The following is a 72,089-nucleotide window of genomic DNA, read 5'->3' on the forward strand; positions in this document are numbered from 1 at the left end:
CTAGAGATAACGAGGTTAGATCATTCAGGGTGGATGAGGCCCTGTTCTAGCAGTTGAGGTGTGAAAACCAAGGGAGGAGAAACTGGTTCTGTAATTGGCAAGCCATTCACAGTCTTTGTTTAGTCCTGAGCTGATGGTGTCAAATTTGCAGATGAACTGGAGCTCAGCAGTTTCTCTTTGAAGTCTGGTCCTAAAGTTTTTTTGCTGTAGGATGGCCACCTTAAGATCTGCTATTGTGTGGCCAGGGAGGTTGAAGTGTTCTCCTACAGGTTTTTGTATATTGCCATTCCTAATGTCTGATTTGTGTCCATTTATCCTTTTCCTTAGAGACTGTCCAGTTTGGCCGATGTACATAGCAGAGGGGCATTGCTGGCATATGATGGCATATATTACATTGGTGGAAGTGCAGGTGAATGAACCGGTGATGTTGTGGCTGATCTGGTTTGGTCCTGTGATGGTGTTGCTGGTGTAGATATGTGGGCAGAGTTGGCATCGAGGTTTGTTGCATGGATTGGTTCCTGAGCTAGAGTTACTATGGTGCGGTGTGCAGTTGCTGGTGAGAATATGCTTCAGGTTGGCAGGTTGTCTGTGGGCGAGAACTGGTCTGCCACCCAAGGCCTGTGAAAGTGTGGGATCATTGTCCAGGATGGGTTGTAGATCCCTGATGATGCGTTGTAGGGGTTTGAGCTGGGGACTGTATGTGATGGCCAGTGGAGTCCTGTTGGTTTCTTTCTTGGGTTTGTCTTGCAGTAGGAGGCTTCTGGGTACACGTCTGGCTCTGTTGATCTGTTTCCTTATTTCCTCGTGTGGGTACTGTAGTCTTGAGAATGCTTGGTGGAGATTTTCTAGGTGTTGGTCTCTGTCTGCGGGGTTAGAGCAGATACGGTTGTACCTCAGTGCTTGGCTGTAGACAATGGATCTTGTGGTGTGTCCGGGATGGAAGCTGGAGGCATGAAGGTAGGCATAGCGGTCGGTAGGTTTTCGGTATAGGGTGGTGTTGATGTGACCATCACTTATTTGCACCGTGGTGTCTAGGAAGTGGACCTCCCGTGTAGATTGGTCCAGGCTGAGGTTGATGGAGGGGTGGAAGCTGTTGAAATCGTGGTGGAATTTTTCCAGAGTCTCCTTCCCATGGGTCCAGATGATGAAGATGTCATCGATGTAGCGTAGGTAGAGAAGGGGCGTGAGTGGACGGGAGCTGAGGAAGCGTTGTTCCAGGTCGGCCATAAAAATATTGGCATATTGTGGGGCCATACGGGTGCCCATAGCGGTGCCACTGATCTGGAGATATATATTGTCAGCAAATTTGAAATAGTTGTGTGTGAGGATAAAGCCACAGAGCTCAGCAACCAGGTGTGCTGTGGCATCATCAGGGATACTGTTCCTGACAGCTTGTATTCCATCAGTATGTGGGATGTTTGTGTAGAGAGCCTCTACATCCATGGTGGCCAGGATGGTGTTTTCTGGAAGGTCACCAATGCATTGTAGTTTCCTCAGGAAATCAGTGGTGTCACGGAGATAGCTGGGAGTGCTGGTAGCATAGGGTCTGAGTAGAGAGTCTACATATCCAGACAGTCCTTCAGTGAGAGTTCCAATGCCCGAGATGATGGGGCGTCCAGGATTTCCGGGTTTGTGGATCTTGGGTAGTAGATAGAATAACCCTGGTCGGGGCTCTAAGGGTATGTTGATTAGTTCTGGTGTTAGTGTAGGGAGTGTCCTGAGTAGATGGTGCAGTTTCTTAGTGTATTCCTCAGTGGGATCTGAGGGAAGTAGCCTGTAAAATTTAGTATTGGAGAGTTGTCTGGCGGCCTCCTTTTGGTAGTCAGACCTGTTCATGATGACAACAGCACCTCCTTTATCAGCCTCTTTGATTATAATGTCAGGATGGTTTCTGAGGCTGTGGATGGCATTGCGTTCTGCACGACTTAGGTTGTGAGGCAAGCGATGTTGTTTTTCCACAATTTCTGCCTGTGCACGTCGGCGGAAGCATTCAATGTATAGGTCCAGACTGTCATTTCGACCCTCAGGAGGAGTCCATGTGGAGTTCTTCTTCTTGTGCTGTTGGTGGGAGGGTAACTGTGTATCCGTGCGCTGTTCAGTGTTGTCCTGAAAGAATTCTTTGAGTCGGAGACAGCGAAAGTAGGCTTCCAGATCACCGCAGAACTGTATCATGTTGGTGGGGGTGGCAGGGCAGAAAGAGAGTCCCCGAGATAGGACAGACGTTTCTTCTGGGCTGAGTGTGTGGTTGGATAGATTGACGATATTGCTGGGTGGGTTAGGGGTACCACGGTTGTGGCCCCATGTGGCAGGTAGGAGTTTAGACAGCTTACAGTCCTTTTTCCTTTGTAGAGAGGTGAAGTGAATAATGTAGATCTCCTGTCTTATTTTAGTGAAGTCCGTTTGTATGGGAGTTTGGTTATTGATGAGAGTCTCCAGGTTGGAGAGCTCTTTTTTGATGTTTTCCTGTTTGCTGTATAGGATGCTGATCAGGTGGTTCCTCAGTTTCTTCGATAGAGTATGGCATAATCTCTCACTGTGGTCTGGACACAAATCAGACATTAGGAATGGCAATATACAAAAACCTGTAGGAGAACACTTCAACCTCCCTGGCCACACAATAGCAGATCTTAAGGTGGCCATCCTACAGCAAAAAAACTTTAGGACCAGACTTCAAAGAGAAACTGCTGAGCTCCAGTTCATCTGCAAATTTGACACCATCAGCTCAGGACTAAACAAAGACTGTGAATGGCTTGCCAATTACAGAACCAGTTTCTCCTCCCTTGGTTTTCACACCTCAACTGCTAGAACAGGGCCTCATCCACCCTGAATGATCTAACCTCGTTATCTCTAGCTTGCTTCTTGCTTGCTTATATATACCTGCCCCAGGAAATTTCCACCACTTGCATCTGAAGAAGTGGGTATTCACCCATGAAAGCTCATGCTGCAAAACGTCTGTTAGTCTATAAGGTGCCACAGGATTCTTTGCTGCTTCTACAGAACCAGACTAACACGGCTACCCCTCTGATACTTGTTCTCTCTTTCTTTTCCACTGGAGGAGGAGAAGAAAACAGTTTTCTCTGTGTGTTATACACCAGTTAGGGGGAAATGTTACTCTTAAAAAGGTAGATACTCACTGCATAGTTCACTGCTCTGAGGGACAGAGAATGCTACTGCAAGAGACAGCAGCCTCTCATTGATTAAATGAAAATGAATGAAGATTATGTACAGGGCATTTAAATTACAGCATCTCTGCAATGGATAAACAGAGCTCTGTGCGTGCTACTGCTTCATTTGCAGAACATGCTGTATGCTGCCAGTTATTTGACCCGAAGTGAGTTTGGGGATGTATTAGCTGAAGGAAAGTTCAGAGTGTAAGTAATGTAGGAAGTCTTTCTTAGCACTGCTCTCAATTTCTCTCTCCTTCTTATGTTTCAGTGAGGTTTGTTCTCCTCCTACACAGAAGACAGCTGTGCTGAATGCTGATAAGACAAAGCCTGGCAGAATCCCAGGCAACAATTCACACAACTAACATTCTTTCCTAAGATGCTAGTCAGACTGGGGTCCCGCTTGAGCACCTCAGTGTTGGTGACTCTGTCCCTTCAGGAAATTCCAAAGATTCGACGAAGGCAACACATATGAAAGCTGTTGAGCCTCTTTTTCTGATGAGAGTATAAGGTCCATGCCTTGCTCCTGTATAAAAGTGTGCTGATAACACAGGCACAATACACACAGATCTTTGTGCATTCTGTCAGTTTGTTTTGCCATACTCTCTTGCTAAGTTTAGACATTCTGGTGGTGGCTTTTCCAATGTGGATTTTGAGTTCCATTTCAAGTGAGAGGTTGACTGCAGTGGTGGACCCCATTCACCAACTCATTCACCATTTCAGATTCATAGTTGTTGATCTTGATGGAGGGTGTTTCTTCAACTCCTTGGCACAGTATGTTCATCCTTTTTAGGCTTATGGCGAGCATGAAGTCTTGGCAGGCTTTGGAAAAACTGTCAATGAGGTTTTAGAGATGGGCTTTTTTGTGGGTTGTCACCTTTGGGTGTCCCTCTCCCCTGCCCTGGCCTGTACCCCATCTCTGCAGAGCAGGGGACGGGGCAGCCTGGCTCAGGACTCGGAGCTGCTGTGGTCTGAGGTCTGAATGGTGAGTGAGTGCCTTTCTTAAAGAGACAGTGCACGTTTCTGAGACTTCCCCACCAGCCAACTGGCGCTCTTTTCATACTACTTAGTAGGAATAATGTTTGCTAATTAGGTGCTGAATTTTGGACAAACAAATCTTGAATTTCTTTTAATGTATTGTCATTGGTAAATGTTTATCCAAAGATATTTGACAAATAATGTTCATCCTATGGGTTGTTTGCTTTGGTGTTTCCTTAATATTTGTGGTGTGTGATTTTTAGCTGAACGATGTAGTATTGTTTCTAGCCCTTGATATGATGATCGCAACACTTAAAACAGGAGAATAATGGATGACAAATTTCAGTATGAATTTTTGAACCAATAAACACTCATGGTAAAGTTGATGAATGTTTGGGGACTCACATTTTTCACTAACACCCAGTGCTTGTCTAATGCCTAACTAACTCAAGTAATATAAATCCATATTTTTTTAGATAGCAAACCAGTGGTGTTGACAAAAATATTAGCAAACCTGGTTTAACTCCTCAACCAGTTTTTGCATGGGTATGCAATGCGTTGCACAAAGTCTGCAGGCCCCAGGCAGTTTCAGCCTACTGTACAGAATTCCTGTGCACTGATTGGCAGATGCTAGGGAAATGGGTGCAGTATAAGAACTAGAATAGGTAAAGACAGTTTGGTATACAGTGTTTGCCCTTAAAACTTACCAATAGCCTTAGATACCTGAATAACATTTACCTCAGTACTTTCCGTATAGGAAAGTACATCAATTATAAACCTAATGAAACATTCAGAGTGAAGTCCTGTTAGTTATACTGGCCTTTACCTGCTAGGGAAAGACCAGTTCTGTAAATAGAACACTGTATCCATGGCAATGTGCAGTTCAATTTTTAACTTTTCAACACATCAAAATGGTAATTACTTTATTTTAAAGACTCCCATGGCAACCTCTGGATTGGGACTTCTCAGGAGCAAAACTCCACTGGGTTAAAGGCTGGATTAACTGCCAGGATTGCCCAACCTAAAGGTAATTATTGCTTAATTACTTATTCCTTTCTTGCACTTGAGCTTGTGAAGTGGCACTCAAAAGCTTGAGATGTTTGGTGCATTCAAAGAAATTCAGTGTCTTTTGTTTTTGATGTTCAGGACTTTGCAAATGAATGCAGTGTGTGATGAAGTAGGAGCACAATGTGAATGACTTTCACAGTGACTACCCTAGCAAACTTTTTTTTTTACTTTGTGCTAAGGGTACACACTGCACTTGCCCTGAGGAAGCATATAGCAAGCTAATATCTGCAGCAATATTTCCATACTGTTTATTTCTTTCTTCAGCTATGCTCTTTACTGTAATACTCATCAGCCTCAAGTCTATTAGGGCTTGAGCCTGTGAGGTACTGAGCAGTCTGGTTTCAGCCCAGCAAAGCACTTAAGCACATACTTAGCTTTAAGCAGATTGAGCAGTTTCCCTAGAAATCTCTAAGACTATTCACATGCTTGAGGTTGCTCAGCATCAAATATTCCAATATACAGCATTCAAAGAAATTCTCTCTCTTTTGATTTTCATGTTCAAGACTCCACCCCCAAATTGGACTGGAAATATAACACAGGCCATAGAACTTCCACCCCCCTCCCCCCTCTTTCCTCCCCCACCCAAAAATCCTAGAGCATATCTTTTAGAAAAACATCCAGTCATGGATGGTAATGGTTAGTAATGAAGAATCCACCCTGACCTAAGTTCAGTTCAGTTGTTCCAGTGGCTAATTTCTTTCACTGTTAAAAATGTACATATTATTTCCAGTCTAAATTTGTCTAGTTTCAACTTCCAGCTACCACGAATCATGTTATACCTTTCTCTGCTATATTGATGACCCCATTATTAAATGTATGTTCCCCATCCTGCTGTTTATAGAGTGTGATCAAGCCACCCCCCTTCTCTTTGGTAAACTAAATAGATTGAGTTCCTTGAGGTTATTTCTATAAGGCATGTTTTCTAATCTCTTAATCATTCATGTGCCTCTTCTGTGAACCCACTCCAATTTTATCAATGTTCTTCTTGAAGTGTAGACACAAGAACTGGATTCAGTATTCCAGCAGCGGTCAATCTAGTGCCAAATACAGAGGTAAAATAACCTCTCTGCTCCTACTTGAGATTCCCCTGTTTGTGCATCCAAGGATTTCATTAGCCCTTATGGTCACAGCGTTGCACTGAGAAATGATATTCAGCTGATTATCCACCATAACCAACACAACTCTTTTCAGTCACTGCTTCTCATGATAGAGTCCCCCGTTGTGTAAATACGGCCTCCATTCTTTGTTCCTAGATGTATACATTTATTCATATTAGAAGGCATATTGTTTGCTTGCACCCAATTTACCAACCAATCCAGAGCGCTCTATATCAGTGACCTGTCCTCTTCATCATTTACCACTCCCCCAGTATTGGTATCATCTGCAAACTTTATCAGTGGTGATTTTATGTTTTCTTCCTGGTCATTAATAAAAATGTTAAGTAGCATAGGGCCAAGAACCTCTGCTTGCAGGACCTCACTGGAAAAACACCTGCCCGAGGATGATGATTCTCCATTTACAATTACATTTTGTGGCTGATCAGTTAGCCAGCTTTTCATCCATTTAATATGTGCCATGTTAATCTTATATTGTTATAGTTTTTAATCAAAATGTCATGCAGTACTCAGTCAAATGCCTTGCAGAAGTCTAAGGGCTTGGCTACACTTACAAGTTGCAGCGCTGGTGGAGGCTTTCCAGCGCTGCAACAACACCCCGTCCACACTTGCAGGGCACAACCAGCGCTGCAACTCCCTGGTTGCAGCGCTGGCTGAAAACCCATCCCGGCAGGGGTATAAGGAGTGCAGCGCTGGTGATCCAGCGCTGCCCAGCAGGTGTGGACACTCACCAGCGCTTTACCTGTCCTCCAGGGAATAAGTAGTTATCCCAGAATTCCTGTTCAGCCACTCTGCACATCAGTTTGCACTCTACTGCTCTTGCCTCAGGTGACCCGCCCTGTAAATGCCCCGGGAAATTTAAAAATCTCCTTCCTGTTTGCTGCAGCCAGGTGTGGAGTGCAATCAGTTTTAATCAGTTACAGGTGACCATGCCTCCACGTGGCAAACGAGCCCCAGCATGGAGCACTGGTGAATTGCAGGACCTCATCAGTGTTTGGGGTGAGGCATCTGTTCAGGCACAGCTGCGCTCCGGCCGTAGGAATTACGATATCTTTGAGCAGATATCAAGGGCCATGCTGGATCGGGGCCATGATCGGGATGCAGTACAATGCAGGGTGAAAATTAAAGAGCTGCGGAGTGCCTATTACAAAGCCCGAGAGGGGAATCGACGATCCGGAGCTGCTCCCACGACCTGCCGTTTTTACAGGGAGATGGATGAGATACTTGGGGGTGACCCCACTGCCAATCCCAGGATAACGATGGACACTTCTGAGCAGGCTGGGGGACAGGAGGAGGAGGCGGAGGAGGCGGCGGAGGCGGAGGCGTGGGGGGGGGGAGGAAACCGCGAGTGAAGCTCCTGGCATGGGGGAAGAAACCGCAGATTCCCTGGAGGCATGCAGCCAGGAGCTCTTCTCAAGCCAGGAGGAAAGCACCCAATCGCAGCAGCCAGCAGTTGCAGAAGGACAAGCAGAGGAGCGTGTTACCGGTAAGCGGCTTTTATTTTCTGGGTGAAATGTTTCTGGAGAGGAGGGGGGGTTATGGATGCATGCATGCCAGCCTCTAGATGTGGAATAGCCCGTTGATGTGGTCTATCACGTCGCGGTAATCTGCCTTAGTTATCTCAGCAAAAGCTTCATCCAGAGCGTGGGCAATATGCCTGCGCAGGTTTATAGGCAGAGCCACTGTGTCCCTTGTCCCAGTGACGGTGACGCGTCCGCGCCACTCTTCTGCCAGTGGTGGGGGGACCATTTCTGAACACAGGCAAGCCGCATAGGGTCCCGGGCGGAATCCACATTGCTCTAAAAGAGCCCCCCGCTGTTCCCTAGTGACTCGCAGTAGGGAAACATCTTCCAGGATTAAGTCCTGTGAAAAATGTTGGGAGACTCTTTAGTGAAGAGATAGGGAGATAAGATCACCCCTGCATCTGCATCTTCATTTCACTCAACCCCTCTAGCACTCCAGATTACCCAAAGCAACCAGCTCCCCTCTTACACCCAAGCCCCACTTCTCCCCATATAAGCACTGCTCACTCACCATGTCGTGGCTTCTGTAGTGTTATGCGTGTGGGTAAAAGAATGCTTAAATAAGAACTCACTCCCTCAGTGTAACAATTCATGTCTGGAGATAGTGGATACAATGCTGCCCGTGTTAAATGTTGTCATTTCTGTTTCTACAGTGACCTTGACTACTGGACTGCCCAGATGTTCAACATCACAGAGGCTTCAAAATTTGAGAAAAAATCCCCGAAAGAGCAAAGAAGACATGCTGAAAACTGTTCTTAATCAGTCTGCTCGAGAGAGTAAGGACTTGAAGGATTGGCGAGAGAAAGAAAGCAGGACACGCAAGAGAAATGCAGTGGCCAAGAGGAAAACCACGGAGCGGCTGCTAAGCATCCTGGAGCGCCAAGCGGAGTCTATAGAGTCACTCGTTGCCATGCAAGCAGAGCACTACCGTGCTACTCCCCCACCCGCCCCGTCCTTTGTGCCTTGTGCCCCAATGTCAGCTCAAACCACCTTTCCCCAGCATCCAGGTTCTTACCACCACCAGCTGCCTCCAACACCTGTATGTTCCCCAACCAGCCCTGATACCTACCACCACCCTTACCCTCTGCATTCAACCCCCATCACCATGCAGTATATGAACCCTGAAGTGCAGGATTCATTAAACAGCAATCCAGACAGGGCATATGCAAACTTGTGACTGTACAGTTCACCAACCCACACCCCTGCCCTCTTGTGTTCATGAAATGTTGTGTGTCTGTCTGTCTGTCAAGGAAGTTTTTTTCTTTTCAATAAAACAATTCTTGGCTTTGAAAACAGTCTTTATTATAGCAGATAGTGAAAGATACCTTAGCCCAGTAAAGAAAGAGGCACTACAAATCATATTATTATTATGGATAATAGAATAACAGTGTAAGCAGTGCAATTCACTCCCATGCAAGGCAGCAAACATTATTGTTGGCTTTCAGCCTCAAATTCTTCCCTCAAGGCATCCCTAATCCTTGTAGCCCTGTGATGGGCCTCTCTATTAGCCCTGCTCTCTGGCTGTGCATATTCAGCCTCCAGGACTTGAACCTCGGTGGTCCATGCCTCACTGAATGTTTCACCCTTCCCTTCACAAATATTATGGAGGGTACAGCAAGCGCATATAACCGCGGGGATGCTGCTTTCCCCCAAGTCTAGCTTCCCATACAAGCAACGCCAGCGGGCTTTTAAACGCCCAAAAGCACACTCCACAGTCATTCTGCACCGGCTCAGCCTGTAGTTGAACCGGTCCTTGCTCCTGTCAAGCTTCCCTGTATAGGGTTTCATGAGCCAAGGCAGTAACGGGTACGCGGGGTCTCCAAGGATCACAGTGGGCATTTCGACATCCCCTACTGTGATCTTCCTGTCTGGGAAAAAAGTCCCTGCCTGCATCTTCCTGAACAGGCCACTGTTCCGAAAGATGCGTGCATCATGCACCTTTCCAGGCCAGCCTGTGTAAATGTCAATGAAACGCCCGCGGTGATCCACAAGCGCCTGGAGAACCATAGAGAAATACCCCTTCCGATTAACGTACTCTGATGCCAGGTGGGGGGGGGGGCCAGAATAGGAATATGCGTCCCATCTATCGCCCCTCCACAGTTAGGGAAACCCATGTGTGCAAAGCCATCCACAATGTCCTGCACGCTCCCCAGAGTCACGGTCTTTCTTAGCAGGATGCGATTAATTGCCTTGCAAACTTGCATCAAAACGATTCCCACGGTCGACTTTCCCACACCAAACTGGTTCCCGACCGACCGGTAGCTGTCTGGAGTTGCCAGCTTCCAGATTGCAATAGCCACTCGCTTTTCCACCGTCAGGGCAGCTCTCAATCTTGTGTCCTTGCGCCGCAGAGTGGGGGCGAGCTCAGCACACAGTCCCATGAAAGTGGCTTTTCTCATACGAAAGTTCTGCAGCCACTGCTCGTCATCCCAGACTTCCATGACGATGTGATCCCACCACTCAGTGCTTGTTTCCCGAGCCCAAAAGCGGCGTTCAACGGTGCTGAGCATTTCCGTAAATGCCGCAAGCACTTTAGTGTCACACGCGGCAGGCAAATCCATATTGATATCATCGTCGGAATCCTCACTGTCACTTTGGAGCTGAAGGAATAGCTGGACTGCCAAACGTGTTGTGCTGGTGACACTCATCAGCAGAGTCCTCAGCAGATCGGGCTCCATTTGCCACAGAAATCGCGATTCACACAGAGAGTAACAGAAAGACACTCACAATGGCGCCAAACGCTGCTGGAAAGAGTGAATGCTGGGATGTGAAGCGATGCACCACGGGGCGCTGGCAAACAGGAAGCGGAATGACCCGCACACTTCCTTCCCCTTCCCACAATACTCAGCGCCAAAACGGCGCCAAAACGGGACGAGGTGCTCTGTGGGATAGCTGCCCACAATGCACCTCTCAATACAGCGCTGGAAAGTGCTGCAAGTGTGGCCACACTGCAGCGCTGGTAGCTGTCAGTGTGGCCACACTCCAGCGCTGGCCCTTCCACAGCTGCATGACCAGCGCTGTAACTCCCAGCGCTGCAACTTGTAAGTGTAGCCAAGCCCTAAGTGTATTACATGAACACTGTTAGCTTTATCAACCAAACTTGTAATCTCATCAAAAAAAGATATTACGTTTGATTGACAAAAAAATTATTTTCCATAAATACATATTGATTGGCATTAATTATACTACCCCTCTTTAATTCTTCATTAATCATTTTCCATATCAATTGCTTCATTATCTTTCCTGGGATCCATGTCAGACTGACAGGCATTTAATTACTAGGATCATCCCATTTACCCTCTTTAAAAATTGGTACAACATATGCTTTCTTCTGGAATTTCCCTGGCGTTCCAAGACTTATTGAAAATCAACATTAACAGTCCAGACAGGTCTGGTCCGCAGAATGAATATGTAAAACCAAGCGGTGGGACATTAAGATGTGATGAGGGGGGCATGATAATGCCCTTCTCTTGTGAAAGAGTCTGTGGAATAAAGCATTGAACAAGACAGCTTAAATTTAAGAGACCTCAACCAGCAATCTTCCTCCCCTTTCCTTCCTTGGTCAATTGTACAACTTTTCCGTTATGCTCCCTTAGGTGTTCAATCTTCAACAGCCAGGTAGTAGATGTTTTTAAAAGAAAAGGTACAGCATAAACTAAATATCTTCCTGGAGCCCCCTTCTGGCTGTCAGTGACATTGCAGCATTTATTGGCATTGACTGGTGGAAAGGGGCTTGCAGGATTCTTTAGCAGAGTTCCAAACTCATGAAACTGTATTGATTAGGAGATGGGTTTATGACAATTCTGACGATATAAAGGAGAAGTGTAATGACTAGGTAACAGAGAAACATGAACCTAAAATGTGAAGTCATACTGCCTAATTTTGTGGGATCAAAAACCTGAACCAATTCCATTTTTTTCCCACTAGGCCGTATCTTTATAATGAGCCAAATTCAAACACTTTTAAACTTAGGGGTGGTTTGCCATCCAAACCTGAATCTGTCTTGGGCCCTAATCTACTAGAAATTAATTTAGAATTCAAATTCCTGAAAAGGGGAAATAGTAGGTTCAAGATCCTAAAGTGGCCAGTAACCAGTCCTGTTGGTGTGCATATGGGGAAAGAACATCCCTGCCAACCTAAGTTTCCTCTAAGCTGTGTGGTCACACAGCAGCCTGTCAAGGGCTGTGGAGGTGTTCACGGCTGCAGCCGGAGAGAGGCACCTCTCCGCTAGTCCCAGCCCTGGAGCCTTTCCACCCCAGACCAGGTGCTGCTACAGGGAAAAAGGGATGGGAGGAGTCCTCTCTCCCTGCTGTGGCCCTGGGGCAGCCTGCACCCCAAACCCCTCATCCCCAGCCCCACCCCAGAGCCTGCACCCCCAGCTGGAGCCCTCACCCCCCTGCATCCACACCCTCTGCGCCAGCCCTGAGCACCTTCCTTCACCCTGAACCCCTCATCCCTGACCCCACCCCAGAGCCCACATCCCCAGCTGAAGCCCTCACCCCCTGCACCCCAGCCCTGAGACCCCACTCCCACACTCCGAACCCCTCGGCCCCACCCCACCATACATCACCTCCATATTGGTGAACATAACAAAATTCATTCCGCATATGCATGGGAAAAATTAGAGGAAACATTGCATGCCAACACTCACACATACATACATACCATTAAAATAATAGAACCTAAAATCCAAGCAAATGTCAATACTGGAATTTTCTTTACTTTTAAGGTAAGATTTTAAAATCTCAACATAATATTCTCATGTTTGATCAGCTGTCCTATCAGATAAAGGAAATACAGGAAGCCAGGGACATACCCTAATTCTAAAACAGAATCTTTTTCACTCTACTAATAACTAGTTTCAGAATGATACTAGGAAAAAGCTCTAAAGACCTATGTAAAGGCTTTAATGTTATTGAGAGTCACTATTCTCTCTGTTATGAGAAGAGGATCTGGAGTTTAAGTCATTAGAATAGCCATTTATCATTAAGGAGCTTGCTGAAAAGAAAGCTCTGGAAAGAAGCATTAACTAATAAACAAACATGTGCTCTGGAAAGAAGACTATAAAGACTAACTGGGAAAGTTATCTGACTGTAGAATATTGTGCAGGGCAGATGAATGAAAGGACATATGTGAACAGATTGAAACCGTGCCAGTAAATGCAAGACAAAGACTGGATCTTTTAAATCTTATTCACTGGGTTTATGTGATATTGGATAGCTTATGTATTAAATGGTCATAAACAACATAGAGACAAGATTGATACAGACACATTGGGGGTTAAGTATCAGAGGGGTAGCCGTGTTAGTCTGGTTCTGTAGAAGCAGCAAAGAATCCTGTGGCACCTTATAGACTAACAGAAGTTTTGCAGCATGAGCTTTCGTGGGTGAATACCCACTTCTTCGGATGCAAGCAGTGGGGGTTAGGGGTTCACAGTAAAGCTGGAAGGACATATCAAGTGTGGTGCCATAGGGATCAGGCCTGGTTCTGGTTCTGTTCAATATCTTCATAATGATTTAGATAATGGCATAGAGAATACACTTATAAAGTTTGCATATGATACCAAGCTGGGAGGGATTGCAAGTGCTTTGGAGGATAGGATTAAAATTCAAAGTGATCTGAACAAACTGGAGAAATGACCTGAAGTAAATAGGATGAAATTCAATAAAGACAAATGCAAAGTACTCCATTTAGGAAGGAACAATCAGTTGCACGCATACAAAATGGGAAATAACTGCCTAGGAAAAGGATAACTGCAGAAAGGGATCTGGGGATCATAGTGGGTCACAAGCCAAATATGAGTTAATAGTATAATACTGTTGCAAAAAAAAATCAAACGTCATTCTTAGATTTATTAGCAGGTTTGTTGTAAGCAAGACATGAGAAGTAATTCTTCCTCTCTACTCTGTGTTCATATGGCCTCAGCTGTGTCCAGTTCTGGGTGCCACATTTCAGGAAAGATGGACAAATTGGAAAAAGTCCAGAGGAAAGCAACAAAAATGATTAAAGATCTAGAAAAAAATGACCTATGAGGAAACATTTTAAAAGTTGGGTTTGTTTAGTCTGGAGAAGAGAAGACTAAGTGCACATGATAACAGTTTTCAAGTACATAAAAAGTTGTTAAGGGAGGAGGAGGGAGAAAAATTATTCTCATCAACCTCTGAATATAGGACAAGAAGCAATAGGCTTAAATTGCAGTAACGGAGGTTTAAATTGGACATTAGAAAAAACGTCCTAATGGTAAGGAATAAATTAAGCACTGGAATAAATTGCCTAGGGAGTTTGTGGAATCTCCATCTCCAGGTCCCTTCCAGTCCCATGTTTTTATGATGTCTATGTTGGAGCTCAGGCCATGAGTTTAGAGAGCATCCTAGACCCAAAGACTCTGCTCTGTGATTAAGCTGTGGCCCATACACATATTTCATATGCAACATGGCAAAGGCATTTTATGAATTTACTGGTCTTTCATTTTCTGTCATCTATTGCCATGGTTATTGGCAAAAACTAATTGCAATGTGTAGATATATTTATGAGCTATGGGTGTATTTAGATCTCATAATAAACTCCCATTGTAGCCAGAGGATCAGAAAACATGCCAAAAGGTGTGCCTTGGTCGTTCCAATTGAGCATTGCACTACTTGTCATTCTCTTACTGGTCATCAGCATACACTATGAACAAAAGAGGGGCTTTGAATAGGGGTTTATGTTAGAATGACTGTGTTCCATCAAGCAAATGCTACTCCAGGACCCGATCCTGCAAACTCTTTTATGCGTGTTAGTAAATTTGCTCACACAAGTAGTCTGTGTAGATCAGTGGACTCACCCCTGTGGCGCCTCCTGCTGGTGTCTTCTGGGAATTAGCTCGATTCAGCTCTGGAGCACCCTCTGCAGGCTGGTGATCCACCTGTCCTCTGGCCCCCGTGTCCCTTCTTGGACCCAGTGCTCTTTTACATGGGGTGCTTCCCCCTGTCAGTAACCCCTTTCTCTCAGGGTCTCCCCTCCCCAGGGAATCCCCACCCTCTAACCCCACCTTGCCTCAGTATATGGCTACTGCCAGTCATTGTCTAGCCCCACGCCCTGGGGCAGACTGCAGTATCAGCCTACTCATCACTGGCAAGGAGGGTTTGGACCTGCTGCCTTGGCCTACCCATGGGCTGCCCTCTGCAACCCCCAGTACCTTTTAGCCCAATGCTAGGCCGCAGCCTGGGGCTTTCCAGGCTAGAGCTCCCCAGCTCCTCTGCCTTTCCCCAGCCCTGCTTCACTCAGGTACCTTATGTCCAGCTCCCTGGAGCCAGGCCCATCTCCCTCTATAGCTAGAGAGACTTCTTGCTCCTGGCTTCCCTGGCCTTCTTATAAGGCCCTGTTGCTCAGTTTGGGGCATGGCCACAGCTGCAGCCACTTCCCCCAATCAGCCAGGGTTTTACCTTGCCCAGCCCAGCCCTCTTCTGGGCTGTTTTAAGCCCTTCAGGGCAGGAGCAGGGTAAGCACCCTGCTACATCCCGCTGATTGGATCTGCTGGTTACATTTCATTAGATAGTCTAATAAACATCTGGCTACTTTGCCTATACATTGCCTATCCAGCTTTCTTGTATTATCTACTATTATCAAATGCAAGAAGCCTGGGAAACAAGCAGGGGGAACTGGATGTCCTGGCACAGTTACGGAATTATGATATGATTGGAATAACAGAGACTTGATGGGATAACTCACATGACTGCAGTACTGTCATGGATGGATATAAACTGTTCAGGAAGCACAGGCAGGGCAGAAAAGGTGGGGGAGTTGCATAGTATGTAAGAGAACAGTATGACTGCTCAGAGCTCCGGTATGAAACTGCAGAAAAACCTGAGAGTCTCTGGATTAAGTTCAGAAGTATAAGCAACAAGGGCGATGTCATGGTGGGAGTCTGCTATAGACCACCAGACTAGGTGGATGAGGTGGACAAGACTTTCTTCTGGCAACTAACAGGAGTTACTAGATTTTAGGTGCTGGTTCTCATGGGAGTCTTCAATCACCCTGATATCTGCTGGGAGAGCAATACAGTGGTGCACAGACAATCCAGGAAGTTTTTGGAAAATGTAGGGGACAATTTCCTGGTGCAAATGCTGGAGGAACCAACTGGGGGCACAGCTCTTCTTGACCTGCTCACAAACAGGGAAGAATTAGTAGGGGAAGCAAAAATGGATGGGAACATGGAAGGCAGTGATCTTGAGATGGTCGAGTTCTGGATTCTGACACAAGGAAGAAAGGAGAGCAGCAGAATAGGATCCTGGACTTCAGAAAAGCTGACTTTGACTCCCTCAGGGAACTGATGGGCAGGATCCCCTCGGAGAATAACATGAGGGGGAAAGGAGTCCAGGAGAGCTGGCTGTATTTTAAAGAATCCTTATTGAGGTTACAGGAACAAACCATCCCGATATGTAGAAAGAATAGTAAATATGTCAGGCGACCAGCTTGGTTTAACAGTGAAATCCTTGCTGATCTTAAACACAAAAAAGAAGCTTACAAGAAGTGGAAGATTGGACAAATGACCAGGGAGGAGTATAAAAACATTGCTTAGGCATGCAGAAGTGAAATCAGGAAGGCCAAATCACACTTGGACTTCCAGCTAGCAAGAGATGTTAAGAGAAACAAAAAAGATTTCTTCAGGTATGTTAGCAACAAGAAGAAAGTCAAGGAAAGTGTGGGCCTCTTACTGAATGAGGGATTCAACTTAGTGACAGAGGTTGTGGAAAAAGCTAATGTACTCAATGCTTTCTTTGCCTCTGTCTTCACGAACAAGGTGAACAACAAGATGACAGCACTGGGCAGCACAGCATGGGGAGGAGGTGACCAGCCATCTGTGGAAAGAGAAGTGGTTCAGGACTACTTAGAAAAGCTGGACAAGCACAAGTCCATGGGGCCGGCTGTGCTGCATCTGAGGGTGCTAAAGGAGTTGGCGGATGTGATTGCAGAGCCACTAGTCATTATCTTTGAAAACTCACGGTGATCGGGGGAGATCCCGGGAGACTGGAAAAAGTCTAATTTAGTGCTCATGTTTAAAAAAGGGAAGGAGGAGGATCCGGGGAACTACAGGCCAGTCAGCCTCACCTCAGTCCCTGGAAAAATCATGGAGCAGGTCCTCAAGGAATCAATTCTGAAGCACTTAGAGGAGAGGAAAGTGATCAGGAACAGTCAGCATGGATTCAATAGGGACAAGTCATGCCTGACTAACCTAATTGCCTTCTATGACAAAATAACTGGCTCTGTGGATGAGGGGAAAGCAGTGGACGTGTTATTCCTTGACTTTAGCAAAGCTTTTGATATGGTCTCCCACAGCATTCTTGCCAGCATTTAAAGAAGTATGGGCTGGATGAATGGACTATAAGGTGGATAGAAAGCTGGCTAGATTGTCGGGCTCAACAGGTAGTGATCAATGGCTCCATGTCTAGTTGGCAGCTGGTATAAAGCGGAGTGCCCCAAGAGTTGGTCCTGGGGCCGGTTTTGTTCAATATCTTCATTAATGATCTGGACAATGACATGGACTGCACCCTCAGCAAATTTGCAGATGACACTACACTGGGAGGAGTGGTAGATACGCTATAGGATAGGGATAGGATACAGAGGGACCTAGACAAGTTAGAGGTTTGAGCCAAAAGAAATCTGATGAGGTTCAACAAAGACAAGTGCTGAGTCCTGCACTTAGGACAGAAGAATCCCATGCACTGCTACAGACTAGGGACCAAATGGCTAGGCAGCAGTTCTGCAGAAAAGGACCTAGGAGTTACAGTGGATGAGAAGCTGGATATGCATTAACAGTGTGCCCTTGTTGCCAAGAAGGCTAATGCATTTTGGGCTGTATAAGTAGGGGCATTGCCAGCAGATCGAGGGACGTGATCATTTCCCTCACTTCGGCATTGGTGAGGCATCATCTGGAGTACTGTGTCCAGTTTTGGAGCCCACACTACGAGAAGGATGTGGAAAAATTGGAAAGAGTCCACCGGAGGGCAACAAATATGATTGCGGGGCTGGAGCACATGACTTATGAGAAGAGGCTGAGGGAACTGGGATTATTTAGTCTGCAGAAGAGAAGAATGGGGGGGGGGATTTGACAGCTGCTTTCAACTACCTGAAAGCGGGTTCCAGAGGATGGCTCTAGTCTGTTCTCAGTGGTGGCAGATAACAGAACAAGGAGTAATGGTCTCAAATTGCAGTGGTGGAGATTTAGGTTGGATATTAGGAAAAACTTTTTTCATTAGGAGGGTGCTGAAGCACTGGAATGGGTTACTTAAGGACTTGGTGGAATCTCCTTCCTTAGAGGTTTTTAAGATCAGACTTGACAAAGTCCTAGCTGAGATTATTTAGTTGGGGATTGGTCCTGCTTTGAGCAGGTGGTTGGACTAGATGACCTCCTGAGAGCCTTTACAACCTTGATGTTTTATGATTCTATGATCTTTTTTTTATTTTATGTTTTTTGTTACTTGAATATTAATTTAAGTGTTTTTAAAATTAAGGAATGTGAATAGAAATGTGGTGGCTTACAAGAGTCCTTTCTGTCCATGTTACCAATATGTTTATAACCCAAGACACTACAACTATGGAAATTAAATTAATTGACTGCCTGAATGATTCACTATATATATTTCCAGAAGATCAAAACATATTAATCTTTCCCTCATTATAAATACATTTTTCTCCAGTCATGTGAAAGTGCCTCCATTCAAACCCTGACTTCACCATATCTAGGCCAGCTTTAAAGGCATAAGTACATCATCCTTTTCAGTAACTTGCCACCAACTCCCTGAAGACATGTTCTCATGGCATGCTGTTTTCAAAGGCCAGCCCAAGTGTTGCATGACTGTCTTTTGTTATAATCCAAGTGAGCTTCTAGCACACGCAACATTGGAGCTGTAAATAGCAATAAAAATGAAATGTGAGAATAAATAGGTTTTTATGAGAAATAGAGATTCCAGGCAGTAGGAATTGCATGAGTGTTTTTGCTTATATGTTCAGCTGAAAAGGATATCTCGCTGCACACACTGAACATGACACAATTTTTATGACTGATTAAAACATGAGTAACCACAGATGTGTCTATTATTACAGTGACCATGCTAGTTAAGCTAGAGCTTTCACAATAAACTTTGGGGGTTTAACAGGTTATAATTTCTGCGGGGAAAAAATTGCTCCCAGCTAAAATATTATTTACAGTCCACGAAGATATTTGTATATAAGGATTTTTAAACTATAGCATGCAGAAAATCATAAACTTCTTGTGTGTTTTTCTACTGCTCTATTATAACCAAGCTTTATTTTATTAATAATTTTCATTTTTAAGTATAACACAATATTGTAAGAATGTGAATCTGCTACAGTGTAGCAGATATACTTGTTACCTATAGATAAGATAAGGCATATTTGTCATAACCTTTATGTTATCGGGATGATCTGGAGTCATATACAAGGCCTTTTGAATCCCTTCAGCTTGGTGTTAAAGGACTAATGTGTATAGGTGGGAAGCTCATCCTCTTTGTAGATGCTTGGGGTGATTTCCAGTTTTGTCTGATTCAAAATGTGGTGCATTAGAACAGGGGTTGTCAACCTTTTTCTTTCTGATACCCACGCCCCAACATGCTATAAAAACTCTATGACAGGTTCAGTCACAGAAACCCCCTTAGGACTGTCACCTGATGTGCTGAGACTACCTCTGAGCCCGTTTTCTTTGCCAGTTTCGGTCTCCAGAACCCTGGCTTGTTGAGCCAGACATGCCAGTCTTCTCCAGCAGAGACCCAGGGTCTGTCCCACATGCCCCAAAGCTGCAGACTTAACTGAAAACAGCATAAGATGTGATCCTGTCTCCAGCAACCAGACGCCCAGCTCCCAGTGGGATCCAAACCCCAAATGAATCTGTTTTTACTCTGTATAAAGGGTAAACTCATAAATTGTCTGCCCTCTATAACTCTGATAGAAAGATACGCACAGTTGTTTGCTCCCTCAGGTATTAATTACTTACTTTCTGGGTTAATTAATAAACAAAAGTGATTTTATTAAGTATAACAAGTAGGATTTAAGTGGTTCTAAGTAATAACAGACAGAACAAAGTAAGTTACCAAGCAAAATAAAACACACAGGTCTAAGCCTAATACATTAAGAAATGGATTATAGATAAAATCTCACCCTCAGAGATGTTCCAATAAGCTTCTTTCACAGACTGGACTCCTTCCTAGTCTGGGCCGAATCCTTTTCCCGGTACACTTCTTCTTTGCTCCAGCTCAGGTGGTAACTAGGGGATTTCTTATGACTGAAAACTCCTATGTTCTGTTCCACCCCCTTATATAGCTTTGGCATAAGGCAGGAATCTTTTGTCTCTCACTCCCCATCCCTCCTACTAAATGGAAAAGCACCAGGTTTAAGATGGATTCCAGTACTAGGTGAAATGGTCACATGTTCTCGTTTATCCTCCCCGTGGCAGGAAAAGGCCAGGGTAGAGACCGTTGAATCGTGGAAATCAACGAATGGCTAAGCAGATGGTGTTGGAGAGAAGGGTTTGGATTCTTTGACAATGGGATGGTCTTCCAAGAAGAAGGAGTGCTAGGCAGAGACGGGCTCCACCTCACAAAGAGAGGGAAGAGCATCTTTGCAAGCAGGCTGGCTAACCTAGTGAGGAGGGCTTTAAACTAGGTTCACCGGGGGAAGGAGACCAAAGCCCCGAGGTAAGTGGGGAAGTGGGATATCGGGAGAAAGCACAAGTAGGTGAGTGCAAGAGGGGAGGGCTCCAGCCCCATACTGGGACACCAGGATGATCAGTGAGTTATCTTACATGCCTATACACAAATGCAAGAAGCCTGGGGAACAAGCAGGGAGAACTAGAAGTCCTGGCACAGTCAAGGAATTATGATCTAATTGGAATAACAGAGACTTGGTGGGATAACTCACATGATTGGAGTACTGTCATGGATGGATATAAACAGTTCAGGAAGGATAGGCAGGGCAGAAAAGGTGGGGGAGTTGCGTTGTATGTAAGTGAGCAGTATGACTGCTCAGAGCTCCAGTATGAAACTGCAGAAAAACCTGAGAGTCTCTGGATTAAATTTAGAAGTATGAACAACAAGGGTGATGTCGTGGTGGGAGTCTGCTACAGACCACCAGACCAGGGGGATGAGGTGGACGAGTCTTTCTTCCAGCAACTAACAGAAGTTGCTAGATCACAGGCCCTGGTTCTCATGGGTGACTTTAATCACCCTGATATCTGCTGGGAGAGCAATACAGCAGTGCACAGACAATCCAGGAAGTTTCTGGAAAGTGTAGGGGACAATTTCCTGGTGCAAGTGCTGGAGGAACCAACTAGGGGAAAAGCTCTTCTTGACCTGCTGCTCACAAACAGGGAAGAAATAGTAGAGGAAGCAATAGTGGATGGGAACCTGGGAGGTAGTGACCATGAGATGGTTGAGTTCAGGATCCTGATACAAGGAAGAAAGGAGAGCAGTAGAACAGAGACCCTGGACTTCAGAAAAGCAGACTTCAACTCCCTCAGGGAACTGATGGGCAAGGTCCCCTGGGAGAATAACATGAGGGGTAAAGTAGTCCAGGAGAGCGGGCAGTATTTTATAGAATCCTTATTGAGGATGCAGGAACAAACCATCCCGATGTGTAGAAAGAATAGTAAATATGGCAGCTTGGCTTAACAGTGAAATCCTGGCTGATCTTAAACACAAAAAAGAAGCTTACAAGAAGTGGAAGATTGGACAAATGACCACAGAGGAGTATAAAAATATTGCTCAGGCATGCAGGAGTGAAATCAGGAAGGCCAAATCACACTTGGAGTTGCAGCTAGCAAGAGATGTTAAGAGTAACAAGAAGGGTTTCTTCAGGTATGTTAGCAACAAGAAGAAAGTCAAGGAAAGTGTGGGCCCCTTGCCAAATGAGGGAGGGAACCTAGTGACAGAGGATGTAGAGAAAGCTAGTGTACTCAACGCTTTTTTTGCCTCTGTCTTCACAGACAAGGTCAGCTCCCAGACAGCTGCACTCTGCAGCACGGTATGGGGAGGAGGTGACCAGCTCTCTGTGGAGAAAGAAGTAGTTCGGGACTATTTAGAAAAGCTGGACAAGCACAAGTCCATGGGGCCGGATGCACTGCATCCGAGGGTGCTAAAGGAGTTGGCTGATGAGATTGCAGAGCCATTGGCCATTATCTTTGAAAATTCATGGCAGTTGGGGGAGGTCCCGGATGACTGGAAAAAAGCTAATGTAGTGCCTATCTTTAAAAAATGGAAGAAGGAAGATCCAGGGAACTACAGGCCAGTCAGTCTCACCTCAGTCCCTGGAAAATTATGGAACAGGTCCTCAAGGAATCAATTCTGAACCACTTAAAGGAGGGGAAAGTGATCAGGAATAGTCAGCATGGATTCACCAAGGGCAAGTCATGCCTGACTAACCTAATTGCCTTCTATGACGAGATAACCGGCTCTGTGGATGAGGGGAAAGCGGTGGATGTGCTATTTCTGGACTTTAGCAAAGCTTTTGATACAGTCTCCCACAGTATTCTTGCCAGCAAGTTAAAGAAATATGGGCTGGATGAATGGACGGTAAGGTGGATAGAAAACTGGCTAGATGGTCGGGCTCAACGGGTAGTGATCAATGGTTCCATGTCTAGTTGGCAGCCGGTATCAAGTGGAGTGCCCCAAGGGTCGGTGCTGGGGCCGGTTTTGTTCAATATCTTCATTAACGATCTGGAGGATGGTGTGGACTGCACCCTTAGCAAGTTTGCAGATGACACTAAACTGGGAGGAGTGGTTGATACGCTGGAGGGTAGGGATAGGATACAGAGGGACCTAGACAAATTAGAGGATTGGGCCAAAAGAAATATGATGAGGTTCAACAAGGACAAGTGCAGAGTCCTGCACTTAGGACGGAAGAATCCCATGCACTGCTACAGACTAGGGACCGAATGGCTGGGCAGCAGTTCTGCAGAAAAGGACCTAGGGGTTACGGTGGACGAAAAGCTGAATATGAGTCAACAGTGTGCCCTTGTTGCCAAGAAGGCTAATGGCATTTTGGCTTGTATAAGTAGGGGCATTTCCAGCAGATCGAGGGATGTGATCATTCCCCTCTATTCAGCACTGGTGAGGCCTCATTTGGAGTACTGTGTCCAGTTTTGGGCCCCACACTACAAGAAGGATGTGGATAAATTGGAGAGAGTCCAGCGGAGGGCAACAAAAATGATTAGGGGGCTGGAGCACATGACTTATGAGGAGAGGCTGAGGGAACTGAGATTGTTTAGCCTGCAGAAGAGAAGAATGAGGGGGGATTTGATAGCTGCTTTCAACTACCTGAAAGGGGGTTCCAAAGAGGATGGATCTAGACTGTTCTCAGTGGTAGAAGATGACAGAACAAGGAGTAATGGTCTCAAGTTGCAGAGGGGGAGGTTTAGGTTGGACATTAGGAAAAACGTTTTCACTAGTAGGGTGGTGAAGAACTGGAATGGGTTACCTAGGGAGGTGGTGGAATCTCCTTCCTTAGAGGTTTTTAAGGTCAGGCTTGACAAAGCCCTGGCTGAGATGATTTAGTTGGGTTTGGTCCTGCTTTGAGCAGGGGGTTGGACTAGATGACCTCCTGAGGTCCCTTCCAACCCTGAGAATCTATGGGTATGGCTACACTTACGGTTTGCAGCGCTGGTAGTTTGCAGCGCTGGTCATCCAGCTTTGTAGGAGCAGCGCTGGTGTGTGGCCACACTCATAGCTACCAGCGCTGGTGTGTGGCCACATTTGAAGCATTAGCAGCGCTGTTGGGAGTGATGCATTATGGGCAGCTATCCCAGCATTCAAGTGGCCGCAACGTGCTTTTCAAAAGAGGGGGGTGGAGTGGGGTCTAGTGTGACAGGGAGCAGGGGGAGAGAGAGAGTGGATTTTTGGAGCCAACACTGTGTGTTTAGCTTCCTGCCTTGAAAAATCAGAAGTTTTTTCTGACCCCTTAGTCTTAACTCTTAATTGCAAACAGCCTGCAGCCAACACGACTCCCCGCTGTTTCATTCGCTCCCTGCCTGCCTCTCATTTGATTGTTTACAGCCAGGTACAGATGATCACAGCAAACAGGAGCTCTGTTTGTTTTTTAGATAAGCAGCAACGGCAACGGAGCTCCGCGGAGCTCGTTCACAACAAAACAAAGAGAGGCTGCATAACAAAACAAAGAGAGTAATTTATAAAAGCATTCTGGGATACACCTTATTCCCTGGAGGCCAATCACAGCGCTGGTGTGTGGCACACTTGATGACCAGCGCTGCAGCACCAGCGCTGGAATCCTTATTCCCCATGCTGAGTGAGGTGTACGGCCAGCGCTGCAGCCAGGGAGTTGCAGCGCTGGAAGTGCCCTGCAGGTGTGGCCACTTACTAATTGCAGCGCTGGTGGAGGCTTTCCAGCGCTGCAAATCGCCAGTGTAGCCATACCCTATGATTCTATGATTCTATGTCCTGTGAGACCCCAAGCCTTCATTATTCCTGGCCTGACACACAGGAAGGCTTGCAAGTAAACAGAGCCATTTACAACCAATCATCCTAGTTAATGGGAGCCATCAAGATTCCAAACCACCATTAATGGCCCACACTTTGCATAATTACAATAGGACCTCAGAGTTATATTTTATATTTCTAGTCTCAGATACAACAATGATACATTTATGCAAATAGGATGACCACACTCAGGTGAGTATAATCTACACTCAGTAGATTATAAGCTTTGTAATGATACCTTACAAGAGACCTTTTGAATGAAGCATATTCCAGTCACATTATATTCACACTCATTAGCATATTTTCATAAAATCATATGGAGTGCAACATCACAAACTCCGCAGCCACAACAGTTGTTTTTCTTCATATAAAAGCCAGGATCAGTGTTGGGGGTAGAAAGCAAGGCAACTGCTCAGGATCCCATGCCACAGAGGGCTCCTGTGAAGCTAAGTTGCTCAGACTTTGGTTTCTGCCCTGGGTGGTGGACCTTGGGGACACGGGCTTCAACCCCATGCAGTGGAGCTTTGGCTTTCTGCCCTGGGTCCCAGCAAGTTTAATGACTGCCCTGCTTGGCAGACCCCTTGAAACCTGGTCATGGCCCCCAGGGAGCCCCAGACCCCTGGTCGAGAACCACTCAGCCATTAGAATATCTGCACATGGAATGTGATTGTCCAGTCTTATGGGGTGATGCCCATAAGAACAAATTTTGGTGAGAGCCACCTCCCTTATCTAATCCTCTGTTGACTGGGCCCAATCCTGCTCTCCTGATTCAGGCAAAACAGGTGTGATCCATGAAAATATTTAGGTGCCCAAGTCCCAGTTTTGGCTCCTTTGTGGTCCACAAAACTGACTGAATGCTGTAGGCACCTAAGCTCACTCCACACCTAAGTTTTTCAGTATAAAAGTTCCCTAAGCACCTATGTTTCTGTCTTTGGTAACATGACTTGCCATCTCACTCTAGGCATCTGGAGGCCTATCTCCTGACCAAGCCCCAGAGCAATCCATTAACTATGGGAAGACAGGCATTCAGTTGCCTAAGTTGCATGCAGGGCCCAATCACATAGGCATGCTCAGAGGGTGCCTTCAAGATCAGGCCCCGGTGAGAGGGAGGAAGGAAAGGAGCAGACGTGGCAACATTATAAATTTTAGCCCAGTGGTTAGAGAACTCACCTGGGATATGGGAGACCCAGGTTCAAGTTCCTCTCTCTCTACCAGAGGAAGAGAAATTATTTGAACAGGTGTCTCCCACCTCTCAGGAGAGTGATCTACCCCCTGAGCTATGGGATATTCCAATATGGGGCTCCCTCAATCTCTCTTTCTGGAGCTGATGCACTATGGGTCTCCCAGTTTGGAAGCAGGTGCTCTAACCATTAGACTACAGAATCATTCCCATTTGCTCTCTCTCTCTCCCTGGCCCAATGACTATTGAAGTATTTATTCACAGGGGAACAGTCAATGGGACAGAGAGAAAGAAAGCTAGCATAGATATGGCTATCTATGCCATATCACACATACGTTTGCAGTATAGACATGCACAAAATGTGAAGTTTGATTAATTTTTTCACCCACTACTTTTTTCTGGTGTGTATCTCTGCCCTTGGTTCCAACTGGCTATGGGTTAAAATTGTGAGAGATGCTATCCTTCTAATAGATTGGTACTTCCTGCTTCTGAACAGGCCCAAAGAACTGTTTATAAGAATATCACTTCTTGCAAGATTTCCAGTCCAGTTTTGTTGAGGTAAGTGGTATATAGAGATAGCCTGGCCACACATTTGATAAGCATACAGGTACAGCTGCCTATAAATTAAGCTAGTCAGCAAATGGGGATTTTTTCCCAAAAATGTTTAATGAAAATTAAAAAAAAAATTCTTAACTGAAATTTTCAGTAGAAAATTCCAAAATGATGTCAAGAGATGAAAACCATTTTTGTTTGTTTTCTGTAACTGAAAACTGAAACTGAAAATTGAATATTTTTTTCCTGACTGAAACAATTGCCAACATTGACCCAATTTCACAAATTGTTTTGGTCAATCTAAATCTGTATTTTTTACCAAAAATAGTTTAGCACAAAAAAATTGCCAAGTTCTAGTAGAAGGAAAAGAGAAGAGGATCAAGGACAGAGCCCTATGGGACCCCCATAAAAAGTTTGATGGTGGATGAAGAGAGTTTAGTGGAAAATCCAGTTTTCTGTTGAGAAAATTGTTTGATGGAAAGTTTTCAGCCAGTCCTAGATACAATGCCTAATTCTTCAATGCCTTGAAAGTTGTGTGGTCATTTACACCTGTGCAAAGCAGGAAATGAATGCTATCAAATCAAAATGCATTCATTTGGCACAGAGAAAAACAACTACAGAAGGCACGGAGCAGTAGAAAACCAGACCCTTAAACTCTTGGGTATTTTATTTGAACCAAACACTGAAGTTTCTGTGATTCATTTGCTCATCTCAAATTTCAAACTTTTCAAGCTGCTTTAATGAAAAATGACTTGATTCAAAAGATGAAAAGTAAGCCTGATCCATCAGTTTAATTGAATTTGTATGTAGCCACTTTAACTTTCACTTGGAAGGGAAAAGGCAGATTTGGGACACTTTTTAATTGCTCTCGAGTAAGCTATGTAAAGGCAAAGTAAAAGTTACCAGCATAGGTGAAGGAAAACTATTGAAACCCATAGCTTGCAGGAAAAGTTATAAAAACAAACAACTCCCAATGCTGTCGCTTTGAATAATAAAAAGCACCTGCTGTACATGGGGTTCAAATACTATTGTGGCAACTTTTAACTTACACTTTACTTTCTGAATGCCTGTTGGGGCAGTTTCATAGGTATCAATTTCTTCACATCCCATGAATTGTTTTTATGGCTAATTAGAGGAAAGTGACTAGTAAGGGGTCTGTTCTCCCATAGGATACTTCAATGAGAGAACAGGACACCCTGAGTTCTGTTTTATCCTTAATTGCTTCTGAATCACTTTGATATGTATGATTTTTTTTATTGCATCATGGAACCATATTCTTGCTCAATACATTAGTATTTATTTTTGGACATACTGTACTGAGATTTTTCAAGCCTCTGTTATTCATCTTGCCAAAAGCCAAAATAACAATAAAAATTTCTTCCTTAAAAATGTCTAGAGAGTATGGTTTTGCAGCTAGCAGTGTACAATTGAACAACTATGTGGAAATAAACCAAACCAAAAACAACTCTAATATCGTGATTCTTAAGGTAATAAATAGCAGATTTTTTTTTTTGGAAAATATTCCTCAACAGGCTTTCTTTAAACTAAAAATAATTTATCTGGAACAATTTCACTCATTCAGCCATGAAGCAACAAGACTCATTTTGGAAAATTAAACAATAATTGTGGTAGTTGTTTGTTTTAAAATGACATGCAAGAAGCAGGGCCGGCTCTAGGTTTTTTGCTGCCCCAAGCAAAAAAAATTTTGGCTGCCCCCCCCAGACATGAGCTCCCCCTCCTGCCCACCAGTGCCCCCCACCCGCACCCCCTGCTGCCCTAGCACTGGGCTCCCCCCGAAACGTGGGATCTGCTACCAGCACACTGCAGCCGAGCCCTGGCCCAGCTGCGACTCTGTTCTCATGTGGGTGGAGCTGCTGGGCGGTGTGGAGCGGGAGTACTTCCAGGTGGTGGTGTGGCTGCGGGGCGGCACGGAGAACACGGCCCCCTCCCTGGGCTTCGCGGCACTGCTGGTGGCCAAGGTGGATCAGTTCGTGCTCACCGCCCTCACCCCCGACATGCTGGTGGCCGAGGACCTGGAGAGCCCCCCGGACCTGCTGCTCTTCAGCCTCACGGTGCCCTGGCCCAGCCCCGGCGGGCGGGAAGGCGAGGATCTCCGGCTGCGGGGCTACCGGCTCAGCACCGACAAGCCCAGCCAGCCGCTCACCTCCTCACACACTCCGGGAGCCCCTCTTGCTGCCGCCCGGGCTTGGCTTCAGGGGACCCCGCTTCCCTCCCTCCCTGGCTCCTCACACACTCTGGGTAGGGCCACCCAGAGGATTCAGGGGGCCTGGGGCAAAGCAATTTCGGGGGCCCCTTCCATAAAAAAAAGTTGCAATACTATAGTAACATGTATTTGGAAATGTAAAAAATAACTAGTGAAATAAATTAAAAAATTAATTTGTAATAATTTGAAAATACACCAAATACATTATTTTAAAACATTAACTGCTTTACTGGTATGTCTACATTTGCAATTACATAATGGGCTGTTGCTGGGTGATGGTGATGGTTGGTGCCAATGGGCTGTCGCTGCCTGGGGGTGGTGCTGCTGTTGCCCAGGGCTGGGTGGGGAGCTGGGCTCTGGGTTGGGGGGTGCCCAGCTCACAGGGGCTGGGCTCAGGACTGTGGGGAGATGGGGTTGGGGGTTGTCTGGCTCAGAGGGGCTGGGCTCGGAGCTGGGGGTCAGGGCTGTGGGGGATGGGGTTGGGGGTGCCCAGCTCAGAGGGGCTAGGCTCAGAGCTGGGGGTCAGGGGGGTGTCTGGCTCAGAGGGGCTGGTCTCAGAGCTGGGGGTCAGGGATGGGAGGGATGGGGTCGGAGGGTGCCCGGCTCCGGCCTGGCCCCTTACCATGCCAGTTACCCCCTCTCCCCCACAGCGCTGCAGCAGTGTGGTGTCTCCAGCGGGGCCTGAGTTCCCACCGCTGGGCTGCAGCTCGCAGCCCCTCCTCCTTACCAGCTGAGACACTGGGGGATGGGGGAAGACGGAGGCGGGAGGAGCCTCCGACATACCCTGCGGGGCCCGGAGCCTGGGGAAAATTGACCCACTTGCCCCCCCCCCGCCCAGGCAGCCCTGACTCTGGGAGCCCTTCTCGCTACCGCCGCAGTCCGGGCTCAGCTTCAGGGGACCCCGCCTCCCTCCCGGGCTCCTCACACACTCTGGGAGCCCCTCTAACCGCCGCCACAGCCCGGGATCGGCTGTGTGAGGAGCTCCCGGAGCGTGTGAGGAGCCGGGGATGGAGGGGGAGCCAAGCCCGGGCTGCGGCGGCAGTGAAAGGGGCTCCTGGAATGTGTGAGGAGCCAGGGACAGAGGGAGGAGGGGTCCTGCTGCCGCTGCCACTCCCGGCGGCGCCGCGTTTCCGAGTGGGCTGTGCAGGGTGCCACCGGGCTGGGCAGTGGGTGTGGATTCCGGCTCGGGTGACTGGCTGTGCCAGGGCCGGCTCCTGGCAATGATGCTCCAAGCAAAAAAATTAAAAATAAAAATAAAAAGGGGGGGGGGCGGAGTGCCGCCCCTTAGAAAGTGCCACTCCAAGCACATGCTTGGAGGGCTGGTGCCTAGAGCCGGCCCTGGCAAGAAGCTTGCAGTTTGTTGTTATTCTACACCTGCAGATGATCATTCCCAGTCACAGGTAAAGCAGTGGTAAAGCAGTAACTTCTTGGAATAGTCTGCTTTCTTCAAGAATCCAGACTAATTGCAAAGAGATATGTTTTGTGTCTTTCTTGGAAAACAGCTCTGACGCATTACTTCCTAATATGTGACATGTCTTAATATGTACTGCGGGAATTGCACTTTGGATACAGAGAGGGGCTAGTCTGGATCAGATAACACTACAATGCAATGTTGTGCTCATCTGTATTTTGAATGATGTATTCTGAAACTACTTCCTTTCTGGTGGATTGTCTTATCTTAGGGTATGTCTACACTACAAGACTATTTCGAATCAACTTAATTCGAATTTGTGGAATCGACCTTATGAAGTCGAAGTTGTGTATCCACACTAAATACACTAGTTCGACTGTGCGAGTCCACAGTAACGGGGCCAGCATCGACTTTGGAAGCAGTGCACTGTGGGAAGCTATCCCACAGTTCCCGCACTCCCCGCTGCCCATTGGAATTCTGGGATTTCCCCCCAATGCATGCTGGGGGGAAAAATGTGTCGAGGGTGGTTTTGGGTAACTGTCATCATTGAACCGTCAATCACGCCCTCCCTCCCTCCCTCCCTGAAAGCGCCTGCGGGCAATCTGTTCGTGCACTTTTCTGCTCAGTGACAGCGCGGGCGCCACAGCACTTTGAGCACGGATCCCGCTGCAGTTATGGCCGTTGTCAACTCCTCGCACCTTATCGTCCACCTCTTCCACAGTCAGCTGCTGAGAAATAGGGCTACTTTTCAATGGTGCTGCGAGCACTGGTGGACCATGGGGGACGTTTTACCAACATCAACGTCGGGTGGCCAGGCAAAGTTCATGACGTGCGTGTTTTCAGGAACTCTGGTCTGTTTAGACGCCTGCAGGAAGGTAGTTTCTTCCCGGACCACAAAATAAGTCTTGGGGATGTGCAGATGCCTATAGTGATCGTCGGGGACCCGCTAATGCCCTGGCTCGTGAAGCTCTGTGCAGGCGCCTTGCACAGCGACAAGGAACTCTTCAAGTACCAGCGAGCAGTGAGCAGCGTGACCTGTGACTGTTCAGTTTCTTTACAGAGAAGCTGAAGCTGCCCCTGTTTCTTTACCAAGTGACTGTTGACTATCATCTGCAGTTACATACCCCGCCCACCCCGCTTCCCCAACTTCCAACACACGTTTAAAAAAAAAATACATGTTCCACTGTAACTTTACAAAGGTTTCTTTATTGATGACTTTGCGTTACAGGGTTGAAACTGGGACACGGACTGTGCTGGGTAGGGTGTGCAGTGATGTAAAGACCGCCTGTAAACTCGAGGAATGACAGGCTCCTGCCTGCGGTCTGCAGTGCCAGACTGGATGTTTCAACGGAGCCTGCCATCCCTCCTTTTTGGGACTCTGTGTGCGGGGGCTATGTGGCCTTTTGGCGGGGGAGGACGGATACAGATTCCTCTGCTGCGTGGCTCTGTGGTCCAGGACAGGGACTGTTGCATGAGATCTGTAACCCCCCTCCCCCGCTACAAAGTCACGTACCCCCCCACCCACACAGAACCTGCAAACCACCTCCCATACCGACCAGGGTGCATACTGACTGCAGTGTGTGTGTGACCTGCTGCTGATCCTGCCCCCATGTCTGTACCCTGGTAAAGGTGATTGTCCTGTCAAATTACCAACCCCCTTCCCCCCCTTCAAACACAGTCTCCTCTAAAAGAACATGACAGAAACAGTAATTAACAGAAAAGTATTTTTTATTATCAACTAGACAGTTAGGGGATGAAACTGGGATGGGGGCTTGGGTGAGGCGGGAAGGAAAGGACTTCTCAAAATGTAGGGTATGAGAGCTTTTGGGTACTTGAGCACTCTGCTGGGGTGCAGTGACAGTTTTCACGTCCTCTGGTGCCCCTCCTTCTGGTTATTTTGGGTGAGGGGGGTATGGGACTTTGTGGCGGGGGAGGGCGGTTGCAAATACACTGCAGGGGGGCTCTGTCCTCCTGCCTGAGGTCCTGCAGAACATGCACAAGGCGCAGGAGCATGTCCGTTTGCTCCCTCATTAGTCCAAGCAGCGTTTGAGTCGCCTGCTTGTCTTCCTCACGCCACCTCTCCTCCCGTTCGCTGTGTGAGCGCTGGTACAGAGAGAGGGTCTCCCTCCACTGGCTCTGCTGGTCCGCGTCATCTCGGGAGCACCCCATAAGTTCAGCGAACATCTCGTCCCGTGTCTTTTTCTTTCGCCGCCTAATCTTTTCCAGCCTCTGTGAGGGGGATGCTGTGGCGGGTCTGGAGACAGTCGAAGCTGTGTGATGGGAAAAAGGGAGTGAATTCCTTGCAAAGATAAATTTTTGCGAACAATGAACACAGTCTAGTTTGTCTCTGTGAATTCCGGGTTGAGATCCCAGTGCCTGATGGGGCAAAAACCATTTTCGCGGGTGGTTCTGGGTAAATGTCGTCAGTCATCCCTTCCTCCGGGAAAGCTACAGCAGACAATCATTTCAAGCCCGTTTTCCCTGGATTGCCCTGGCAGACGCCACAGCGTGGAAACCATGGAGCCTGTTTTGCCTTTTGTGCCTGTCACCATATGTGTACTAGATGCCGCTGACAGAGGCGGTCCAGCAGCGCTACACAGCAGCATGCTTTTGCTTTTGCATGATAGCAGAGATGGTTACCAGCCATATTGTACCATCTACCATACCATAAATTGGTAATAAGATGGGCATGGTTACCAGTCCTTTTGCACTGCACCATTTGCTGCTGTCATAAGTGCCCCTGGCTGCTCTTAGCCAGGGGCGCAAAAGCCAAAATTGGGAATGACTCCCTGAGTCAATCCCTCCTTTTTGGTATCTAAAAATAGAATCAGTCCTTCCTAGAATATGGGCAAGTGTACTAGAGAACCACTGTATCAGAGAACCAGAGAGCACAGCTGCTCTGTGTCAGATCCTGCATAGATTATGAGCTGTATGCTATTCACAGGGGGTGCTCCTGCAACAACCCCACCTGTTCATTCCATTCTTCCCCCAGCCTTCCTGGGCTACCATAGCATTGTCCCCCCACTTGTGTGATGAAGTAATAAAGAATGCAGGAATAAGACACAGTGACTTGTTAGTGAGAAATGAGTGGAAGGCAGCCTCCAGTTGCTATGATAGTCCAGATAGGACATTAAGGAGTGTGGATGAGAGGAGCCCAGCATCCTGCTGCTAGTCCAGGGGCAATTGAATCTTTTCTTTACACATGAAGGGTGGGGGCTGATGAAGCTCAGCCCCCTGTTGCTATGATGACGATGGTTATCAGCCATATTGTACCATCTACCACGAAAAATTAGGACCAGGCGCCCTTGATTGACCTTACCGATGCTAGTCGGCATGGTTACCAGTCCTTTTGCACTGCCCCATGTGCCAATAGGCTGATGATGAGGATGGATACCAGCCATATTGTACCATCAGCCATCCATAGCGTGGGGGGAGCAAGGATGTTGGTGTTCAGTGCTGCACCATCGCGTCTATCTGCAGCATTCAGTAAAGATAGGGTGACATGTAAAAGAGTCAAGAGAGGATTGTTTTCCCTTTCACTTCTGGGGGTGGGTGGGGGGCTGCGTAAATTGCCTAGCTATGCCCTGACACACTGCGGACACTGTTTTTGACCCTAGAAGCATTTGGAGCTCAGCCAAGAATGCAAATGCTTTTCGGAGACAGCAGGAACTGTGGGATACCTTGCGTCCTCAGTCCCCCCTCCCTCCATGAGCGTCCATTTGAATCTTTGGCTTTCCGTTACGCTCGTCACGCAGCAGCGTGCTGAGTCTCTGCTATGCCGTCTGTCCGGAGATTTTTTACAAATACTTTGGACCAGGCGTAACATTACAGTAATTCCCCTAATTAGATGCAGGAGTCTCCGAGCGAGATCACCCTGAGGACGGTCACTGAAGGAGATAGAGAGCGCATGCTGCGTGAAAGCCAGCACAAACCAGGGCCCTAGGCAGCCGTGCTTAGGGAGGCAATGCTCCCTGAGTAGCTCATGAAAGCCTCGCGCGGAAAAGTGTGCTACCACGGAGCACCCAATAAGGCAGCTCTCCCCAGGAACCTCCTGCGGAGGCTTTTCGATTACCTACAGGAGAGCTTCGTGGAGATCTCCCAGGAGGATTTCTGTTCTATCCCCATATATAGAGAGACCTCCTTTTCACATACTTCAGATTCCTGTTATATTAAGAATAAAAGTTTACATGGTTAAAGCACTTACCGACTGCTCCTTCCCCTGATTCAGGATCCGGGTTAATGGCCGGGGAGGGTTGTTGGGGGATCTCCGTGACGGTGATGAAGAGATCCTGGCTGTCGGGGAAAGCAGCGTTGTAAGCGCTGTCGCCTGCCTCGTCGTCCACAAACCCATCCTCATCTTCCCCGTCCACAAACATCGCCAAGGAACTGGCCGTCGACACTGTCCCATCGTCAGAGTCCATGGTCACTGGTGGGGCAGTGGTGGCAGGCTCCGTAGCGTCCGTTTGCCGCTTTGATTTTTTGGTAGCCTTGTCTGGGGTCCTTGATTTTCACGCGGCGCTGCGTTGCATCCCGGCTGTATCCTCTGTCTCTCATGGCTTTGGAGACCTTCTCGTAGGTCTTTGCATTCCATTTTTTGGAGCGCAGCTCCGAAAGCACAGACTCCTCGCCCCACACACCGATCAGATCCAAGAGTTCCCGGTCAGTCTATGCTGGGTCCCTCTTTCTATTCAGAGATTACATGAACTCCTCTGCTGGAGAGCTCTGCATCGCTGCCGGTGCTGCTAAGCTCGCCCCGATGTCCAACCACGAAATGAGATTCTAACTGTCCAGACAGGAAAAGGAATTCAAATTTTCCCAGGACTTTTCCTGTGTGGCTGGTCAGAGCATCCAAGCTCGGACTGCTGTCCAGAGCGTCAACAGAGTGGTGCAGTGTGGGATAGCTCCCGGAGCTAGTAAGTTCGATTTGCATCCACACCTAGCCTAATTCAACATAGCCATGTCGAATTTAGCGCTACTCCCCTCGCCGGGGTGGAGTACCGAATTCGAACTAAAGAGCCCTCTAGGTCGAATTAAATGGCTTCCTGGTGTGGACGGGTGCACGGTTAATTTGAATTAACGCTGCTAAATTCGAATTAAAGTCCTAGTGTGGACCAGGCCTTAGATACAGTTATATTACTGCCAGTTTTATCATTCCCACAGGAGCAAAAATAGCTTGGAAGTTATATCTACTTAAAGCTATGATGAAGTAAGTCAGCTAATATTTCACAAACTCCAGCAACTGTTCTAAATGTTAATAGTTTAGACTTCCAGCGTTTACTCTAAGTCACAGAAAATGCATACTAACTAGAAATGCAATGAATGCACAAGGCAAAAACACATGCCACAATGGGTTATTATGATAAATATTCCTGGAATCCAGTGACTGTAGTACATTAACTCACACTAGTGTATTCTGCAGTGAATTAATATGGTTGCTTGCTAGCATCATTTTTTTTTTTTTACATTAGTGTAGGATTGCAGGATGAGACTTTTGTAGTGCCAGGTGGAAAAGGCAGATGTGAAAGCCTCTTTGGTCACAGAAAAATAAGAGCATAGTAAGTGAGGGTAATGCTGCTCTCAAGTGTCATTATTAGTTGTAATATCATAGTACTGACTTGGAGCTTTATCCAAATCATCCAGCTCTCATTGGTCTGAAAAACTGGGCCAGAAATAATCTTTTTTTGGTGAGATTCCTGTTATTTCTTGCTTCCCTTCAGGCTGGAAATACGAACAGCTTTTCTTGTGATGTATCAGCACTTTCACCTTTTGTTGGATCCTGGAAACATGGAGGTTTATGGTAATGAAAAATAACGGCATTAAAAAAGTTAACTAAACTTTTCTAAACCCCAGAAACAATACTGAGTTCTGGATGAAGGATGGAACCAGTTATTAATTAATCATAATAATGTAATATTTGTACTGCCAAAGTGCCTGGAGCCCTCAAACAACTTGGGGCCCCACTGTGTAGGACAGTGGTGGGCAACCCACGGCCACTGGGAGCCGTGCCTGCGGACAGTCAACATCAGCAAAATGTCTCGTGGCCCGCAATCAGATTACGCTGATGGGCTGCGGGCCACAGGTTCCCCACCATTGGTGTAGGATATTGTGCAAACATAGTAAATGGCAGTACCTGCCCTAAAGATTGTACAACCTACTTATTTAATCCCATATTAGGATCCTGCAGCTAGATCTGTTACCCTCAGCCTCTGCCTCTGTGAAGTAGATCTGATTGAAAGATAGAGGCCCTGGTCTGTCCAATCCAGGGCGGGTGCAAGGATTTTTCGTGCCCTAGGCGAAACTTCCACCTTACGCACCCCCCCAAGCCCTGTGGCAGCTCCCCACCCCCCCTGCCCTGAGGCGCCCCCCCGCAGCAGCTCCCCCCCTCCGCCCTGAGGTGCCTCCCCACAACAGCTCCCCCCCCTCCGCCCTAAGGCGCCCCCCCTACCACAGCAGCTCCCCCCAGCCCGGGGAGCCGTGCGGCATCGACCTGTCCCAGCTCACCTCTATTCCGCCTCCTCCCCGAGCACACCATTGCTGCTACACTTCTCCCGCCTCCCAGGCTTGCGGTGCCAATCAGCTGTTTGGTGCCGCAAGCCTGGGAGGGAGAGAAGCAGAGTGGGGCAGCATGCTCAGGGGGGGAGGTGGAGCAGAGGTGAGTTGGGGCGGGGAGCAGTTCCCCTGTGTGCCATGCCCCCCCTTACTTGCTTGCTTACTTGCCCTCCCCGCGCCCCCCCTGCCCCAGGTCCCTCCGCCTAAATGCTGACAACGACCGGGGCGGCCGAAGATCCGGCCTCCGGAGTCACCACCGAAGGACCCAAAATGCCACCCCCCAAATGCTAGTGCCCTAGGCGACCGCCTAGGTCGCCTAATGGGTTGCACTGGCCCTGGTCTAATCCCCAGAGCCCTTCACAGGCTTTGTTTTGTTTTAAATTTTAGATTGAGTTTAAATTATAGATGAACTCGGATGCCATCTCCTGTAATACATTTATATTGGATATTTATTGTAAAATAGCTAAGGCAGAATGCTCAGAAGTAAAACAGAGGAGAGATAAGGGTATCAGACATTTTAGCCATTCTGTAACAGAAATTTAGGGCTGGAAGTGTCCTTGAGACATCATCAAGCCCAGCCTCTTACACTGAGGCAGAAACAAGTAAACCTAGACCATCTCTGCTATGTGTTGTAAAATCTGTTCTTAAAATCTTCCAGTGACAAAGATTCCACAACCTCCCTTAGAAGCCTATTCCACAACTAAGCTGCCCTCAGAGGTCTACACCAGGGGTTGGCAACCTTTTAGAAGCGGTGTGCTGAGTCTTCAGTTATTCACTCTAATTTAAGGTTTCACGTGCCAGTAATACATTTTAACGTTTTTAGAAGGTCTCTCTCTATAAGTCTATATATTATATAACTAAACTATTGTTATATGTAAAGTAAACAAGATTTTTAAAATGTTTAAGAAGTTTCATTTAAAATTAAGTTAAAATGCTGATTTTACGCCACTGGCCTGCTCAGCCCACTGCCTGCCTGGGGTTCCATTTACCTAGGCTGGTAGCGGCCTGAGCGGGGCCTGTGGCCGAGACCCCGGCTGGCAAGGGGCTGGCAGCCAGAACCCCAGACTGGCAGCGGGCTGAGCGGGACAGGCGGCCGGGACCCCAGACCGGCAGTGGGGCTCAGCCTGCTGCTGGTCTGGGGTTCCAGCCGCTGGCTCCTGCCAGCCAGGGTCCTGGCTGCTGGCACCGCTCAGCCCGCTGCTGGTCTGGGGTCCCGGCCCTGCCCACATAGAGTGGGTACCTACCTGCTCCCTGGTTCTGGCCCATTCTCTTTCTCTCTCTGCACTGAGCTGAGGGTGGGAGTGCACTGAGCACAGGGCTGGGGGTGAAGGAGCAGGCTGGGGGTTGGGGTGTAGGGTCTGGCCAGGAGCTAGAATGAGGGTGGGGGCTTAGGGTTGGGGCAGGAGGTTTGGGTGTGGAGTGCTTACCTGGGCAGCTCCCATTTGGTGTAAGGGGTGCAGGTGGGAATGTGTGGCGGGGGAGTGCAGGAGCTTCCATTTGGTGCTCAGGGTGGGGGTGGGGATGTGGGGGGGTGCAAGAGTCAGGGCATGGGGTGTGGGGGACTGGGTATGTGTGGGGGGTGCAGGAGTCAGGGCAGGGGGCTAGGGGTGCATGAGGGGGGTGCAGGGGTCAGGGTGGGGGCCTGGGATGTGTGTGGGGTTAAGGGCTTAGGGCAGGGCGTTGGGGGAGTGGGCTGGAGTCGTGGAGATGCTCCCAGCCCCCTGCCCTGAGCGGCTCATGGCAGTGGGCTGGAGGGGATATGCCCTGATTCCACCCTCCTTCCCCAAGGCCCCATCCCCGCCTCTTCTCCGGAGCAGCGAGCATGCTGCAGCTGCGGTTCCAGCTCTGCTTCTTCCCCTCCCTCTCCAGGCCCATCAGCTGTTCGGCCTCTGGGAGGGAGAGGAAGAGGGGCAGGAACCCAGCACGCTGGGGGAAGAGGCAGGGGAGCAGGGAGCTTGGCTACTGGTGGAGGCTACCCTGCAGCAGCAGCTGGCAGGACCAAGCTTCTGCCCCCTGCCCCTGCAGGAGAGAGTGGTGGGCGGGGGGTAGAAAAGAGCAGGCTGGACCAGGCAGGATTTTTAATGGCACGCTGCTGCCTGCCATTAAAAATCAGCTCGCGTGCCGTCTTTGGCACACGTGCCATAGGTTGCCGACCCCTGGTCTACACTGTGGGGCTCAGTTGACCTACGTTACACAACTCCAGCTATGTGAATAACATAGCTGGAGTCGACATAGTTTAGGTCGACCTTTAGTGGTGTCTACACCGTGCTGGGTGAACAGGAGAAACTCTCCCGTCAACTTACCTTATGCGTCTCATTGCAGTGGAGTACTGGAGTTGATGGAAGAGTGATTGGCAGTTGATTTAGCGGGTCTTCACTAGACCTGCTATATCGACACCCGGTAGATTGATTGCTACATGTCGATCCCCCAATAAGTGAAGACAGGCTCATAGTTAGAAAGTTTTCTCTAATATCTAACCTAAATCTCTCTTGCTGTAGATTACACTCATTACTTCTTTTCCTACCTTCAGTTGACATGAAGAACAACAGATCACTGTCCTCTTTATAACAATACTTAACAAGCTGAAGACTTATCAGGTCTCACCCTCACCCTTCTTTTCTCTAAACTAAACACACCCAGGTTTTTTAACCTGTCCTCATGAATTAGATTTTCTAAGCCTTGTATCACTTTTGTTGCTCTATCACCTGATTATCTCTGTTATGCTATGGCTTTCTCTGAGGAGGTGATGAGTGAGCCTCAAGCACAGGAAGCATTTGATGCAGAAAATGAGTCCCAGATTTCTCTTTTCATTTATAAATATCAAACAATCAAGACCAAATCAAAGTAGGACCTGGGTATCCAACATAGTCAAAACATCAGACTTTAGCAGTGGAACCCATCAGGGTATCTTTCACCAAAGCCTACATTTTCCAGGGAGTTAGCAATTTATCATTTCATACTAACTAGAATTCTTTTCTCATTGACTAATTCATCAAAACTATCTTCTCCAGTCTTGTTGGTACATTTTGGGGGGACATGGATCAGCATTCATGTCATGTTCCCCATCGGTACCTGGCCCAGGGAAGCTAATGATCCAACCAGCGGAGCAGATTCAGGGATGAACCTAGTCACACACCATCTCAAGTATGTTGCGCATACATTAGGAAGAAGGTACAGCTTTTATAAGGTAATTTCCCAAAATGCTCTGCTCTGATAGCTGGTCATTTAAATCCAAGAGAAACAAACAGGTGTGCCCTTAAGATACTTGTTAGGAATACAAGCTAGCTGCAGTAACTCCTCTTCTGGCTTGGTAAGTATTTGGCTTATTTTTGCTTTTGCCCAGGGCCAGTGCAACCACTAGGCAAACTAGGTGGCCTAGGGCACCAAGATTTGAGGCCGCCAAAAAGCGGTGCCCAAAATGTCTGGGATGCTCACTTGGCACCAGCTAAATGTGTAACCCTCTTCTCGCCACTGTGCGAGTGGGTGCTGTGGCTTTGATCAGTGCCTGCCGGCCGGCCGGGAAGTGATGTCATTCCTCCTCCAGCTGCCAGGGGCACTGCGCTGCTCCCTGCTGCTCTGGCTCTTCCCCAGGGCTCCTGCCCATGCTCAGCCCCACCCCCACTCCCCTGAGCTCTGCAGCAGGGCCAGGCCTGCACTCACTGGTGGCAGGAATTACAGAGACCTGGCCCCAGCTGCGCTGCTGGTGAGTGGTTTCCCCCTGCCCTGCAAGCCAGTTCTGCCCCTCAGTGGACTGTCCCCCCATGGAAGCCTGGACCCCCCCTGCTCTTGCCCCCCCAGTGGCCTGGAGCACCACCCACCCACCCCCACGGGGGGAGGGGGCCTGCATAGGGCCCCAGAATATCTAGGGATGGCCCTGGTACCCGCCACCCTGTCTGCAGCCAGCCCCTGATGCACCCCCTGCTCTGCCCGCAGCCAGCCCCACACCCCCTGTCTCCAGCCAACCCCTGCTGCACCCCCTGCCCTGCCCGCAGCCAGCCCCACACCCCCTGTCTCCAGCCAACCCCACACCCCATCTCCAACCAGCTCCGCCTCCCCTGCCTTGCCCAAAGCCAGCCAGACCCACACTCCCCTCTCTAGCCAACCCCTGCTGCACCCCTCGCCCGAAGCCAGCCAGCCCCTGCCGCACCCCCTGCCCAAAGCCAGCTAGCCCCACACCCCCTGTCTCCATCCAACCCCTGCCACACCCCCGTGCCCGAAGCCAGCCAGCCCCACACCCTGTCAGGTTATTCATTTATGTTCATTAAATATGTAGACTAAATAATTAAATTAATAAATTTTCAAGCTGAATGTGTATTATTCTAATAAACAATGCCACATTATGCAGTATTCATTTTGGAAAGTTTATAATAAGCGATGCTCTGGGGGGAGTGGGGGGGGCGGAAGACACAAGGTGGAAGTTTCGCCTAGGGCACAAAATATCCTTTCACTGGCCCTGCTTTTGCCTAGTTCTTCCTGTCTTTTTAAGAATATTCTTGTTTTTAGGGTGGCTTTAAAAGTTTTCTTCAGCATTCTCTCACAGGCCTCTGGGGCGTTACAATTCCCTCTCCAAACTGACTATGAGCTTTGGTCGTGCTATAAAGATATGAGGCCCATGATACACTATTACATAGCTGCTAGCCTGTTCTGTCCTCCCTTTGTGTTTACTGTGTTTTTAGCTGGACTGTAAATTGTTAGGGAGATATATTCATGTACACTGGACATGTTAACACATGGGCCCAGAATTTCACTGGGTTTGTGTCTGAGAAAGAGGAAATAAAGATCACTATACTAGATCAGACCCACGCTCCATCTAGTCCTGTATCTTCTGCCTGACTATGGATAGTACCAGCCGCTTCAGAGGAGCGTTAGAACCCCACAATAGATATATGTGGAGTCATCTAAAGGTAATAATTGGAGATATACCAATATCCTAGAACTGGAAGGGACCTTGAAAGATCATTGAGTCCAGCCCCCTGCCTTCACTAGCAGGGCCAGTTTTTGCCCCAGATCTCTAAGTGGCCTCCTCAAGGATTGAACTCACAACCCTGGATTTAGCAGGCTAATGCTCAAACCACTGAGCCCCCAGAAAGTCTTGTCCTATTCCTAACAGATTTGCTAAAGACCTGAAACATGAGGTTTTACCACTAACTCTTTCCACTAATAATGTGATTTTTTTTGTTTCTTCAGTAATGTTGTGTCTGAAATAAAGTATGATCCATAATTACATCCCAGGGGGCAGACTCTGCCACCCTTATTCATGCTGGGTGGTACCTTACTCCTCAGTTTCAATGAGACTGTTGTTCCCCATTGGACAGGGTGATAGAACCTAGCCCTGAATTAGCAAACACTGGCCATGAACATATCATAGCTTAAACCTCACACATTCATTCCACCTCTGGATGTAGAGGACATGCTTCCTGATGTCTCCATGGGTGACATTGTACTGACATTTCTGAATTGGCTAGCGCCAGCCAGCAACCCCAGTACCTGACCCCAGCAGGAGATTTTTTTTTTAATAAAAAACAATCAAAGTGCCCAGTATGGAGATTTGGGAGTTTTGCTAAATAAAGAGTTTCAGACCCCTTCTCTCTCCCACCTCCACCCCTAATGGGCTCCTTTCAAACACTGTTATTTGTGGCCTGAATCTTTCCAGATTCCTAAGCTGAGGGCTTGTTCTGTGATTGCTCACGTCTGGTCATATCAGTCACATTGCATTACATTAGGTGCCATAATTAAAGTAAGCACAGCATGAGTCACCCAACTGGCTATGCTTTCAAAGTGGAAGGCTTTAGAATTAAGCAACTGAAAAGAAAAGATGTAAAAGCAACACAGCTGACTACTTTAGTGCTTTTGCTTTTACATATCTTCAGTGGTAAAAACCTATTCACAGGAGACGGAAGTGTCCTCTAGAGGTTAGCAAAGGGGCCTCACTAATCTGGCTACCTGTGCTCTTCTAGCTACTCGGCTATTGACTCATTCTGTGACCCTGGGCAAGTAGCAACTTCTTTGTCTCTCAGTTCAACCATTTATACAGGAATTATTCTAATTGTGTTGGGCAAAGTAACCAATCCACTAATGTTATTAAAATAAAACAATGGATCTAAGATCAGAAAGGGTTGCAGCTACACAATACCAGCTCTTGTATTCACTGACACCATGCCAAGCATATTGTACATAGGTGCCATCTTCAAGAGTTGCCAAGGAGTGCTTGACCCCCACTCTGCCCCGGCCCTGCCCCGACTCCACCCAATCCCACAATTACCCAACCCTGCCCTGCCTCTTCCCATGCCCACCCTGCCCCTTTCCACCCCCTCCCCTGAGTGCACCCCACCCTCGTTCCTCCCTCTCCCACCCCATTCCTCCTGCATGCCGCTGAACAGCTAATCTGTGGCAGGCATAAGGTGCTGGGAGGGAGGGAGAGGAGCTGATCGCGGGTCACAGGTAGGTGGGCGGTGCTGGGGGTAGGGGGAGGCCTGATCCACTGGGCTGCTGGTGGCCACTGAGCACCCTCTATTTTTTTTCCCATGGGTGCTCCAGATCCTCCCATAATATAAATATAATAGTAATAATCCTTCCAGGACCTCAAGGCTTGTAATGTATTTATATGTAGCTAAAATGACCAGAGTATAAAATATATGAGATAGAGATAAACACACACTGGTGAGAAGAATTATCATCAGCTAATCATATTGCTCGATCTATCGTGCCCATTTTATAAATGAGATTAATGACTCAATTTGCAGTAAATGCCTCAGCAATGAGAAACTTATTTTGTTCTTCTAATGTGTCACATGTGTCTCAAAGCACCAACTGTGCAAAACTGGATTTCCCTGTGGTTCACAAGATGGCAAGCCCCTATGGTTTTATTAATGTCATTGTTCCAATTTCTTTGCTGTAGCCACTTATTTTGATCATTGTGCTAATGCTGTGGCATAAATGCTGGTAATAGTAAAATTATTATGTTAATTTCCATTAGCAAAAAGACTAGAGTCTCTCCCTAATTTGGGCTTTTCACCCCTGTTTTCCCAGTATAATGAATAAAAATTATGACAATTTGTTTTGACAAAATAATTAGTTTTTAATTGTAAAAGAAAGATGAATCACTGCCACCGCTTTTATATATTTAATTTATTCAGTTGTGGTTGCTGTTTTTAATGGCAGCTTTTATTTTTAACCTTGTGCATTTATTTGCATTCATGTTCTTTCACATAGTAAATTGATTCAAGGATTTTCACCAATATAATCATTCCATCTACTTTTGCACTGTCTCCAACACTCCTTTCAGTTTTCCTAATGTAAGACTAAACAAAGTTTTGCTAACATTGGACCAGATCCGTAGCTGGTGTAACTTAACAATGCCATATTATAGTCAATGGAGCTATGCTGATTTATGCCAGCTAAACATCTGTCTATCATTCAAACTATATGCTGTGTGCAATATTAGGTATGATTATCCTCTCATTTATAATAATTTTGCACCATTGTAACTCTGGTGATTTCACTGGAGCTACTCAGAATACACACTGGGATTAGTAAAAGAAGAATCTTGATGTAAAAGGCCATTTAATCTTTTCTTTTCATAAGAGGAATTAAGATGTTATTTTCTGTATCTAAATGTATTTAGCATGTAGTATACTATAGATCGTAATTTTTAGTTTGGCAGTAAACCTGTTTTCATAAAGCTGTTTATATGTTTTCATTTTAAGCATCTTTCTGATTTCAGGTGGAACTATTGAAAGCTTATTCTTCCCATAGCATGGAGCTATCTACCCATTTATAATGAGAATGCACCATTTAGAAAAAAGAGGCAGATTTCAGCAAAATAGGGTGTCCCGCGACGTGAAATTTGTGTTTCCAAAATGCGCTGGATAAAAAGAAGAATGTAAATAGGCAATAACATTCCTGAAATCTACCAGTAACCTATAGAGTAACAGCGGTCACAACCAGAGCTTTTTAAAAACACTCTTCTAAAATAATGCTTCAGAGTCTTTTTTTTGGAGGGAAAGATGTCCCACAGTTTCATCCTCTAGTTTTATCCTCTGCCTGGTGACCAATAATAAATATGCTCAGCTATATTTAGGGATTAGGCTTCGACATTACATCCTCCAAATGTGTTTTAGTTGATTATGAGGTTCTGTGGTTTCCTCCAAATACATTCTACAGCTTACAGGTGGCCCATATGGTTATAAGGTCTATGGATGACTCAATTAGAGTTGAAGGTTAAAACTGGATAAAAATTAAATGATAAACCTAGTCAGACCTTGCATAGATATATAATAATATTAATGGCCATAAAACTATACCTTCAGACAATGACTGTTAATGTGATATTTGGATCAAAGCCATAAGACATGATCCAAATCATGGATAATTACATGTCGTAAGACAATTCTGTTTATAGTCTGAACCTTGAGAACAGCAGCTGGTAAGCCTCACAAAACTCTATGGTTTCTATTGGAAAGATAATTTAGGCAAATTGAATGGGGGGGTTACAAATTCTCCATATACAACAGGCATATTATGCATATAATCTATTTATAATTCTTAACACTTTTATATTATATTGCTTTACATTTTTAAAACATACTACAAATATAGTTATACCATTGTATACTTTGTTATATGCTATTGTATGTGTCACAGGGCGGGACTCACCCCTGCAGCGCCTCCTGCTGGTTGTCCAGGGAATTAGTGTTTCCAGCCTCCAGTGCGCCCTCAGCAGGTTGGTGTCCCGCTTGCCTCTGGGCCCAAGTCCCTCCTGGACCCCAATGCCCCTTTCAGGCCCGGGTGCTGCCCCCTGGCAGTACCCTCACAGATCTGGGTCTCCCCTCCCCAGGGAACCCCCTCTATCCCCACCTTACCTCAGACTATGGCTACTGCGAGTCTCAATCTAGCCCCCATTTACTGGGGCAGACTGCAGTGTAAATGCCACTCATCACCGGCAAGGGGGGGTTGGACCTGCTGCCTCTGCCTACCCTTGGGCTGCCCCTCTGCAACCCCAGTACCTTTCCGGCCTTTAACAAGGCCTGCAGCCTGAGAGGTTTCCAGGCTGGAGACTCCCCAGCTCCTCTAGCCTTCCCCTAGCCCTGCTCCACTCTGGGTACTCTTTCTCAGCTCCCAGGCAGCAAGGCCCTTCTCCCTCAAGAGCTAGAGCGAGAGTCCTGCTCTGGCTTCTGGCCCCAGCCCTCTCTAAGGGCTATTTGGGCCCTCATTAAGCCAGCTGCGGCCTGATTGGGGCATGGCCCCCAGCTGAGGCTGCTTCCCCCAATCAGCCTCTCTTTTCCTTCTCTGCTACAGCCCTCTGCCCAGGCTGTTTTAAGCCTTTTAAGGCAGGAGTGGGTGACCACCCCGCTACTGTGTGCATAGTAACAACACTTGATTTTCAGGTTGTCCTCGAAGGCTGCGGGACAAGGGAAGAGATTAATATCTTAACATGACATTGTGAAGTCATTACATTATTAATATCACATCAATAGAAAGTGTTCCCAGAAATAGAATATCAGCAACTGAATTGGCCATCAGATTTGTATCATTCTAACTGATTTCTTAGGGTATGTCTACACTACCAGATTAGTTCGATTTAACTTAATTCGAATTTGTGGAATCGACCTTACAAAGTCGAATTTGTGTGTCCACACCAAGGACACTAATTCGACTTTGTGAGTCCACACTAACGGGGCAAGCGTCAACATTGGAAGCGGTGCACTGTGGGAAGCTATCCCACAGTTCCCGCAGTCCCCGCTGCCCATTTGAATTCTGGGATTTCCCCACAATGCATGCTGGGGGGAAAAATGTGTCGAGGGTGGTCTTGGGTAACTGTCATCATTCAACGTGCTTTCGGACGTCTCAAGGGGAGATGGAGGAGCTTACTGACTCGCTCGGATCTCAGCGAAACCAATATCCCCATTGTTATTGCAGCTTGCTGTGTGCTCCACAATCTCTGTGAGAGCAAGGGGGAGACCTTTATGGCGGGATGGGAGGTTGAGGCAAATCGCCTGGCTGCTGATTACGCTCAGCCAGACAGCCGTGCAATCAGAATTGCCCAGCGGGAAGCGCTGTGCATCCGGGAGGCTTTGAAAGCTAGGTTCCTCAGTGAGCAGGGTGACCTGTGACTGTTCAGTTTCTTTACAGAGAAGCTGAACCTGCCCCTGCTTCAGTTACTGTTGACTTTCTTCTGCGGTTACATACCCCGTTCACCACATTTCCCCCCTTCCAACACACGTTTAAAAATAAAGTTAATGGAACATTGTTAATTAACAACGTTTTCTTTATTAATGAATTTGCGTTAAAGGGTTGAAACAGGGACGCAGACTGTGGTGGGTAGGGTGTGCAGTGATGTTAACACCGCTTCTACACTTGAGGAATGATAGGCTCCTGCTCCTAGAGCGGTCTGCAGTGCCGGACTGGTTGTTTCAACGGAGCCTGCCATCCCTCCTTTTCGGGACTCTGTGTGCGGGGGCTACATGACCTTGTGGCGGAGGAGGACGGTTACAGATTCCCCTGCTGCGTGTCTCTGTGGTCCGGGACAAGGACCTCTGCATAAGTTCTGTAAATGCCTTCCCATGCCACAAAGTCACGTACCCCCAACCCACACAGAACATGGAAAACACCTCCCAGACCGACCAGGGTGCCTACTGACTGCACTGAGTGTGTGACCTGCTGTTGATCCTGCCCCCGTGTCTGTACCCTGGTAAAGGTGACTGTCCTATGCAATTAACAACCCCCTTCCCCACCCCCTTCACAGACAGTCTTCTGTAGAAAAACTTGACGGAAATAGTAATTAACAGCAAACTACTTTTAATAATCAACTACACAGTTAGGGGATGAAACTGGGATTGGGGCGTCAGTGAGCCAGGAAGGGAAGGACTTCTCAACATTTAGGGAATAAGAGCCTTCTTGTATTTGTGCACTCTGCAGGGGTGCAGTGACAGTTTTCACGGCCCCTGTCGCCCCTCCTTCTTGTTACTTTGGGTGAGGGGGGTTTGGGACTTTGTGGCGGGGGAGGGTGGTTGCAGATACAGTGCAGGGGGGCTCTGTCCTCCTGCCTGCGGTCCTGCAGAACATCCACAAGGCACCGGAGCGTGTCAAATTTTCCCTGGGCATTTCCTGTGTGGCTGGTCAGAACATCCAAGCTCGGACTGCTGTCCAGAGCGTCAACAGAGTGGTGCACTGTGGGATAGCTCCCGGAGCTACTAAGGTCGATTTCCGTCCACACATAGCCTAATTCGACATAGCCATGTCGAATTTAGCGTTACTCCCCTCATCGGGGAGGAGTACAGAATTCGAACTAAAGAGCCCTCTAGGTCGAACTAATTAGCTTCCTGGTGTGGACGGGTGCACGGTTAAGTCGAATTAATGCTGCTAAATTCGACATAAACTCCTAGTGTAGACCAGGCCTTAGAGAAAATATTTGGGGATTAAGCACTTTGTCCATCAGGATCTGTGTATTTATTTTGACATAATGACTATTCAGGTGGCTCTTCGATGCAGATACATCTGATTTGTCTTGGTCTTCAGAAACCCCATCATGCCAAATAGCATTGAATACCATGATTATTTTGCATTTTGATTGTAAATTATGATCCAGATTCTTGTTCATGGGATGAGGAGAGACTGTATTATGACCAATGTAAGTTACATCACTTAATGCACTACTGGAAAGTGCTTAGTCACTATAGTGGTGAGAGTGGGTTAAGAACCCGAACAGAATAGAATAATACATATGCATATGCACAATGGGGAAAACTTAAAGTTGAATGAGCAAACTAAATTCTGGCATTTACTAAATCTTGAATGCTTGACTCTGTAACCTTAATTATGATGATGTTGTTGTTTGTGTGTGTGCATTAATAGAATATATACATTCTATATGGCATAAACAAAAATATCAGATTTACTCATATATTTGTATAAATTACCCAAGGTCTTTATGATGTCATGTGTAGCTAGGATGACCAGACAGCAAATGTGAAAAATCCGGACAGGAGGTGGGGGATAATAGGAGCCTATATAAGAAAAAGACCCAAAAATTGGGACTATCCCTATAAAATCGGGACATCTGGTCACCCTATGCGTAGCAGACATGATAGTTAGAAATACCATGACTAATCAATATTCCCTTTGCTCCTCTCATCCCCTCCAACACTCCCTCCCCCCATTATCTTGTATATTTGTAGTTAAGCATTATGCTAAGTTTGCACCTGTAGCTGGCATGCCTGTAGGCCTGGGGCTTAACTCACCCCCATACTAAACTAGCCTTGATTAGCCTTGGGGAAAACTCAGGGATTTCACCACTACAATTAAGAAAAAAAAATGCTGTGCTGCTGCTAAGGCACCCCCACCTCAGGAATGCCCCTAACAAGAGTTATAACACCAAGGATCGTAAAGTAGATACACCCTGGTGCTGGGAAGTTTAGGGAGGAGACAGAAGGACCCCCAAAATGGAAAGATAGATAAGCTCTGACCAGAGAATTTATACTGACAATGTGCACACACACAAAGGTCATAAGTGACAGTTTGGGCATGAAAGATAAAATGTAAAAAGATTTGAGCAGGGAGGAGGAAACATAGGTGCCAGTGCACGACTGGTTAAATTTTGGTACCTATGGGTATCGAATAATGTGATAGGTTTAGTGAAGTTAAAGGAAGTAGCTAGTTTTACCTATATAATGTGAATAAAAAGCAATGCTCTTTGGGCACTATCTCTGGACTGCTGTTCAACATCAAGCTGTCAGAACTCTGACCCCTTTGCATGACCTTGAAGTGCAGAGGTATCGCTGACACCTCAAGACGAGAGGATCCTGACTGGCCATAGGATGAAGTTTGTCTGTACATTGGGAGTGATGAGCATAAGAGATTTGTTTGGCATATGTATTCTCTCTGTATTGCTAATAAATAGACATTTAGAGCACAGCTGTGTAAGACTCCTTCACTTGTGAAAGGTTCGGCAGACCCGTATGGCCCTGAGCCCCATGGGTGAGGGCAGGTTTTCCTGAGCCCCATGGGTATGGGTAGGTGCTGCACACCCCAAGCCCTTGGTAGGGTATAGGTGAGGTGCCCTAGATCTGGGTAGGTGCTGTACACCCCGAGCCCTTGGTAGGGAAAGGGTGGGAGTATCTACATTAACTGGGTCCCACCTTGACCCCTTGGTAGGGTATGGGTGAGGTGCCCTAGATTTTTGCAGGTAACACGCCTCTCTGTGCACTGTTGCTCTTCTATACTGACCTTTGTGGTTTGCTCTCCCGTTTCTTATACATTGTTAACTGCTGTTTGGATGCTATTATGATGCATTCAGCCTTTGGTATAATCATTTATTATGAAGGTTGAATCACAGAATCATAGAATCTCAGGGTTGGAAGGGACTTCAGGAGGTCATCTAGTCCAACCCCCTGCTCAAAGCAGGACCAAACCCAACTAAATCATCCCAGCCAGGGCTTTGTCAAGCCTGACCTTAAAAACCTCTAAGGAAGGAGATTCCACTACCTCCCTAGGTAACCCATTCCAGTTCTTCACCCCCTACTAGTGAAAACGTTTTTCCTAATATCCAACCTAAACCTCCCTGTAAGCCGGGGGGGTCCTTCGATTCCGTCGCTACCGGCGGCGGCGGGGGGTCCGTGGCACGCCCCTCAGGCAGGGGAACGCTGGCAAAGGTCCACAGCGCGCCCCTCAGGCAGGGGACGCTGTCAAATGTCCACAGTGCGCCCCTCAGGCAGGGGACGCTGGCAAAGGTCCACAGCGCGCCCCTCAGGCAGGGGAATGCTGGCAAAGGTCCACAGCGCGCCCCTCAGGCAGGGGAACGCTGGCAAATGTCCACAGCGCGCCCCTCAGGCAGGGGACGCTGGCAAAGGTCCACAGCGCGCCCCTCAGGCAGGGGACGCTGTCAAAGGTCCACAGCGCGCCCCTCAGGCAGGGGATGCTGTCAAAGGTCCACAGCGTGCCCCTCAGGCAGGGGAACGCTGGCAAAGGTCCACAGCGCGCCCCTCAGGCAGGGGACGCTGTCAAAGGTCCACAGCGCGCTCCTCAGGCAGGGGACGCTGTCAAAGGTCCACAGCGCGCCCCTCAGGCAGGGGATGCTGTCAAAGGTCCACAGCGTACCCCTCTAGCAGGGGAACGCTGGTAGAAGTCCCTAGCGTGCCCCTCTAGCAGGGGAACGCTGGTAAATGTCCAGGTCCACAAACCTCCGACTCGGTCGGATAGACCGCGGCAGGCAGCTCCGGCTCCGCGGGGGTTGCCGGGTCCTCCGCCTCCCCGGAGTCGGCAGCAAGGGCGGGCGGAAGCGACTCGGCGTCCGCGTCTGCCTCCGTCCGTGATGCCCCCCCCGGGGCAAAGGGCCCTGCCCTTTGTACTCCCTGCTCTGCCCCACCCATAGCTGGGGACGGGGCAAACGCGCCCTGGTCCCGCCTCCTCCGGCGGAGAACGCGGCGCGTCCCGGTCTGCTCCGCCCCTCCGATGGCCGGGGTTGGAGCGAGCGCGCCCTGGCCCCGCCCTCTCGGGCGGAGAGCGCGGCGCGTCCCTGTCCACTCTGCGCCTCCCACCGCCGGGGTCGGAGCGAACACGCCCTGGCCCCGCCCTTTCGGGCGGAGAGCGCGGCGCGTCTGGGTCCGGCTCGGTAGGGGGCCACCCCGGCTCCCTACACTCCCCCTTTGCAACTTGAGACCATTACTCCTTGTTCTGTCATCTTCTATCACTGAGAACAGTCTAGATCCATCCTCTTTGGAACCCCCTTTCAGGTAGTTGAAAGCAGCTATCAAATCCCCCCTCATTCTTCTCTTCTGCAGACTAAACAATCCCAGTTCCCTCAGCCTCTCCTCATAAGTCATGTGCTCCAGCCCCCTAATCATTTTTGTTGCCCTCCGCTGGACTCTCTCCAATTTATCCACATCCTTCTTGTAGTGTGGGGCCCAAAACTGGACACAGTACTCCAAATGAGGCCTCACCAGTGCTGAGTAGAGGGGAATGATCACATCCCTCGATCTGCTGGAAATGACCCTACTTATACAACCCAAAATGCCATTAGCCTTCTTGGCTATGTTATAATGTGCATGATGTATAAAATATTAAAAACAAATGTTCCTGCTTTGCTGAGAACTTTCTGCATCTACAGCCCCCATGAGACAGAACTGGCAAACTTTAAGCATGAGACGATAACATTTGTAGAAGACATAGTTCTCTCGGTCTTTATTTTTTACTTCTGGATACAAATGATACACAGTGGTGAAGAGTGCAGTAAATGATTAATTTTCACTAATTTTAGATAACCTAAACCAGTTCACAAGAAAACAGTTTGGTGTTCTTTATCTTAATCTCTGTAAGCTACGATGGGCTTGAATGATTTACAAACTCTGGGCTCTTTTCTTTATATCACCAGCAGGTAAAAAACTACTGGTAGCTATCGCCCTTCCAAATTTTGCAACTTCTACTTTTAGTTTATGTTGATCTGTACTGAAATTTATCAAGAAAATATTTTTATGATGTGACAAACTGGGAATGTTCTTAATGTTTTCTCTGAATACTGTGTTCATGCCTCAGTGTCCCCTATGCAGTTCTTAAGTATTTAGGTGGTGGAATAAGGGTGTGGGATTGCTGCAGAGCAAAGGGCCAGTGTACATAAATGGCTGACACTGTCTCCTAGCAACTGATGGCCTGGGCCCCTTCTCTGCAAAGGTGCCAACTGAAGGTGTTGGAGACAAAGAGATCAGGTGACCTCCTGGCCCGGGAAAGGAACTGAGCAGAGGAGGAGGGGCTGGAGGGGTTTTCAGTCTGGAGCTGGCTGGGGACGAAGAGTGAACTGCAGACGTGGGGGTCTGGCTCACTGCCCCCCAGAATGGACCTGGCCGAGGGGTCCCGTTCGCTGTACCTACAAGCTCTGTTTTAGACCATGTTCCTGTCATCAAATAAACCTCTGTTTTACTGGCGGGCTGAGAGTCACATCTGACTGCAAAGTGGGGGTGCATGACCCTGTGGCTTCCCTAGGACCCCACTGGGGCGGGCTCGCTGTGGGAAGCGCACGGAGGGGCAGAGGATGCTGAATGCTCCAAGGAGAGACCCAGGAGGTGAAGACGTGAGCTTCTTGCCCTGCAGATAGTCTGCTCCAAGGGAGAGGAAGCTCCCCAAAGTCCAGACTGGCTTTGTGGGGAGCAGTTCCAGAGCATCGCCTGGGGACTCCGTGACATATGACCACTGATGTAGTGTAATTCCACTGAAGTCAATGGAGTTGTGCCCATGTATGTTAGCTATGAATTTGGCCCACCGTATTTAAACATATGCCTTTTGCAAATTTGAAGCAAGCCATGATCTCCCATCTACAAAGAGTTGCTAGACCACAGCTGCCTTTATAGAGCATTAAAGATGCAGGTACTGTGTTTTCTTTTAATGGCTACAATGATGAAAGTAAGTAGATAGTTTGTTATTTGTATGCAGAGCATAAAATGTAATGGTTCCTCCATATTTTTCTGCCAATAAATGCTCTTTTCACTCTGACTTGAAAGAACCAGCCAACTGAAGGGTTTTTTTTTCTAGACCTCTTTGCACACCGAGCCCAATTCAGATTTCATCTACACCAATTTTATGCCAGTGTGACCACAGTGGCTTAGGTGGAGTTACTCCTGATTTACACCACTGTGAGTGAGACCAGAATAAGGGCCATCAACTTCAACTTGCACATATTGATTTTAGGTATTCCTGGCTGCTTACAAACAACTCAGGCAAAATTAACTTGAGAATGGTATTTGAAAATGTGGAATTGCTTTCCCTTTATGTGCCTTTTATTAAGCATTGTTTCCAGGCGATCAATCTCTTAATTATGTTGCACTTTTTTGCTGGTGATGTCTATGAGTAACAATAAGCAGGAAAGCTCTGGCTGCAGCCTCATTTATATCTTGTTGCCACAGCAAAATATTATGATCCCAATTCTAATACTGATTCAGAAAACACTTGCCTCTCTAGAAGTGAATCAGCATAATTTGAACAAACTGTCAGACTTACAAGTTCGGAAGCAATTTTTCTTTGCCTGCTCTATTTTTGTAAGGTAATGCAAGCAGAAAATGCTGCTAGCACTGTAATCCTAAGGTGTGCTAGGCTACTAGACTCCTGGTTTCAGTATACTTATGCTTGACTTGTCCCTGACATGTCATAAATGAGAGTAAGAATCATGATTTTTGTGAGGAAAACAAGGCCACAAATTCTTTAAACAAGAAACAATAAAATAATACAGGCAAATAATCCTTGCCATGCTGAACTAAAGCAAACAAAACTGTCTCAAACACAAGGGGCCTGATTCTCTGCTGTTACACCAGTGTAATGCCATTGAAGTCAATGGACCTGATTCTCCAGGAGGCTGGAGGTAAGTCTACATCGCCTGTGACAGCCTCCCAGCCTACCTCTACAGACTTGGACTGCTGGAGCAAGCACTAGAAAAATAGCTGTCTAGACAGTGCTTTGAAGTTGTGGCTCAGGCTCCAGCTTGGGCTCTGCAGCCTAGGGAGTGGGGTAGACTTCAGAGCCCAAACCACAACTGTCTAAACTTCTATTTTTAACACGGCAATATAAGCCTGAGTCATTCGACCCAGGCTGGGAGGCTTACGGCTGCAGACTGTGTAGATGTAGCCTAAAGCCTCTTTACACCACTGTGACAGTATAAAGCCTTTAAATTAGAGTTGGGTGAAAATTTGTACCTTTTTTTTTGTCAAAAATTGGAGATTTGGGTCAACTGAAACATTTTGCAAATTTATGCAGAATTTGCTGAATTATTTTTTAAGAAAAAATCAGCCAAACAAAAAACAAACAAAAAAAACAACCCTCCAAAACTGAAATATTTTATTTTCAGATTTCCTAAATGAAATATTTTGATTTTTCAATTTGAAATTATTTTCTGTTTTGAAATTTTCTTCCATTTCAGTTATTAAAAAAGTTTCCAAAAGCTTGAAAAGAAATGTGTAGCTAGACCTGAAATGAATTTGTTTTTACTTTTCAGTTCACCAAAAATGTTGACAAAATTCTTTTTACATTGACTCAGAATGATTTTTTATTATTATTTTTCAGAATTGAGACCAAAACAAAACAAAAAATCAGTTATTTGCATAGTTGTACTTTACTTTCCACTGCAAGTGGCTTCACTGAGAATCAGGCTCAGTGGGTTGCACTAGCATAACATAGGGGCTGCATAGTGATGAATCAGGCCCATGTCCAGACTCCAAGGACACTGATTCTGCCGAGCTCTTGATAAAGCCCATTTCCATTCTTAAATAGCACCAATATACAGGTACCCATATGGATGAAAGACCTTTATCCCCTGACTGCTACTTGTTGTTTGACCTCCCAACAACCCAGGCAGTTAGATACGTCACTCCTACTATTACTGATATTCCACTCTAGATTGGCAAAACTGCTTGTCATAACCAGACCAGGGGTTGTTTGTATACAACTCTTATGGAGTAACCTATACTTATAAAAAGTTCTAGCTTTCACAGAAGCTTAAAGCTGAAGATGAAAGAACCCATGTCAATAAGTGCACAGTAGTTGGACGAAAATTGTCTGGATAACTACATTGTTGCCATGTCAGTATATCCACCTCAATCTGATTTTTTTTAAATAATTGCACACTGCAGTGTGTATAATTTGTGTCTGTAATGACTTGTATGGCTATAGTGCACCTTTGCACAGAGCTACATTCCCCCTTCCTTGATCCAAAGGTATCTGCCATTTTGGTTTCAAATGCAACCTGCTACGGAGGAGACACACAAACTATACCCTGTCGTGAAGATGCAACTTGTTCTGTTGTCTTCTTAATATAAAACAAAAGTAATTCTAACTCAGAGTAGATGGAGTACTCTGTACATGGAGATACAAAACAGCCCTCACATCCACAGTGTTCATAGCCAGCCAGTCCCTTGGCACTTCCAGGCCAGTATAGATGGAAAACACTGGTCCTGTTTCATGTCTATGTGTTTTCGTGCCTGCCAGGGCTTACGTTATTTCACTCCCCATGTTCCAAGTGTGATCTCAGCCAGCAACCCCACTGCACCATTTCAGATGGGACTGATACCCATTTTGTCCCTGGTGGAGTGTTCAAAGTATTACTTCTATTTCTGCCTCAGCTTGCTCTGATATCATGGTTCAGTTTCCCTCTGTTCAAGTCACACAATATAGATAACATGCAGTTCCAACAGCCTTCAATGAAAGCTCTGTTTATTCATCATACTGCCTTCCATATCATAAAAATGTCAACCCTTGAACCCACCTGCCTTTCCAACCACTGTCAAACTTCCTTCTCCCCTGCACTTACTAAACTCTTGGAAGATCAGCAGCTGCTGCTTCCAGTTTCTCTTTTCCAACCCTTCTTCACACCTCTGAAACTGCCTTCACCAGTCTCTTCTTAACTACATCTCAGAGTCTCTATTCCATCCTTGCCTCTTTTTAACAGCAATCCGGCCCTTCCTTTGAATTTTGTCTTCCCTTGGCTTTCATGAAGGCAATTCATGCATATGGGGCAGCATGGAAGAAAGCACGAAGGTGCTCCTGGTAGGAAGGTACAAGAGATGGATGCTGCAGTTGTTGGGGGAGTGCATGGGGTGGCGGAATGACACAATAATATATAAGTGAGGATAAGCATGGTGGGGTCTAAGTTGTGAAGGATATTAAAGGTCAGGGGAAAGGAGCTTGTATTTGACATGGTGGAGATGGGAAGAGGGGTTCAAAGAGGATGATGATGTGGTCAAAATGACAAGCCAGAAAGATGATCTCCAAAGCAACTTTTAAGCAGCTTTAAGGAAGGCAAAGTGTATGTCAGGGCAGAGAGAAGGAGGTCAAATGACACAGCCCTGGACTATATTAATACCAGTATTGAGAGAAAGAAATAAACAGATCTTGGCTATGGTATACAGGAAGAAGTGACAAGATCTGGACATGGCCTGGATGTGTAGGACTAAAACAAGAGGTGAGTCAAAGGTGACATCCAGATTTAGGCAGGAGGGCCACTTGTATGGTAATGCCTACAGGAAACTGCCAGCTGATAATGTCCAGGCAGGTTTGCAGGCAGGATTACTGATAACATTAACATCTACTGTTTATTTACATCATTATATAAACAAAACAAAAAATCCACCAGCACCCTGAAAATTACACAAATTACACAATCCACCACCACCCCTGTTCATTTACACAATTATATGATACTATTGCTTGTCCTTCCCCTATGTTCAGCTCACTCACATTTTGTGTTTATACCTATTTATGTGTGGTGGTCAGGAGGGGGCCAAAGTTGATTGAGTTGATTAACACAGAGACCTGTGGATGATAATAGATAGCATACTGCTAGAGATCATCCACTCATACCATCCTTTGCTTTAAAGTCCTTGATGCTCCATTTGTACATGACACTAGGACTGTAAGAATCCAAGTGGGCTAGAGGAGGGCTGGAAAAGAGGGCTGCTTCTGGCTTGCAAACTTTGCTCAAGCCTTGTCAGATGAAGTGGGTCCTCTCAAAGCCTTCCATTGTTGTTATGATTATTTCCTATTTATTTCTATTATAGGGGAACCGAGATGACCAATCAGTAGTGGGACTCTGTTATATTAGGTTCTTCACAAACAGAGAGCAAGACTGTCTCTTATTCTGTGTGCTTACACAGAGAAGCAAGGTGGATAAGATGTCCTCTTACTCCTTTGTGTGGACTGCCTATATTGTGGCTAACAATGTAAAGGAAGACAGGTCTCCTAAAGGTGATTATTCTCCCTCTTGCACAGGTGAGCAAGAATGGACAGGGTTTGATCAGAGCCTTGGCTGATCCAACATGCGAGGGTGGAACAATTTGTTACTGCTATAAACATAAGAACATAGGAGCGGCCATATTGGGCAAACCAATGGTCCATCTAGTGCAGTATCCTGTCTTCTGACAGTGGCCAATGCCAAGTACCTAGAGAGAATGAACAGAACAGGTAAACATCAAGTGATTCATTCCCTGTCACCCATACCCAGCTTCTGGCAAACAGAGGCTAGGGACATCATCCCTGCCAATCCTGGCTAATAGCCATTGATGGCTTTATCCTCCATGAAAATATCTAGTTCTTTTTTTAACGCTGTTATAGTCTCGGCTTTCACAACATCCTCTGGCAAAGAGTTCCAATATATTTTTTGAGATGGGGCAACCAGATCTGCACACAGTATTCAAGATGTGGGCATTACATGGATTTATATGGAAGCAATATGATATTTTCTGTCTTAATATCTGTCCCTTTCCTAAACAATTCCCAACATTCTGTTAGCTTTTTTGACTGCTGCTGCACATTGAGTGGATATTTTCAGAGAACTATCTACAAGGACTCCAAGATCTCTTTCTTGAGTGGTGACAGCTAATTTAGACCCCCTCGTTGTATATGTATAGGTGGGATTATGTTTTCCAATGTACATTACTTTGCATTTATCAACATTGAAATTAATCTGCCATCAGGGGCGGCTCTAGACATTTCGCCGCCCCAAGCAGGGCGGCATGTCGCGGGGGGCGCTCTGCCGGTCGCCAGTCCCGCGGCTCCGGTGGACCTCCCGCAGGCGTGCCTGCGGAGGGTCCGCTGGTCCCGCGGCTTCGGTGGACCTCCCGCAGGCGTGCCTGTGGAGGGTCCGCTGGTCCCGCAGCTTCGGTGGACCTCCCGCAGGCGTGCCTGCGGAGGGTCCGCTGGTCCCGCGGCTTCGGTGGAGCCACGGGACCAGCGGACCCTCCGCAGGCACACCTGCGGGAGGTCCACCGGACCCCTGCCTGCCGCCCTCCCAGCGACTGGCAGAGCATCCCCCGCAGCATGCCGCCCCAAGCATGTGCTTGGTGTGCTGGGGCCTGGAGCCGCCCCTGTCTGCCATTTTGTTGCCCAGTCACCCAGTTTTGTGAGGTCCCTTTGTAGCTCTTTGCAGTCTGCTTTGGACTTAACTATTTTGAGTAGTTTGTATCACCTGCAAATTTTGCCTCCTCATTGTTTACCCATTTTTCTTGATCATATATGAATATGTTGAATACTACTGGTCTGAGTACACCACTATTTAACTCTCTCCAGTCTGAAAACAGACCATTTATTCCTACCCTTTATTTCCTATCTTTTCAGCAGTTACTGATTCATGAAAGTACCTTGCCTCTTATCCCATGACATCTTACTTTGCTTAAAAGCCTTTGGTGAGGGATATTGTCAAAGACTTTCTGAAAATCTAAGTACACAGTATCCACTCAATCCCCCTTGTCCACAAGCCTATTGACCCCATCAAAGAATTCTAGTAGATTGGTAGGGCATGATTTCCCTTTACAAAAACCATGTTGACTCTTCCCCAACAAATCATGTTCATCTATGTGTCTGATAATTCTGTTCTTTACTATAGTTTCAATCAATTTGCCTGGCACTGAAGTCAGGCTTACTGGCCTGTAATTGCTGAGGTCACCTCTGGAGCCCTTTAAAAAATTGGAGTCACATTAGCTATCCTCCACTCATTTGGTACAGAAGCTGATTTAAATGATAGGTTGCAAACCACAGTTAGTATTTCTGCAATTTCACATTTGAGTTCCTTCAGAACTCTTGGGTGAATATCATCTGGTCCTGATGACTTATTACCGTTTAATTTATCAATTTTTTCCAAAACCTCCTCTTGACACCACAATCAGATTTGTCAGCTCAAGTTTGGGAATCTCCCTCACATCCTCAGCCATGAAGACCAATGCAAATAATTCATTTAGTTTCTCTGCAATGGCCTTATCGTCGTTGAGTGCTCTTTTAGCATTTCAATCGTCCAGTGGCCCCACTGGTTGTTTAGCAGGCTTACTGCTTCTGATGTATTTAATTTATTATTTTTTTTGCTGTTACTTTTTGAGTCTTTGGCCAGCTGTTCTTCAAATTATTTTTTGGCCTTCCTAATTATATTTTAACACTTCACTTGCCAGAGTTTTTGAAGGATGCCTTTTTGCTTCTCACTGATTCTTTTATTTTGTTTAGCCACAGTGGCACTTTTTTGGTTCTCTTACTAAGTTTTTTAATTTGGGGTGTACATTTAAGGTGAGACTGTATTATGTTGTCTTTAAAAAGTTTCCATGCAGCTTTCAGGGATTTCACTTTTGGCACCGTGCCTTTTAATTTCTTTTTAAGTAACTTCCTCATTTTTGTGTAATTCCCCTTTCGGACATTAAATATTACCATGGTGGGCAGCTTTGGAGTTTTCCCCACCATAGGGATGTTAAATGTAATGATATTATGGTCACTATTACCAAGCGATCCAGCTAGGAGCAGATTACTTCCCCAGGAGCAAAGGGGAAAGAGAACAAATTGTGACTCTAAAATTCTAGTCTTGAGTAGAGCAGACAGTCATGTCCTCATGTATCCACCAGAGGTTGATGATGTTCCTGCCCAGAAGAGCATTAAACTAGCCAGGCTCAACTGTCTCGCTTCCCAGCCTTGTGTTGTTGCATTTGGACAGATTGTGAGGATCAGTCACCTGCCTGTCTGCCCACTCTTTTGCTGGTGTGTCAGATCTAATTACGATCACTCAGGTTTGACCCAGCCATTCATGCTTCCCCAGCACTGCAGCTAGGAAGTGGTGACTGGCCAGGGTGCAAGAGGTAACTGCCTCCTGTTGCAGCTACAGCAGGCAAGTTTCCTTCCTGAGGGGTGAGAATAGCAAGATACTGTATTTAAACAATGTAGCATTTGTCTTTTTTAAAAATTCCTTTGGAATTTAGGGAAAACACAGTGACGTCTGATTAAAATAATACATTTCTAAGCTGAATGGCACAAATACTGTTAAATAAAACAGAAGCACATCTATCTAAAACACTTAGCACTAGTATTTAAAAAGAATGTAGCCCTTAGGCAACTCATCTCATATACACATGTTTCTGAAGCATGAGAGAAGTAAAGTATTTCCCATCTCTCCTGTCAGGCTGGTGCAAGTGAGCTGAAGGTCCAAACAAAAGTCTGATGTTAGACTCTGGAGAGTTCATATATTTAGTTTCATTGCATTAGAGAACCTTGAGAGCAGGAAATAGCATCCAGAAATGTGAACCTCTCTAAAAGACAGATTTTCCCATTAATGTCAAACAAATGATTTCTGGCTTTATAATAAAACCCTCTGCATAACTCTTCCAGTCTTTATTCATCCCCTAAAGATTCCACCTGCACGGGAGGAAAGGAAAAAGGAAAAAGAGGGAGGAAATGAATCGGGTGGCTTTGTAGGTTAGGAGATTGACAATGAGTGTACCCTGTCCTAGAAAAAAATGGTTTAAGCCACATTTATTTCAGCAGCAAGGATAAGAGATAGTTTGTTGTATTACATTTCTAAACTTCATATTGCATTTTCTCCCTCTGCTGGCAGCTAGATACATCAAAGTCTTAAGACATAGAAAACAGCAAAACTGTTGGAAGACTTTAAAGCATTTAGGACTCTGGGACCTAGCTGGTATGTGCTGAAAAATTAGGTCATGCCACATTTTAGCCCAATTAGCCCTGCAGACAGATACCAGGCATCACGTGTTCAGATTAGGCTCATGTATAATACAGTAAGGGAGGATTTTAAACAAGATTAAACGCAGACCTTTCTCTTTCATGGGGGATGCCAGGGATTCTAAATTATTAATGTCATGGTAAATATAGTCCACAAATTCAAAGTTGTAAGTTTTTTTTTTTTAAAAGAACAACTTCAGATCTGTATTTTTGGAAGTTCTTGGCTTCACATTCTGATGATGTTCTACAATTGTACTCATTACTGGTTTCTGTTTTCCTGTCTGTGGTGTTTTTTGTTTGTTTTTTATTTTTGTTCTTTTTAAAAATATCTACAAAATACAGAATTGTGGGGAGGGAGTCTCTAAAACTGCTAATAAATAAGAAATATTCTGCTCTATGCACAAGGGAAGGGGACAATCAGTTTGTACCTAGGTTAAACTGCAAAATAATTACTTTTTTTTTAAAAAGTACTATATTTATGCTTCTTAGCAAAAAATAAAGGGATGAGATATCTATTACTAATGACTACCATAGACTAGTAAAAAATTATTTACAATAAAAAAATGTCAAATAAAATTTCATTAAAGCACAGTCCCTGCTCTGAGCTCCACAGGATTGCGGCCTTAGTCTCACTAAGAGTATTCATTCCAATGATTGCTGTCCTAAAACTCAAATTTTTTAAAAATATATTCAGTATTTTTACTAATGCTAGAAGATAAAATTAGTTCCTTAAGGGATAGTTTGTTTTTAGAAGAGGAAATCTGCCTATCTACCTATCCCCTTCATTTTTTTGAAGATTGCATGTGGAGCAAGCAGCTTATAAAATTTCACACGTTGGTGTTGGGCTTAATTTTTTCTGTGGTTGGTAGATATGGTGGGGTCGGGGGGTATGTGTGTGAGAGAGAGATTCAGGAATGTAGTTTAACATTAAGTCTCCTATAATTATCCTATGAGATACTGTAGGATTTTATGGATGAGTAAACTGAGTCATAGAGCTGTTATGTGAATAATATTCAGGAGTCCTGATTAACAGACCTTTGCTATAATCTCCATACAGTTTCTACTCCCTTTGTTGTGAGCTACTACTTATAAAAACAGCTGAAGATAACATTTTATTTTTCAGTTTATTTTCTTTAAGAGGTGAGTTTAGAGCAACAATAATAAAGAGTAAGAGAAATAACTGAGTTTAATAAGAGCCTAACTGGGCGAAAGCCAACAGGTGCTGAGGAGTGCTCAGGTCAGACAAAGACATCTGCAAGGACTGTCAGTACTACAAAAGTACTCTATAGTCAGCAATAAAGCAAAGGCAGAAATTACAGCTGCAGTAGAGGCGAGACAGGTTGAGATCACAGAGGTTCATTTCAGCAGAGTGACAGGGTGTCAGATAAAGGAGATAAATAAAAATAGGCAAAGTCAAAAATAAAAAATATACCAAAGCAAGAGGCTTAAAAGCAAAAAAAAAAAAAAAGGAGCTACATAACCTGGAGGTGGAAGACTATTCTGACATCAAGTGAAACATGGTAGAATGACTCCTTCACTGGGATCCTGTAATCAAATATTGTAATATCTGAGTATAAAGTAAATAAGAAGGACAATGGGATGCTGCATTGCCTGACTATTTAAACTGCTTATAATGGGCAGATTAGATCTTGAAAACTGGGGAATAGCATTATGCCTAAATTTCCTAGAATCTCATAAAACAAAGGTTCTGAATGGAGAGGCCCATTCAATAGATCTGTATGGATACTAATCTCAAGTTATAAGACTAGAAATATACTAGTAGAGTTATACTACAGGAAAATGACATTTAATGTGCATTAGTGAGAGGGATCAAATAGGCAAGTAAATCTAATAAAGCAATAATCATGGATAACTTGGACTACCTGCATGTCACACATCAGGACTAGGTTTAGATGAGTAATTTCTCTATACCTGTAGTGCTTTCTTCTCTGAAAAGCTAGTTTCCAAGCATACAAAAGGAAAGATTAGATCTGTGAGACACAGGAGTTGATCCAAGAAGTAACTGTACTGAGCCACTAAGCAATGTGAGCACAATATATAATTAAGTTCAATATTTTGATGGGAGAGATTGGACCAAAAACCAGCCCTGTGATGTTAAACTTTAGAAGGGGGAATTTTTGTAAAAAAAAAAAAATGGAGGAATACAATAAAAAAGACTAATATCAAAGTCAGACCATTAGAATCCTTCAGCTTAGAATGGAGGCTAGTTGATCATAATGTATTACAGTGTCAGAAAACAGACATCCCCCTAAACATAAAAAGGAGGAGGAAGGTAAGAGGCAACCCTATAGGACAGGGATATTTCTGTTCCGTGTTTGTACAATACCCACCACAGTAGGATCCTGATCCACGATGAGGGCTCCTAGATGCTACAGTAATAACAATATGGAGAACTTTGGGAAATGCAAATCCAACTCTAGTGAATCCAATGAAAAAAGAGCACTATTTAAGCATGTTGCAAAGACCATCCATTTGGTTGGGTCTTTGGAGAGAACTCAGAGAAGAAGGAGATGGATTTTTTTGGGGTAGATTGAAGTGTAATTTGTTGCTGTCTATGTCACTTGGTAGTATTTCCTGAATGGATAGTATTTAAATAAGTGCTATCGTGCCTAAAGTGTTGGCATCTCTTTCCTTCTCTCCCTCTCTTTTAGAATTTAAATTAAAACATTTAAATAAACTGTCACTTTGTTTAATTGTTGCTATTCAAAACGCAAACACACAATAACAGCTCCTTTTGCAACATATGCCCTTTCCCTGTAGAGAGGCAAGATTTAGCCCTATCTTTAGAGAGCAGACATTCACATGCTTGGGATCCAGTCTCTACTTTCATAACACTTCCCTGAATGGGCTCAAACCAGAACCCTAGATCTGAACCACATAGACTTTTGGAAGAGCTAATATCAATTTTTGGGCCAAACTCTCTACTAGTATAAATGACATTTGTCAAAGTTAGACTCAGGACTCACAATGGCGTAGACTTCACTGTGGTCGTGTGCCTTTCAGTTCAGGGCCAAATGCCCAGGTGCTGGCTGCCACGGTCGTCCTAAAAAACCGGTCAGGAATCACATGGCCTCAGTAAAGACGGTTGCCATCTCAGTGGAACCTCCAAATTGTCAGGACTCACAATATGTCAGACCACTCTGTTTTATTAGCACAGTGCTCTGCTAATACACCCAGATAACGTGACTACCATGCAAGATCCACACGACCTTATTTTATACAGATAAAAAGGGCGTGAACTTAAGAAGAGGACAAAGAAAGCAGAACTGACAAGTTTACCTGAGGCTAGACATACATAGTTAATTTCCTTACTAACTTTTATCAATCTCCAGTTAATGTTCCACCATTAGCTTAAGTGGACTCATTGTTTATGCCTTAATGTTTCTTTTCCTGACACCTGTATTTCAACATTCCTTATTTCTGCTTAAAGGTACTTAAAGCATTTCTTTAATCCTTTCTATTTTTACAATATAATTCAGTCCACTTCACACATAGCTGAGCTCCATCAACTGCAGTTGTGTTTCACCCATTTACACCAGAAGATCAGACTCTATAATTGATCGGAACCAGAACCGAAATCCAAATAACAATCAACATAGGAAAGCTTCAGCTAAGCTCTCCAGTTCAGCCCCAAGTCTAGAAGGGGGATGAAGGCCTAACGCTCCACCTTCATTTCACCCCATCTCAAACCTGTTGAGAAGACTAGCCATTGTCTATGCACAGAGGTTCACAAAAGGTGTGGTGACAGGTGTTAAACCCATTTAGTAAAACCAGTGTACCTTTGTGTGTGGATGCTCTGACATTGGTTTGAGCATGGTCTATATCAGTTTAGCTTTCACCTTTTTATTCTACAGCTGCAAGCTACACCCTGCTTAATCAAATGTAAGTGTCCATAAACAAAGCTGCATTAGTTTAACATCACACTTCTAGTTAGATTGGTGCAACTTCTGTGTGTAGACTGGGCTCTAGTGTCATTGATGGCACTAGCCTAATGTAATCAAAGAATAGAATAGAATAGAATAGAATATCAGGGTTGGAAGGGACCTCAGGAGGTCATCTAATCCAACCCCCTGCTCAAAGCAGGACCAATCCCCAATTAAATCATCCCAGCCAGGGCTTTGTCAAGCCTGACCTTAAAAACCTTTAAGGAAGGAGATTCCACCACCTCCCTAGGTAACCCATTCAAGTGCTTCACCACCCTCCTAATGAAAAAAGTTTTTCCTAATATCCAACCTAAACCTCCCCCACTGCAACTTGAGAGCATTACTCCTTGTTCTGTCATCTGGTACCACAGAGAACAGACTAGATCCATCCTCTTTGGAACCCGCTTTCAGGTAGTTGAAAGCAGCTGTCAAATCCCCTCTCAATCTTCTCTTCTGCAGACTAAATAATCCCAGTTCCCTCAGCCTCTTCTCATAAGTCATGGCAGAGGACCACTCGGGCCAAATGCTCAAATACCACTTGGTATAGAGTTATGTAGTATGCACTGGTTTGATTGTTCATAACAATGAATTCCACAGATCCATTTGTGCACCAAAGTCCCTATGGCAGCATGTAAATGTGTTTAACTGTGCCACATGCTGATGCATTTTTACCCCCAAGTGTTGTATTACAGAATTGTGTACACTCCAGGCAGAGCACGCCATACCCCATATATATTACACTCAATCATCCACCCCTGACAACATGCCATTGGTTCTCCCCCTCCATGGTTATCAGGGAGGGACACAGCCAAATATTTTCTGTGGACAATTACTTAACTGAATTATTGTCTAATTTACACTATTCCATCCTCCCCATCTAACCCCCAGTGGTTCCATTATTTCCATAGTGCTCATGTGGATCACCTTAGTTGCTGTCCCATTCCAAGGTACCAGGGTAACTATTACACAGGTGCTAGCCCCCTAGTTGAGAATTTTGTATTTCCACACACACCTTTCCCCAGATTAGCCTTCAAAAGCCATCCTCCACCCACGTTCACGAGGTTCCCTGTCTATTGAGTTAACCGTAGGTTCACCTCTGCTGCCCTTTTCCATCCTGTTGTGACTGCAGACAGTTGGAGTGCCAGTAGCGCATAGATTTTCTGCTGCAATTTCACATTTTGGCTTAATAATTTCTTGGTTACCCAACTGTCCCACAGATTTCATCTACCCAACCCTGGGATTCCTAGTGCCCACAAATCCCTTTTCCAGTGATGATTCCACGTGCATCCCCTCACCCACCAATTAAATTGTTGCTTCAACCCATCTATGTATTTACTGCAGTTGGGGTGTACCCAGTCCACCCACCATTCCCTGGGGTGTACCACCTATGTAATACTTTGAAAAGACACATTGACAAGCACTGGTTGCATCCTCTTGCACAGTGGCTCCCAGACGTTCGCCTGTTGGTAAGTATTTCTGCTTCCAGGTTGCAACCGGCTTAAATCAGGATCCTTCCAGCCTGGCATCCATATTACCTATAGGATTACATTCTGCAAAGTGGTTAAATTGTCATATACCCATCATCCCGGGAGAGACTTTATGCCCATCGTGATATGTACATAACTGTACGCCTAGGAATTTTCCTTTGTGGAGGTACCATTATGATTATCCATGGTAACATCACACCCTAATTGCGGGACCCCATAACCCAAACACCCCAGGAGGCCAGAAGGTTATATTTTGGGGCCCTTTGTGACAAATCGCATGTCTGGAAAACTGTGTTTCCCACTGTCATTGATCATGGCATAGCCTAGGGAATACCATGCAATATTTCCTGATAAATTTAATAATATCCACTGGGTTGGGACTCCCCCTTCCAATCTGTACACCACATAACGACACTGCCAAATTACCATGGGAGATCAGAGGTACAATTTCCTATGAGTAGATCCTTAAAATCCTCATCTGCCTTATTACCACAATTCAAGGGTGTAGTGGTCCACGTGTTTCCTCCCTTTGCCACTTCACATTGCAGGATCTGGGTAGGATTTACAACAGCAACAATTGTGATGAGCAGCAATGATTGTTCCATACCAGGCCAGGGTGTCCTTATTTTTCTTTGCGGGTCTACCTGTAAAATGCATGCAACATAATTTATCCATGCTCCTTCATAATCCGCATTCCATGCCTTTTTATTTGCGTGCAATTAACCCATACCCACCCACCCTTCTTTCTACATTTCTAATAGCAGCAGGCTGGGTCTCAATAGGTAAGGACCTCTGCATTTAGAAGCTGGAAATAGATGGTGTTCTCCTGGAATCTGGTACATCACTTGATTTCCCCCCACTTGGATAGACCTGCTCTCCAGGCAGGTCATACCATGTGCTGACCTTTGCTGCTATATGTGTTAACCCTCCTTGTACAATAGCCACCAAAATAACAATAATAACAAGACAAACAACACAAAACACACAACACAATCTACGTCATGACAGTAGACCCACAGTGTTCTTAGTTGTTCTTCCACTGGTGCCAGCTTGCCTATACTGCGTCTGAAAAACAAAAGAAACATTTCCCAGCCATTGGGGTACCTCTTCTTTTTAGAAAGCTCCTTGCTGATGGCAGGAAAAATGGAAGAATTACCTCCATACTTTCCTTGTTTTGTTCTATAGACAGGCTAGTGAATTATACCACTATTCATTCATGAAATTCATGAGGTGGTGTACCTCAGTTTCCCCTCTTGTACAACAGATCAGGTTTGTATTGGTTTTTCTGCTGTGCCAAGCTTTATGGTTATTCACAGGTAATAGCTGAGAGGCAGCATTACCATGAGACCTTTGACATGAGATTTGCTTTCAATTACCATTTTTAGCTTGCTTAAAAATTTCCCCCAAATCATACACTTTATACATTGTTATGGGATTACTCACTAGCATTTATCCTAATGTTTAACACTTGACAGTTTGATTACTCAAAGCCATCTCAAGTCTCAGTGTTTCTGACATTGCTTCTTTTGAACATTCCACCCCTGCCTTTGCTTCAGAGGTACACTGTCTTTTAACTTTTTGTTCCCCTCCTGCTATTTATTACCAAAAAAGGATCCAGAATCTCTCCCCATTCTCCCAGTTCTGGCTGCCCCAGCCAGGGCCACATTCTCTGGTCCTTATTTAAAAAGATATTAAACTTTATAAAAACATGGAAGTACCCAAAGGATTACATGCTAAATACCAAAGCCACATCACACTTGCTGCCTTTGTCTGGCACAAGGGTCTTTCAGTGTTGCAACTTTGAATGAGAGATTCAAACGGAGTTTTAATGGCAATGTTCTTTTTACTGAAAAAAACAAAACTAAACCAATTGATCTTAAACCTACAAACAGGATTTTACAAACCATTGTTACCAGATTTGCCCGTTATTTTGGGGTATGCTCATTTATTTGGGTTACTCTTTGGGGACGGAGGAGGGTCTGTAATTCTATCAATGTGTCACTTGTGTCACTTGTGTTTTCATGTGGAGCTCTACTTCTCCCTTCTGCAAATCTCATCCCAACGGAGCTATCCTGGAGGACCTAGGTTCTCTAGAGCTGGGTTTCTCCAGCCCCAGAACCGGATGAACACACCCACACCCACACATACATTAACAGAACAAGTCTGAGCGGCCCAAGTCACTCAGTACTTTCAAGCTGACCCCTTATATGTCTCTGGACTCACTGGGCTGGATGAAGCATCATTTTCAAGCTACCTCCCCTTATATGCCCCTGGGCTCCATGAACTGGCTCAAGCAGCACTTTCAAGCTGTCACCCAGATTCAGCACATCCCTATCCCCACTCTCACATCACAATTGTACTGGCAATAACCTACTTGATGAGCAAACCCCACAGTATTCTGGGCACTGCAGGGATCTTTGGCTTAGGAAAAGAAGCGTTGCTGTAGAATGAATGGGGGAAGCTAAAGACACAAAAGAGTAAAGTTCAACAAGAGAGAGAGAAGCAACCAGCTTAACCATAAAAGTTATTTATTGAATAATAGTGCTAACTACACAAGGAGGGCTAAACCAACATAACATACATTATTAAAGGTTAATACCTGAGGTAGAAAGGAAAACACAGAGAAAGAGAGGGGGATCTCACCCTCTCCATGAGGCTTGAACTGGTGAGGGTTCCCAGGTGATGGTGGTAGCTCAGGGTCCTGAGTGCTGGAGACAAGCAGAGCCTCCAGCACGAGCAGCCAGGAGAAGATGGAGTCCCAGTGGAACTGATGCATAGTTTGGATCTAAGCATCAGAACACTTACTGGAGGGTGAGTAGGGATTTTTGTAGAGAAAATACAATAGTTCAAGGGAGAACACTAGATTTGTTTATAGGTAAACTGATGACTCCAGGGTTTTCTTTAGGCTAGACAATAGGAGCTGATCACTCTTGGCTATGGGTGGTGTTTTCTTCCAGGGAGCTCACAATGCAACTAGGATGTTTCAGTATTTTGGATATCAATCAAGGATTCATTACTAGAATTGGTCTGATAACTACTGAGCTGGGTGTGGGCAGGCATAGGTTCATTAACAACTGGAGCAGAAATTCCCATGATGCAGCACTTCCCTGCTTTTTCTGGTCCCAGAGTTCAGTGCGGTTCTCTGTTCTCCATTCTGTATACAAACTGAGTGTCTCCCTGTCCCATCTTTCATGCAGATGAGGCTAGGGGAGTTGTCTCTGTTCTTCATTCTGTATGCTAATGGAGATGTCTTAATCTTGTCACCCTTGTCAGGAGGGGTCTAAGTGTGTCTCCCAACGCCCTTCACTGCTTTCTGCAAGTATTTTCCTCTGATGGGTTCTGGTTTAAGCAGGGGCTGGTGTGTGTGTGGGGGGGGGGCGTGTCTTTCATGAGTCAGGCTGGATACTGCACCCTGGTTCCCCAAGAACACAGAGCTGACTGGTATTGCCATGAGTTTTGGGTTTAGGTCCTTAAAACCTTACATAACCCCACAAAAATATTCACACACAAAAAATCTCTTTTGCCATCGCCCCTTGCATTGCTTTCATTATTTTTACACAACTGTAACCAAATTACATTCTCATCTTGTACAATCGGAGGCAGTCAAGTTAAGTTCCAATAGAAACTGCTCACATTTCTTTAGTGATTTTTGATTTCTGTGGGAAAAGGGCTCATTTTCCTTCAGAATAGTTGTAAAGGCTCCTGAGGACAAAAACATAGTGGTGGTAGTAGCCACCTGAGCCCCTTATATAATTTAACAACCAGGGTTCCACTCAATGTGACTTTACCGAGTTGCACATATAATTACATTTACTTAACTGGGTATTATTATCAAACCAAATTTCCCTTTTATAAAACCACAACTGTTACTCTTTAACATCTTCACAACCTTTACTTTTTAACATTTCCACAACTCCCAGCTGTTTATTTCCCACCAAACTCTGTAGTATTAATTTCTGCAATAGCTACTTCTAACTCCTCACTCACTTTAAATCACTTACTTTAGCATTCAATTCTTTAAGGTTGTACATTTTGCCTGGGACTACTTAGCCTCTAAGTACAATCCCTGCAACACAGCTGCCTTACCCTGTGCTTCCTTTACCTTGAGATCATTTAAAAAGGCAGTAAAACATTTGTTTCCATGGTCACCCATGGGTCTTTTACTCCAAAAATTTCAATAGAATATAGCAGACCTCTGTCATGCTTTGTCCAACCCTCCCTTACTCCCACCCCCACCCCACATTTCACATAAGTATCTAAAGTACCCTCCATTAAAACTTCAGAAAAACAAAAAGTGTGAAGGAGGGGGGTGGGGTGGAAAGCAACCAATTAACCCTGTGAAGTTAGTTTAAAGTACAGGCTAACAGCAGCAAATTAAGCAAATTGAGAAGAAGAAGAAGAAGGAGGAGGAGGAGGAGGAGGAGGAAAAAAGGAGCAAAAGGGAGGACTCCCTAAGTTTAAACAGTTGGGAACCCTTACCCTCAGGTTTTTATCCTGGCTCTGAGAGAAAAGTTGAGGTTGTTATCCGCTCTTGCAAATGATGAATTTGTTCCCCCAGTGTCTGTTGTGTTTGTTTGCACCCCAAGTGAATTACAGGAGTGCCCTTCTCTGTTGCAGTTAACTATTTCCAAGCAACGCCATGTGTTAACCCCCTCACTCTCCGCTTTTCCACTTTGAAACATTTTTTCTTCACTCCCCTAGGACCAAGTAGCAACTCCCATATGTTAATGTGGTCTGTTAACTCTGCTTCTGACTCCAAATCCTGTTTTGTCAAGTTATCTTTAGCCACCCCTAATTCTAATTTACAATCCTCCAACTGCCTTTGGTGGAGTTGCACCAAACTTGAAAGATTATTGGCAGCCTTCCATAATGCTGTCTTTACTTAATCTAACCTCTTACAAGTGGACTTAAGTGCCTCCTTTACCTAGAAGGCCTCCTGTCCCCCTGGGCACAGACATCCTTTTGCTACCCATTTACCGAGAAGGGTGGGCTCCTCAGCTAGTCCCCATCCCTCTAGATCCCATAACACTGTCCCCATTTCCTTTTTAATCTCATCCCAGGTTGAAACTCATATCTGGAATGGGCCCTGATTCTTCTATATCCACTTATCCAAAAAGACCATTACCCCAGCTTGCAAGGAACCGCAACTACCATCACGAGAGCCTACCATACCCCCTCCAAGCTGATACATGGAATGTTGGGGAGGGAGACTTACCTGGCTGCTACTTACCTGTCCTGTGTGATGCAGCCGAGTCAGGGCACCAAGATGTGAGAGTGCTTTCCCTTCACCCCCTCCCCTGGTTCTTGTCACACAGACAGAAAGCAGAAGTCCAAAGTTCAGGCAATGTGTTGTTTATTAGTGTTAGTTCCAAACAAGCATATCCATAGTTCTATGCACCAGCAGAGTCTGTTTCCCAGTGTTCCGTTCCCAGCTCTGACACTTCAAAGTATTTACCCCATGTCCCCCTTCCCAGCTCTGATACCATAGAGCCTTTACCCTGTGTCCCCCTTCCCATCTCTGATGCCACAGAGCCTTGCCTGTGTCACCATTCTCTATTCCCTATTTCCTATTCTCATTTCCCATTCCCCCCCCCCCCTTCTTAGCAGGCCCAAATATATTTGCAATGCACGCCCACAGTCCCATCCTTTACAGTTTAGGGTCATGTTCCATTTTGGGTTTGGGATCTTCATCCCACCTCTTTTGTATCCCATGCGAGGGGTAAGGAGTGAGGTTGTGCTTCTGACAAGGACAGGCATTTCTTTGGTCTTTTAGTGTTTTGTACCTTCTCTCCGATCCCCTTTGCCCCTTACAACTAGTTCCTTGACTTTGCCTTGAGATAGGGGTTGAGGCAATCTTAAAGTGTGCTCTCAAGTAACACTTTAACTGCTCTTATCTGTTCCCATTGTACTAAGATATAGACCTATATACTAACAGACAAGTTGATAGGAAT

Source organism: Mauremys mutica, chromosome 3 (assembly GCF_020497125.1).
Source record: "Mauremys mutica isolate MM-2020 ecotype Southern chromosome 3, ASM2049712v1, whole genome shotgun sequence".
Lineage (NCBI taxonomy): Eukaryota > Metazoa > Chordata > Testudines > Geoemydidae > Mauremys > Mauremys mutica.